General features: G+C 32.1%; 9 protein-coding genes, 2 long non-coding RNA genes and 1 pseudogene across 12 annotated transcripts; 4 read left to right on the top strand and 8 right to left on the bottom strand.

Annotated features, from left to right (window-relative positions):
* LOC109334587 (phospholipase A1-II 1-like) lies at positions 3,632–5,979 on the top strand. Its single transcript, XM_019570436.1, has 2 exons — positions 3,632–4,374; positions 5,145–5,979. Exons 1-2 carry the CDS (start codon positions 3,679–3,681, stop codon positions 5,727–5,729), a joined length of 1,281 nt encoding a protein of 426 aa, XP_019425981.1. The 5' UTR covers positions 3,632–3,678; the 3' UTR covers positions 5,730–5,979.
* LOC109334586 lies at positions 8,309–9,717 on the top strand (annotated as a pseudogene).
* On the bottom strand, positions 10,005–12,442 carry LOC109334589 (GDSL esterase/lipase At5g45910-like). The gene is made up of 5 exons (XM_019570437.1): positions 11,984–12,442; positions 11,541–11,759; positions 11,286–11,434; positions 10,892–11,165; positions 10,005–10,395 (listed from the first exon to the last, which is right to left on the bottom strand). The coding sequence occupies exons 1-5, from the start codon at positions 12,231–12,233 to the stop codon at positions 10,163–10,165; spliced, it is 1,125 nt and encodes a 374-aa protein (XP_019425982.1). The 5' UTR covers positions 12,234–12,442; the 3' UTR covers positions 10,005–10,162.
* Positions 14,062–17,021, bottom strand: LOC109334728 (GDSL esterase/lipase At1g28600-like). Of its 2 annotated transcripts, none has more exons than XM_019570638.1 (5): positions 16,768–17,021; positions 16,431–16,663; positions 15,173–15,331; positions 14,765–15,038; positions 14,062–14,400 (listed from the first exon to the last, which is right to left on the bottom strand). In XM_019570638.1, exons 1-5 carry the CDS (start codon positions 17,009–17,011, stop codon positions 14,135–14,137), a joined length of 1,176 nt encoding a protein of 391 aa, XP_019426183.1. In that variant the 5' UTR covers positions 17,012–17,021; the 3' UTR covers positions 14,062–14,134. The 2 variants fall into 2 exon arrangements, with proteins under 2 accessions (XP_019426183.1, XP_019426184.1); XM_019570639.1 differs by having other exon boundaries at positions 15,173–15,321; positions 16,430–16,663.
* LOC109334729 lies at positions 25,295–26,400 on the bottom strand. The gene is made up of 3 exons (XR_002106136.1): positions 26,356–26,400; positions 25,488–25,728; positions 25,295–25,344 (listed from the first exon to the last, which is right to left on the bottom strand). It is a non-coding gene; the product is annotated as an uncharacterized LOC109334729 (long non-coding RNA).
* On the bottom strand, positions 26,432–28,927 carry LOC109334727 (pentatricopeptide repeat-containing protein At1g28690, mitochondrial). Its single transcript, XM_019570637.1, has 2 exons — positions 27,085–28,927; positions 26,432–26,608 (listed from the first exon to the last, which is right to left on the bottom strand). The coding sequence occupies exon 1, from the start codon at positions 28,843–28,845 to the stop codon at positions 27,289–27,291; it is 1,557 nt and encodes a 518-aa protein (XP_019426182.1). The 5' UTR covers positions 28,846–28,927; the 3' UTR covers positions 26,432–26,608; positions 27,085–27,288.
* Positions 29,607–32,605, bottom strand: LOC109334825 (THO complex subunit 7A-like). The gene is made up of 2 exons (XM_019570793.1): positions 31,926–32,605; positions 29,607–29,947 (listed from the first exon to the last, which is right to left on the bottom strand). The coding sequence occupies exons 1-2, from the start codon at positions 32,523–32,525 to the stop codon at positions 29,813–29,815; spliced, it is 735 nt and encodes a 244-aa protein (XP_019426338.1). The 5' UTR covers positions 32,526–32,605; the 3' UTR covers positions 29,607–29,812.
* On the bottom strand, positions 35,496–47,309 carry LOC109334625 (nudix hydrolase 15, mitochondrial-like). Its single transcript, XM_019570501.1, has 5 exons — positions 47,041–47,309; positions 46,817–46,959; positions 46,023–46,142; positions 45,661–45,912; positions 35,496–35,507 (listed from the first exon to the last, which is right to left on the bottom strand). The coding sequence occupies exons 1-4, from the start codon at positions 47,249–47,251 to the stop codon at positions 45,676–45,678; spliced, it is 711 nt and encodes a 236-aa protein (XP_019426046.1). The 5' UTR covers positions 47,252–47,309; the 3' UTR covers positions 35,496–35,507; positions 45,661–45,675.
* LOC109334624 (GDSL esterase/lipase At5g45920-like) lies at positions 37,571–41,156 on the top strand. Its single transcript, XM_019570500.1, has 5 exons — positions 37,571–37,785; positions 38,084–38,335; positions 39,913–39,980; positions 40,067–40,231; positions 40,832–41,156. Exons 1-5 carry the CDS (start codon positions 37,684–37,686, stop codon positions 41,001–41,003), a joined length of 759 nt encoding a protein of 252 aa, XP_019426045.1. The 5' UTR covers positions 37,571–37,683; the 3' UTR covers positions 41,004–41,156.
* On the top strand, positions 43,005–45,097 carry LOC109334623 (taxadien-5-alpha-ol O-acetyltransferase). Its single transcript, XM_019570499.1, has 2 exons — positions 43,005–43,896; positions 44,408–45,097. The coding sequence occupies exons 1-2, from the start codon at positions 43,094–43,096 to the stop codon at positions 44,952–44,954; spliced, it is 1,350 nt and encodes a 449-aa protein (XP_019426044.1). The 5' UTR covers positions 43,005–43,093; the 3' UTR covers positions 44,955–45,097.
* Positions 51,698–53,566, bottom strand: LOC109333866. Its single transcript, XM_019569448.1, has 4 exons — positions 52,937–53,566; positions 52,705–52,839; positions 52,173–52,409; positions 51,698–51,926 (listed from the first exon to the last, which is right to left on the bottom strand). Exons 1-4 carry the CDS (start codon positions 53,462–53,464, stop codon positions 51,765–51,767), a joined length of 1,062 nt encoding a protein of 353 aa, XP_019424993.1. The 5' UTR covers positions 53,465–53,566; the 3' UTR covers positions 51,698–51,764.
* LOC109333855 lies at positions 63,457–64,140 on the bottom strand. The gene is made up of 2 exons (XR_002106053.1): positions 63,761–64,140; positions 63,457–63,666 (listed from the first exon to the last, which is right to left on the bottom strand). It is a non-coding gene; the product is annotated as an uncharacterized LOC109333855 (long non-coding RNA).

The raw sequence follows: 64,169 nt of genomic DNA on the forward strand, positions 1-64,169 counted from the left end.
ACTCCAAAGTATGACATGTTCGCATATATTGGATTTCTATCTTTTGCACTTGACATGTGTAAATTTTGAGCAACAAGAGTCACACCACTATTTTGCATTTTACTTTGATCATCTTGTTTTTTCGTATAAAATGTGAACCAACTAATTAGGTAACCAATGTGCATTTATATTCAACTCTTCATCAATGTGATTTTTTAGCCACTCCATGAAACACCGATTATGCTCTTTGGAAATCCAATTTTCATTCTTACTTGGGTAACACTTCCTTAACATCTCCTTGTGTGTTTCAACATATGGCTCAACCTCGTTGGCATTATGTAAAACATATAAATGCACTTGTTCCAATTCGGTTCTTGTTATTAGAGATGGCAAAACGGGCCGCCCGACCCGGTTAGCCCACGCCTGCAAATGCCCGCAAAAATTTAAGCGGGCGTGGGCATGCCTGCATCAGTTTAACGGACAAAATTCAATGCCCTACCCGTTTTAAAACGGGCTAACGGGCGGCCCACATGCATTGTTGAATAATTTAAAAAAATAATAATAATCATATAATAAATGAAATGAAATTAAATAAAGTAGTTGAAGATAAAAACTTAACAAATTTTTTGATATTTTATATGAAGTTTAACAAATCATATTAGATTACAATTTTTTTTAGGGATTAAAAATTATATTACTTCATAAATTATTTAAAATTTTCTTACTTTTTCCATAAATTATGTTTATGGGTCGTCCCCATGCCCAACGGAAATGCCCACAAACTTGACGGGAAAAATGGGCAAAATTTGTATGCCCTGCCTGCAAAAAATGCGGGTTATGTGGGCAATGCCCGTTTTCTCATCTCTACTTGTTATAGTCAATATTTCATTCCCAATAATACTTTCATTGAATGTTTTTTTTTTTGCATATGGAGGCTTTGGAATGCCCAATTTAAAAAATTTAATATTGTAAGATAATATTTTCAATAGTAAAAGTTATATACATTAAAGTTAAAAAAGTAAAAGTTATAAAAAATACTTTGGGGTTAGTTATTGAGAATTGGAGAATAATAGAGCGATCAATGTAGGCTGATCCTACTGTGCCAACCCACATAACATGCTTAAAATGATGGGCTATGTTCATTACTACTATACAAATCTTATCATGTCACGGGCCGGGACAATTTTTTAATCCTATTGGTTTTTGTTTCATTTGTTCATTTTGTAGCTTGTTGCCAATGGGTTGTTGAATTATTGATTTATGTGATTTTATCCCACTTATTCTAGTGGTTTTATCCCACCCGAGAAGGATATTCTCAAGTTATATTTATGAACAAACTTATAAAATCAATCGAATTTCCTTATTAATATATCCAAATTCAAAAAGAAGTTTATTTTTTTAGTATCTTAGGATCTGTTTGTAAGTTAAATTTAGAGAGGAATAGAACAAAAAAAGGAAGAAAAATAGAAGGTTTTAGAGTCATGAAATACACTTATGAGATGACTCTAAAGCTTATTATTTTCCTTCTCTTCCCTCTAGAACTCAACTCGCAAACAAACTCTTAATAAAGGTGAACATGTTCTTTAGGAAGATCAAGTGGTGATGGACTTACTCATAATATATCCACAAGATCAAAATTGTGTTAAGAACATCTCCTAAAGGCATGAAATCCTTGCTTGGGCACGATCCCTTTCTTTTTTCTTGGCTTTATCCCCTTTTCTAATATCTGTTTTTGCAAGTTACCGCAAAGCATATTAAGCAATATTGTTGCAAATTCATGTTTTCATCAACTTTGGAAGCATATCAATTATTACTAAATGCGTGTGTCTTGTGATCGTTGCTTTAGGGCTAAGAATCTAACAAACACAAATTTGCAATAGCATGCTTGACTATAAACTAATGCCATACCCTCTACTACATTCATTTCAACTAATAAAAAAAGTTGACATGATTTTTAATTACGGTTATAATTACTATAGCGCCTATATTGTTATTTTGTTTATCAAAATTGAAAAAAAATTACAATTATGACTACAAAATGATTTTAATATGTACTATAATTTAAAACTTTAGATATGGTGAATTTATATTTCTAAGTTCGGAATGAAGATTTATATTGTCCCATCGAATTAAAATATGTCGTATAATTAAAAAAGTTATAAAAATAAAAACTAATATTATTATATTATTTAATATAATTTCGTTTTTGGATATAAAATCCATGTTACTAAATTCCAATGTTTGTAGTGACACATATTTAACTTTTCTTACACACTTAAAGGTTTCAAAGAAAGTTAGTATCCTTGGTATTGCTATCAATCTTGTCCTTGAAACTAGTACCGATCACGTTTCTTATCGATTGATTTGTTTGTGATAAAGATTCTACAGTTTCAATTTCGTTTAGAACCTTTGTTGTTTTACTTTTTCATTGCATAGCTTTATTTTATCCTTATATATGAAATTCAGTAAATGTTTACTTCATATATATTTGACATTTTTAAATGGTCATTATTAATTGCAAACTCAAGGAAGAGTGTACTCTTCAACAAAAGAGGAATGGTCTTTGAAGACAAGCTACCATGGCAGAAATATAAAATGCATAATAACCTCACTTCACAGCCATGCCTCCACGTGGAACATTAGACCCCCTTCAAAACTTTAGCTTACCGCAATAAAATTGCAAAGATAAATTTATGATATATAATCAGACCATAAGTTTATAATATATATATATATATATATATATATATATATAGTGTGTGTATGTGTGTGTGAAGGCACCGCCAATTTTATTGAATGAGCCTTGCAAGCATTAGATATTCAATTATTTAGCACTTGGATAAGACAGTGTGGGGTTAATTGCAAGAACAATACTTCACATCAAGAAATATGCATAATAATAATTATGGTAGTTGATCTATAATCAGAATATAATCTTTTTGTAACATTTGATTATAATAATTAGAAGATTCAAGAGTGAAAAGGCCAGCAATTTCATGACAAATATTTCAATTAATTCTCAACATTACACGAATGGATAATAGGTTCAAATCTTTAATTCCTTTCTTTGTATTGTCATTAAATGTCGACTAAATAAGAAGGAAAAATGTATTTGTTATTGTGCAAATCTAATATAGTTCTAACATTTTTGTGCCTTTCTTTTGTGGCTTGTAGGGCAGAAAGATACCATATAATTTACTCCATTTAAACCATTATTCAGTTTCAACCATATTGTTTAATACAAATATGCTTGTATTTTTGTATAGGTTAGAACTTGAAACAAAATGTAATCAAGTAAGGCTATAGTAGCTTATCCTTCAAAATAATATAAACTGAAATATTTTCTTGTATCATAGGTGTGATATCCCATGAGACTCTTCAACTCTAACGTGAAGGATATCATATAATATATATAAAGTTAAGGATCAAACTCTTCATGATAGGATTTCACACAAAGATTTGAACTCATAAAATGAATTGGATTTCTATCCAGACTCTCTAGTATGGGAATATTAGGAGAAATAAAATTTTATTTTTTAATTTAAAAATAAGTGAAAATCTAGCCATTAAAAAATTATTTATGTCATTTGTCATAATTTTTATCTAATACTGGACTATTCGTACAGACAACGAAGTTGTAACTTATAACATAAAGAGATTAAAACAAGGAAGAGGTGTGATAATCATTAACTATGAAGCATGAAACACAAGGTTTCTGATTTGGCTCAATATATAAAGCATGCAGTAGCACTGCTCAATATCATAAGCTGCATTGGTTTGAAGAAGAAGAATAAGAAGAAGAAGATGATGTCAAAATGCAACATAGCCAAGAACTGGTATGAACTGAGTGGTGAAAACCATTGGAAGGGTCTTCTAGACCCTCTTAACATTAACCTACGCCATTACATCATTCACTATGGAGAAATGGCACAATCTACATATGATGCTTTCAACACAGACAAAGTATCAAAGTATGCAGGAAGTAGCAGATATGGCAAAAGGGACTTTTTCTGCAAAGTTGGTTTGGAAAATGGAAACCCTTTCAAGTATTGTGTGACAAAGTTTCTGTATGCAACTTCATCACTTCCTCTTCCTGAAGCTTTTATCATAAAATCTTTGTCTAGAGAGGCTTGGAGCAAGGAATCAAATTGGATAGGGTTTGTTGCTGTGTCCACAGATGAAGGATCAGATGTGTTAGGGAGAAGGGATATTGTTATTGCTTGGAGAGGAACGGTACAAACATTGGAATGGGTGAATGATTTTGAGTTTAGTTTGGTTCCTGCTCCAAATATATTTGGTAAGAACACTGATCCTAAAGTGCACCAGGGTTGGTACTCCATTTACACTTCTGATGATCCACGCTCTCCTTTCAATAAAAGCAGTGCTAGAGACCAGGTAAATATATATACTCATATCAACTTTAACTTAAGTTTTTTTGTTAAGGGAAATTTATGGTTGATTATTCTTTATAGAACTTTTGTCATAATAGATATGCCTGTTTTGTTTACTTATTTTAATGTTAATAGTGCAAATAATTGAAAGTCATTAATTCCCTTAATTAGATTCAATCATGTTGCATTAATTTGTGATGGAACATGTAATCTGGAAGAGGGAGGAAAAATTTCTTACAGGCAAAACAATTAACAGAAAGATCAATAATCCCTTTCATAACACTAGTGAAATTCACAAGGACCAGTTAATCATGTTTACAAAGTAAAACCCAAATCCTCCTTAGCAAAAGTTTTCTATGTCTCTTTATTAAAATTAAATAAGATTTTGTCTAATAATAAATATCACACACCTCATTTAACTTTTCATTAATTATTATACTATATTTAGGTATTTGATGAAAGATCATTTGGCTAGTACTGAAGAGACAGAAAAATATGATATAGAAGATTTAGATTCATCATTTATTGTCAAATTTCTTATTCTATATTCATGTCATTTTTTAATCAATCAGGAATCAACAAAAATAATCAAATCTTAATTCTATTATATGGAATCAGTTACATAGATACAATAATGTTATAAGAATCTTTCATAAATCATTAACCAATAATCACCCTTTCTCATTATTAATTATTTAAACAATAATGGACCAATAAAAAAAGTTGACGCAATATAACACTGATTTTATTAATATTGATATCTATAATATCCAGGTCCTAAGTGAGGTGAGAAGGTTGATGGAGGAATATGAAGATGATGAAATAAGCATAACTATAACTGGGCACAGTTTAGGAGCTGCAGTTGCAACTCTTAATGCAGTGGATATAGTTGCAAATGGTTACAACAATGATGCACTGGTCACAACCATAGCATTTGCAAGCCCAAAAGTTGGTGACCCAAACTTTGAGAAGATATTCTCTACATACAAAGACCTCAGAACTTTACGTATAGTAAATGAGTTAGATATTGTTCCAAAATATCCCCCACTTGGGTATTCTCATGTGGGTGAGGTGTTGAAGATTGACACCACAAAATCTAAGTACTTGAAGAATACTGTGAATCCAGCTTACTGGCATAACTTGGAGGCTTATTTGCATGGAGTTGCAGGAACACAAGGGAACAGTGGAGGGTTCAAACTAGAGGTGCATCGTGATATTGCACTACTGAATAAGACCTTGGATGCTCTCAAAGATGATTATCTTGTGCCTGTGTCATGGAGGATAGAAAAAAATAAGGGTATGGTTCAACAAGAAGATGGTTCATGGAAGCTCATGGATCATGAGGAGGATGGTTTTTGATCTTTAGAGATTTTTTCGGGATAATGTCTACATCAGAACCGATGTTTTAAATTGTGGTTACATTATGTTTATTACAATTATGGAAAATTGCTGAAAATTAGGACATACATTAGTAATTATGGTTACCATGTTAATGCGGGGAGACCCCGAATCTACAATATTGTGATTGAAGTGCATTTTAAAATACTGTTAGGAACTTGTGTGTGTTTCATTCATGTAATTGCTTTGGCATTCAGTTAATGATTGATTGTTAATTATAAGGGGCTATCAGAAATTTTAGGAATAGTCAATTTAATTACTTAATATCCATGTGATGCGACTGAATCTAATAGCTAGTTAGGCAAATATAGTCCATTGAGAAATAAACTACTTGAATAGTATTAAGTATTTTAGCAGTTATTAATCTCTTTTGTTAAATCTAATAGATATTTTGTATTTTGGCACTAACAAGTAAAATAGCTGCCAAATCTCTTTTGTTAAATATAACAAAATAACTGCCATAAAAATTTGTGGACTAACAGATTGGAAGATTCCCAACATCATGGCCTAGTTAGATCTCTGTGAATGAGGTATAATCAGCTTACAACAATAGAGACAAAAATGTTCTTAGTGTTGGGTATTCCAAGTACGAATGAAGAAGTTTCACATTGAGTAAAGATGGATGAGTTAAAGAGCATATAGCTGGATGGATCCATAGACCTAATGCCTTAAGATTTTGGGTCAAGATGTGTTGTCAAGTCCACTTAAATGTTTCTTTCACTTAGTTCATAGAGAAATGTTGTAACCCATATATGAAGATATCTCAGGCAAGTGGATAAAGAAAATATAGAAGAGTAGAAGAATAACACAAACAATTTTAACGTAGAAAAACCCCCTCAATGGTTCATCTATCAAGATTCATTAGTCTTGCCTCCGCATCAATTAGGAAAGATTCCCAACACTTACCTAGAAGGGGTTTGGGGTTAGTGGATGCAACAACAAAGATGGGGGGTGCTGGTAGTTGGAGACACCAATGGTAGATTTATGGTAGTAGTCCGGGTGATAGTTGTAATGGTCGGGATAGGTGTAGTTGTAGTATGATGATGATAGATAATGTGATCATAGTGATGGGGTTTTTCTATGTAATAGTAGTTGTAGTCAATGACTTGAAGGTGGTGATGCTAAGGATAGCGATTGCTTTTGTAGCAACGATGACACTAGTTGTAATTGTAGATGTGACAATGATAACAGTAAGCAAGGTTATATATGATAATTGACAATGATATCAACATCGATGGTGGATGATGGCCGAGACAATTATGGTTGTGGTGGTAGTAATGATATGATGATAGTAGCGACGATAACGATTGGAGCGGTGGTAATGACAACAATGATGGTTATGATCGGAATGATATCAATGATATTGATGGTTAATATGATGACAATAATAGTTATGATGGTAATAATTGGGGGTGATGATTAATATGTTTGTGATAGATGATAATTATTTTAACCAAAAAGTATATAGAAACCTTCTTGTCTTGTGCTTTTAAAATGAATATGTTCCATTTTGATTGCCTCTAACATTTTTAAAAAAATTCACATTCTTTGTCATTTTAGGAAATCAAGGTGTATTAATTTTTTTCCTTCCTTTTTTTTTTTTTTTTTTGCCTTTATTGCACTAAACAAAGTGTGATAATGATGAATATAAGTTTTTAGAGAACCAACTTGTTGTTAGTATAATAGTGTAAATCTTTATTTAATCATATGAATATCATATTAGGCTAAAAATTAAAGGTTTGACAAATACAATCACACACCTCAAAGACAATAAACTCTTTATGTATAGGATAGGGGATATTCTTAATTATTCTAGAAAAAGAATATAATCTAGTCATAATACATGATTTAATCAACACATAACTATCTTAATATGTGTGCATTATGTTAGAGTAAAATAAGATGAAGGAAATATTTATAATTAGGTAAAGAAACCAACGTATTTAAATAGGATAATGGATTCGATTGATAGATATAATATAAAATATTAATTTATTAATATATAAAACATACAATAATACTGATGAAATATCATAAATCATACACTAAGGCGAAATGGCTTAAGTTGCATACTATGCTTTCAAATTTCAATACATTCAAGTCTTTTAAGATTAATTAGCGAGTTTTGTTTTCATTTTCGAGAGGATAGAAGAGAAAGGGAAGACTTGAAATCATTGTACCATTTTATTTTTAAAATGGGTATAAGAAGAAACGAAATTATTCCTCAAGGTGGGTTTGGAAAATGGGAACCCCTTCAAGCATTCTGTGACCATGTTTGTGTATGTAACATCATTAATCCCTCTCCATGAACTATTCTGTGACCATGTTGATAATTATATTGTGCAGGTCCTAAGTGAGGTGAGAAGGGTGGTGGAGTTATATAAGAATGATTTTTGGCAATTCCAACCTCTCAAACTATAAATGATTTTGACCCTTTGATACTTCCACAAATTGGACCAACAATACCATTAGCCATTATTCTGACATAGAACATGACAATAAAAATATACTGAGATGATAAAACCTTCATGAAGAACTCTACCATATGGAGAAACAAAACCCAAATATTATGGAACCACTTTCTATGCAAGTGCAACCATCTAAACCTGCCCAAAAGAACAAATCAAGACTCTCAGTTATACTTCTAAAGCAAGGGTTGTTCACAGTATACAAGCAACTTTTCATGGTTTGCATGGCCTTGAATGTAACTGGTTTCATTCTTGCAGCTAAAGGACATTTTCCATATGCAAAAAACAGAGTTACTCTGTTCTCCATTGTGAATATCCTTCCTTCAACATTGTCTCGAAATGAGGCCTTTTTTGGTGTTGTGTTTTGGCTTGTAGTGAAGATTCTAGGAATGTCATGGGTGCCTCTATTCCTCAAAACATGTACCACATCTCTTCTACAAAGTGTAGGAGGCATACATAGTGGTTGTGGTATTTCCTCTATTGCATGGTTAGTGTATGCATTAGTTCTCCATTTTGAACATAGAGAGAACACTTCACTAGAGATTATTGTTGTTTCTACTGCCATTCTTGGCTTTCTTTGTCTATCTTCTATGGCTGCATTACCATTTGTTCGGCATCTCCATCATAATGTGTTTGAAAGGTGTCACCGATTCGCGGGATGGATGGCTCTGGGCTCACTTTAGGTACTCACCCTTCTCATGATTTCTTATGACACCAAAACCAAATGCTACACAAAGATCGGCTCGAGGCTGATACCAAGCCAGGAATTTTGAGTTACAGTGACCATCACAATCCTTATAATAATGCCATGGTTGACAGTTAGACGCGTTGCTGTCCAAGTTTCAACCGTTTCTGGCCAAGCCTCCCTGATCAAGTTTGAGGGAGGAGTAAAGGCTGGAATGATTGGAAGGATTAGTACTTCTCCGTTATCCGAATGGCACGCCTTCTTCGGCATAATCTCAGATGGGAAGAAAGAGCACATGATACTTGCTGGTGTTGTTGGTGATTTCACAAAATCTTTGGTCACAAACCTTCAAACTTATATGTGGGTTCGTCGAATGCACTTCGCGGGACTCCCTTATTTGGTAAACATGTATGATAAGGTCTTGTTAGTAGCCACTGGTTCAGGAATCTGTGGGTTCCTTTCAATGCTTTTACAACCATGTAAAGCTGATGTGTGCTTGCTTTGGGTGGCTAGGGGAATTGAGCAAAACTTTGGTAAGTGGGTACCCAAAAGACAAGGTGAGAATTCATGATACTTGTGTTCTTGGTAGGCCAAATTTGTCTTATCTAAGTGTGAATGCTGCAAAGGATTGGGGTGCTGAAGTGGTTATGGTAACAAGCAATCCAGAAGGGAGCAGAGATGTTGTCAATGCATGCAAAGTTGCTGGAATTGCTTCCTTTGGTCCCATATGGGATTCTTAGTTAACTAGTTTGATTCCTTTATTTATATTGTTTATGGTTGCATTTTGTACTTTCCTATAGCATAGAAATATTAAAGCTGAGTATTCATAATCAATAAAATACTTAACAACTCATTAAGTACACAACTTTAAAATAATGCATGGGCATAGTGGGATTCTTCATTTCAAGTGTTAGGCTTCTCAATTTTAGGTGAAAATGTTTAGTGTTAATTTCAACATTTTTCACTTTTCAGTTGCTACACCATGCATTTCTTTGTACATAGATAACATCATATAGTAATGTATTTTTTTAGTGTCACAATTTTACTTAAGAGATCTTTGAGCTCCTATACTAGAATCCAGACTTGATATGATGAATGATAATACTCATTTATTGTCACAGTTCAATTTAATGAATACATTTAACTAGAACATCCAATAAAGTACAATATATAATCTTATCTTGAAGTCACTATATAGATTTTCTTCTGGTGCAGTGGTAGAAATGCATCAAATCTAAGGTTTAGGCTATCTTAAAGGCAGAACGCTTAAGGGGAGGCTTTGAGAAAGGACCCTCAATTAAACCCTTTGCAAGGAGTTTATTAGCTGCTTCTGTTAAGTGAATTCCATCCCAGTTTGCAAATATAGATGGATTTGGACAAACTTTTGAATTAATGTTACCACACCCTGCTGAAATATTCACATTGTATGGTCCACCTCCACCACAGCATGCGCTTAAAGTCTCACCAGAAAACCCTACAACATCAAGGTATATAAGTTAACTTTATTTTTTTAAAGAAAATGATCCTTTTCCTACCCATATGGAGATATTGAGATATTTTCGAAAAGAATGTATAATCGAAGATGTATAAAAAAGAGTTTTCATATAAGTAGCATGGATATCGTATGATTACTCATATTAGTACTGGTACGAGGTATGAAAAGTTTCTAGAAGTTAGAGTACAAATACGAAATAATACATGTAAAGTGATTAAATCATATAAGATAAACACAATTTTCATAATGTTTTAACAAAAATCCATCAAGTAACTCATAAGGGAAAATATATAAGGAGACTGATTTAGAGAGAGTGCAATAATAGTGTGTTTGCATGGATTGATGACATTTATTTGAGTGATATCATGTACTAATTTATCAAATGTGTATTGGGTAAGTACTGCATCAAGATCAAATATCCATCTATAGTAATACACTGAAGGATAGGAATGAAGAAAGAAGGGGCAAAACTAACCATAGTGATTTGGTGCATGAAAGAAACGTAGTGCTGCACCATAATAGTCACCATAGATTATCCTTACACCAGGGTTGTTACGCCTTAAGGTCTTTAATGCCGCGATGAGTTGTGTGTTATAGTATACTACAAATTCATTTAAGGCTTTAAAACATCCATGTTCATCATAGTCCTCTTTGTTCTTGCTAAGAAATGTAGTTAGGTACATAGCAGAGCACCCACTTGGCAAATTCCCTGGAACCATTAGCTCCACTGCTCCTTCAGCTATCAGTTCCTAGCAAAATCACAAATTAAACAAAGTTGGATTTATGAAAAATTTATCCATGATGCTATGAACCACATTTATGAACAAATTGAGGCTTATATTAAAGGGAATCTAGTTGATATAACATACACTGGTAGCCTTTGTTATTGCTTCAATAACTAGAGGAACCATAGGTCGAAGTTGAGCAACATTTCTAGTAGCAGTTGCAACATAGTTATGATCATTACCACCTATCTCTCCAACCACAAAGAGAGACCTATTGAAGTATCTATTACATTCTGTAGCAGAAATAGAAAGGCACAAAAATAGTCTTCAGTATTGGAAATTTTGTATCCAAGACACACACACATATATATAAGAGTTTTGTTTGGTGGTGAAAGTTACCTTCTTTAGTTTTGCAAAGGGAGGGTTTAAGTTTCTTGAACCAGCCAACTTGAACGTTCAATGAATTATTTGTCCACACTGGTCCAATTCCTCTTTGGCTGAAGTATTTTGCATCAAGTGCTGTGGCTCCAGCCACTGCAAAATTTACTCCTTGTTGAGCATTTTTGCCATTAGCTACATTTATATAGGGTGGCAAATATGGTAAGCCATATGCCTCAGCTGCAACCAATATTCACTATAAGTGAGTTATTAATGAACTTATATATGTATAACTCCACAATTTGTGTTTCTCCTAAGGTAGTAGCTATAGATATATCATATGTACGATATGCAGTTCATTTATAATACGTAGTTTGTCACTTTTTATATTATTACAAAACTTTCTTTAAAGTAGATAGATGGTATGCGATGAGACGAAGATATACGATAACTATACTACATACCTATGAAATCGATACTTAGTCGTCCATCTGAGAAGCGTCCGGCTGGCTTTTTGAAGAAGGTTTCACCATAAGGAAGACTGTTGAATTCTAGGAATGCTTTGTTACCAGAGGCAAGGAAATTGCCAGTGTCACTTAAAGAGTCACCAAAGTTGAAAATTGCATCATATGGAAGAGAAGAATTACCTGAAACAACTCTCTCAAACAAGTCTAATGTGAAGGATGTGATGATTAATATGACACAAGTTTTCATTGTGTGTTTTCTGTAAAAGTGAAGATGGTTGAACCAAAACACTTATACTAGTTTGAGGTAGAGTTATATGATGTAAACCATCAGACTCGGTCAACTTAGTTCATTTTTAACTACTGTGATGTCTGTCATACCAGTTTTTTCTCATCACAAAGTTTGCTTAAAATAGTAAGTATATTTCAATAGTTTTCTATTTAAATATCTTGAAAATTCAAAATGTATTTGATATTTTTGTTTGAGTAATTAAGAGAATATTAAAAGGATTTATAAAGCATTGAACATTGTTTTTTGTAGTTGACTATTTTCTCCACAACTTTTCATTTTATGAAGTAAAATATACTTTGGTTTAAACTTAGTTGTATAGAAGTTGTTTGCAGAGTCACATACATGAAACATTTTCCTTCAACATACAAAATGAAAACACAAATAAAGAGGATTCCAAGTGTCAATCAAGAAGTCTCACATTTTGTAAAAGTAGATGAGTTAAAGAGTATATAAATTGGTTTGGCACCACATCTTTAGCCCAAAACCTTAAGACATTATTAGGTGTATGAGTCAATCCACTTATATATTTTTTGCCTCATTCATGATTACTAAATGTGATACTTTTTCATTCACGCTTGGAATACCAACATCTTCCCCTCAAGTGTGAATTACTCCCCTTAAAGTATCAGAAACGAGCTCAACTCTCTATCACTTACATTGCCGTTGGCTTGTCCTTCCATCGAAGGAACATGCCCTCTTGTTGCGAAGACTTTCGACACAAGGATCCCACATGGATCTATCAACCACTTGTCCCTTCAATACTTGGTTGAGCCATCCATCTGCTCTGATACTAATTATTGGGAACAAGCAAACAATCAAATAGTAAAAGAGAACATAACACATAATTTTTTAACGAGGTTCGGCCAATTGTGTCCATGTCTCCGGGAGCTTTGAGAGGCGAGACTATATATTACTACGAATTAGAGAATAAGGATTTGTGTTTATGGTTATTTTTTCTTTTTTTCTTAGGTTTATATAACACATAAATATATAGCTCTCTAACCCAACTCATTTACATCGCCAAACCCATAACTTATATTACTATTATCTGGAGAAAAGTCCAATTCCATAGAATATGAGTTATTGCACAACAATTTGTAATAGTTCATCTTATTGTTATAATTTCTAGGAATAGATTTATATCAATTTGTCAATTTTCTATGTTGTTAGTATAATTATTAGGAATAGATCTAAATTAATAACTTAGAACTCTCAATTTTGTTAACACAAAGTTGCTAGGAATAAAGTTGTGTTAACTAATGTTAATGTAGTTACTAAGAATAAATATATATCATAATTCTCAATTTTTCAAGCATAGTTACTAGGATTAGAGTTTTTGTTATGTATCATAATTCTTTATCTTGTGACTAGAGTTGTTAGGAATAGAGCTTTATTTTTAAGCTATTAATCATCTAAGAAATTAGTGGTTAATATCAGTGAGATTTTAGTTTTATTAGTGAAAGAATCATAGTTTGATGAACAAGTGTTATTAAACCAAGTGTGTTTAGATAATGAATAGTAAAGTCTAATCCTAACATCTTTATTCTAAATATTTACCAAATCGTAATTTAGTGTAACAGTGAACTTAACCAATCCAAATTCTTAGTTGAACGACTTAATATCACTCAAATCCTTATATACATATATGATAACTTTTATACTTATTTACGACAACCGATTCAATAATTTAATAGAGTGATTTGCCTGTTAGCATATCTTTCAATATCATTGGCAATCAGATCCTCAAATGGTAAGTTGTACCATTAAACATTCAAACTAACAGACCTTTCATACAAACTGCTTTTTATTCTTTAACATGACCAAGTTTAAGGATTCACATAAATACAATGTTTTTCTTCTTACTTCATTGGGTTTTTATTGAAATCTGCAGAGGTCACAGATTTAATACATGAAGCACTAAACTTAGGAGTGGTGTATTGTCCATGTAATATACCCTTTGCTATCCATCTATATGCAGCTTCAGTTAAATGATAACCATCCCAACCAACATATTTTGATGGATCATCACAAGATATCACCCCTGAGCTACCACACATTGCTGTTTCATTGTAATTGTATGTACCTCCACTTCCACAACAAACTTTTATAACATTTTCACCAAAACCTGCAATAAATTTGAAGCATATCACAGTATCACTCTTACATAACAAGAAGCCATGTTTTAGTGACACACTGAAAGGAAACATCATATCATGCAGGTTCTCCAGATAACTAATTACCTAACCAAATGGGCAAATGTTTCAAGTGTTCTATTGATTCAAGTTAATTTCTTTTTTAAGGTATTACTGATAATATCCTCTCGCCTCATCGGTAAGTAATTGATCTTTTTTTAGGTATGTGGTTGTCTCTCCTAACAAGTGTCCTTCGCAGAAATTGAACTACTGACTTTTTGGTAGTATTCAAGTTAATTTCTATAGTACTACTGACTTAAAACGTTAAGACATAAGAGGATAGAATCATAGAATTACCGAATTGTTGTGGAGAACGGTAAAACTGCAATACAGAATTGAAATAATCAGCATAGATGATGTTGGCATGAGGATATAACTCTCGAAGACGATTTATTTCAGTTTGAAGCATCTCATTGAAGTGTTCAAAAAACTCGTTGATCCATTTCAAACAGCCACCTTGGTCATACTTCTCTTCATCTTTGGTTTCATATATTGTTAAAATGGATGGATTGCATCCGAATGGAAAACTTCCCGGAACTAAAACAGTCACAGCATCTAAATCAAGCAAGTCCTGCATAAATTAATAAATCAACCGACAAAAACAATAAGATGTTGGTTTAGTAGTATAAGAATTCACCAGATCCCGAGATTAACTAAAAGATTAAGGGTTAAATATTGGAGGCTAATGCCAAATGAAATTCTTACCCTGATTACTGAAGTGATAGTAGATATTATTAATGATGAGTAAGTTTTAAACTCTTCAAGTGGTATTTTTCCACTCAATGGATAACCAAAATCATTTCCTCCAATTGGTCCCACAATAAAAAAGGAGCTTTGAAAAACTTCTTTGCAGCCTGCAAGAGTAGAAACTCATAATATCAAGATAAAGAAAGAGAATGAATCCTTGCTTACCAAATTTTAAGATCATTTAACTGAATTGTTATAGATGACAATAGTGTATATAGTACTAATTTATTTCAAAGTGGTAATTATAGAAAAACTATCTTATAAATGCTTTAAGGTAAATGAAGTGAACAAAAATCTTAATTTTGTTGAATCACATGTATATATTATTTCACTCATAAATTCCACTCTGAACAATAGATTCTAATAAATTTATAAATCAGTATTTTGTTCTACCTTGGGTATTAAGTTTTACATATTTTCAAAAAATCAATTTTATTCGTAAAATCCACACATAAAATATGAGAACTTGTAACCACAATTTTCCTGATCCACATGAAAAAATTTCTATGATTTTTGTAATAAATTTACTACCCATATTATTTTACTTGTATTAGGCCTCAAGGAACCATTTTAAAGATAGATTCCAATGAACATTTAAAATTCATTGGAAACACCACCAACTAATAAAACTACCACCCTCTTGAGGCGAAAGTATCCCCTCAAATGATAGGTACAGATATCACATGTTTCCATTCTTGTCCTATTTTCCTGTCCCGGTTCAATAAAAAATTGGCACTTCATTAAAAAGAAAATTTTAAAAAACTTAAAGTAACATATGTGCATTACTTGAAAAAATCTTATTAGTTTGGGACATGGGAACACACTAATTTTGGGACAGATGATCCCATAAAGACAAATGACTAATTTTATATTTATATATAGAATAAAATTATCATTCCATTATATCTTATAAATAAAAGTGTCAAATTATATTATATTTTTTTATTATGTATTTATCTCTTAGTTATCGTAGAGTATCTCAACTCCCTTGTTGAGAGGGGAAGATAATCAATAATTAAATCAAAAACACTTTTTACATCAGTTAGTTAAGCTAAAAGTATATAATGTGAATTTCCAATGACTTGCAACAAATAAAAACTTACCATAAATCAACCTATGTCGTATGATATTTAAGCACGACTATATATTGATTTTTTTTTTGTGATTTTATTTGAAAAACATGTTAAAATATTGAAAAATGGAAGTGGGACTTACTTGAAGGAGAATTGCAAATAGAAGGCAAGATATCCTTGAACCAACCTAACTGAACAGTGATAGAATAGTTTGAACTTGCATCAGCATCAAACCCCTTTTGTTCAAAGAAATCACTCTTCAACGCAGTGGCTCCAGCAACAGCAAAATTCACCCCATGCTTCATATTTTCACGTCCCACAACCCCATTCTTGAAACCCATATAAGGTTTCACATATGGAAGCCCCAAATACTCAGCTTCACCCAATAAAAACCAGTAACATGCATCAATAACAACAACAACAAGTAGAAGAAAGTAAAAGTTGCATATAAAGGTTGAATTTTGATGTGGTAAGACATACCAATGAAATCAATGACAAGGCGACCATTGGAGCATCTTCCATTGGGGTGTTGAAAGTAGGTTTCACCATAAGGTGGGACCAAACAATCGGGATTTGCTGGTAGGTACATGAAATTCAAGTTACCAGTATCAGTAATGGAATCTCCAAAGCTGAAAATTGAAGTGTAGCAACATGTAATAGTGCTTGGAACATTGAATAGTAGTAGTAGTAACAAGTGCAACAAATAGGCAGAAGAAGAAGACATGGTTGGTATTATATCATTATAGGATTTAATATATATATATATATATATATATATATATAAAAGTGTATTTTTACATGGTCAATAAATCATTCATCATTCATATGTTAACTATTATTAACTCTCAAACAATAATTAATGGTGAATAGTGTATTAAAATTGTAAAAAAATTACATTAATAAAGCATAAATTTTAAACTCATCATTATATCTAAGAGATAGGATACAAGTGTCATATCAGATTATTTTCTCTTTTTCCTTTTCATACATTCCCTCTCTAGAAATGAAAAAACATCATCACTTACTTTTTTTCCTATGTTGTTGAAGAGAAAAACTTCCCTATAGAGTAATATAACCCATCACTTTTAAAGACAGCCAATAGAATAATGACAATTCATAAAAATTAAATTAATTAAATTTTAATATGAAATAGATAAATAAAAGTAAGTATTAATTTTTAATTTCATAATCTTCTCCTCACTTATCTCTATCATAATGAGTATTTAGATTATGGGTGTAAAAGTTTGGTTAGTTCTAGTTTTTTGCTATAATTTAGTAATCGAACATATAAATATGATTCATTTCACTTCAATTAACTACAAATTTTATTATAGGAACTGAACCACTCTTAAATGTTTTAGTTCGATTTGATTCCAAAAATCCCTAAATTGAACCATATTTTATGGTTTAGTTCGGCTCCACAAATTTCACAATTTTAATTGGAACTGTTTATGCCCTAATTTGGACTCCCACATAATATATCATAATTACATCAAATTGGATATGCAATAAATAAGTTTGTAGATTTTAAAACTCAACTTGAGTGGTTTCAAGACGTGATGATGAGTACCTAAATATATGGTTATTTGGACCCGCAAATCATAAAACCTTGAATATTAAAAGAAACATAATAGTATTATAACAATATTTATACACATCAAATAAGGATTTATACATATTTATTATATTATTTATTATTCAATTGTATTACTTTTATTTGAGAGTAATGATTATTTAAAATAAACTGTAAATGATATAATAATAGTATAAAAAACTCTTACACTATCAATGCATATGACTTTTTCTTATAGTATTATTATGTTCCTTAAACATATAAAATAAACAATATATATATACAAGAAACGAAATAATAGTATTATGATTATAGTAAAATGTTATGTTGTTTAACAATTACGTTATATTGATTAAATAGTTATTGCTAAATATAATTTTCATGGTAATGTTAAAATAGAAACTATTTTTTATATTTGTAGGATAAAAATGAGTTGTTTTAGTTGATAATTTAAAAATATGTATTTGTGTTTGAAATATAATTTGTATTTTTTATTATTTTTCTCTTTTTCATTGTTTAAAATAATATATAGATATTTAGGAAACAATGCACAATTACATTTAAAATTTTCTAAAATTATGGATACACAACCACTCACATGTAAGAAATCTAGTGATATCTACTCATGTTCACGTGGGAAAAGTCCAAATATAAATGAATTGATAAGATATGGATATAAAATTCTCATCTTTAACTTATGAATATAGAACACTTACTTAGGGTTGACAATGGAGTTGGGTCCGAGAGTGCATTATCCGAATCCGCCTTGTTTTTTTTATAGATCTAGACCTGCCCCAGATTCATACTTATATCTGTGGGTCTGCTATTATGGGTCCTTGGGTAACCACCAGATCCATGGGTACTCATAAATTAAAAACATTAAAAATAATATCTATAATTTATGTAATTGTGTATTTGTTTACTACAATCTTATATGTTATTTAGATAATCAACAAAAGAAAAAATTATAAAAATAATTTAAAATTTTAAACACATTTTAAATTAACTATTTCAATTTTCAACATTATGATGTAAAATTGATTTAATAATAATTGTTCTATTAACGTAATATTATATTACATATATCAATTAAAAATATGACATCATATTACTACTTAATAATGTAACATCACTATTTAACAACAATGTCAATTATATTTACGAATTAACAATATAACATTATGGATTAACAAAATATATAAATATATAGATCCACAAGTTCCACATTTTAGCCATCAATTTTAGGAAAATTTGATGGTATGGCTTTATTCACTAATTTAAACCATTGGATTTCCCTAGAATTAATAGTTAAAATCTGGAGTAAGTGGATCTCCTCATATATATATATATATATATATGAAAGAATAGCGGGTTCTGGTACTCATTGGTCTTGGTACCTCACTACCTGGACTCAAACTCATCCAACAGTGGGTCTTAAAATCTCGGGTCTCGTTAAGTATGGGTCTAAAACACGAACTCAGACTCAACTCATTGCGTGTATTTTTACGGGTAACCACAGATCTAAATACCCATTGCCATCCCTACACCTACTTATTATTTTAAAGACTTATAGTATGTTCTACAGTTTTGGAATTCTTTTACAAAAACTTTTAAAAAGGTAAAAATTCTAAATCTCACGTATATAGTATATTTTTCAATTGCAATTAATAAGAAAAGGCAAAAAGTTTGTAGGGAAATTATAAATAAAATATCCTAAATATCCATTTGTTATAACACATCTATCTATCATTTTTTATACTATTATTGTATCGTTCAACATTTATATTTAATATTTTTGAATCTTAATTACAATAAATGATAGTATATAAATATTTTCACCAACCATACATAAATAGTGGACTCTTTAATAAAGGAAATGAATAGATAGGATATAGCAGCTTAAAGAAGTAAAAAGAAAAAGATGTACACATAATTAGAACTCCATAATTTTTTGTGTATGTAAAGCTATGATATGAAAACATATATAAATTCACTCGGAATTTATTATATTTATTATTATTTGACATACATATAATCTTGTATCCTATATTTAGCAAATTGTCAACATGAGAATAATGGTAGTGGTATTATGTTAGGGTGGTTGGGTAAGGTTTTTCATTACCTAACCTAGATATTGATCGAGTTAATATTTTAAATTCGAACTCAACCTCATATTTGAAAACTAACACAATTCAAAATGTTAATTGTGCTAGCTTTTGAATTTGAATCCAGTCTAGACCAAATTCATTATATGTATATTCCTTTAGATAAAATCTTTTCAATATTACTTATTATTATGGATATGTAATTTTATATATGAAATAATATTGTGTAGATATTTTGTTAATCATTACATATATGTATATATGATGGAAAAAATTAGAAAATCAATAATATATGAAATAATATATACGTTGCGACAATAAAAAGTGTCCTAAATAACTAGAAAAACTTTAAAAAATGTGTCTACTTTAACCAAAATGATATCATTATTGTATACCACGGAACGTGCTGAATCTGATCATGTTTCTCTCTTATTTGGTTCTATATATTTACGGAGTATAATTTTTAAAATCAACTTACCCTTGAAGTAATGATAAGAAATGTATAATTGGAAAAACTAAACCATATTGAGTTTTTAAAACATGAATTTATAAAATTAAAAGATGGTAAAACATCAAACTTCAAGATTGATACTTATATGGAAAAATGAAACTTAAGAAAGTTAAAATAAATGCGAACCAGGGCAATTAGTATTTTTTCTTAAGAAACATACCTTTTTTAATGGGACAAATAAATAAAAACGAGATAATATTTGAGTGCAATATTTGTACATTGATATGTAAAAAATTATGTACAATCAATACATTATTCACCATTTATTTGTATTAGTTTTTTGAAGAGTCAATAATAATTAAATATGAATGAGGTAGATAATGAAATGAGAATATATCAAACTCATAAATTGTCAATGCGTACATGTATTTTTCTCATTATAAAAAATCATACCCTTTAAGATATAATAATTGTATTGATTTACATTATATTTCTTATTATTTTCACTAATATACAATTTCTCTATTTGGTTACTAATGTTTTCATTATTTATCTTAATCAATTTGTCTATTTGGTATAGATTATGTTTTTATTTTTAGTTTATAAAGTGTGAGATTATAATCTGGTTATATTTAAGTACCTTATCTGAAAACTGAATATAAATTAATATGTTTTGTCTGTATAATGTAGAATATTTTTTTATATAGTAAATTACAGAAAAATATATGAAGTTCTTTATTTATGTTATGATTATTTTGGTAACTTTTTACACTATTGTTTAAATATATATTTTTAATATTTACCATTATATATATTTTATTATAAAATTTTAATATTGCATAATAAAGACTAAAAATATATATTAAAATAAAATATAATATAAAAAACAATATCAATATTAAAAAACAACCTAACACGCAAATAAATAGAAGTTACAATACACCTATGAGTCAAATTTTTGAGCTAGATTTTTGGAGTACTTTTCGGGGCGTTATAATACACCTATGAGTCGAATTGACTACAATTCTATTCTATACTTAAACTCATTTCCTAGTATTATATTACACTTTAAAGGCTGACTAGTTATATAAAGTCAACTACAAAATTCATAATTCACATTTTAAGAGTAAAAAAATGCACAAATAAACCACAAAGTTAAAAAGAAACTGAGAGGAGAAAAGGGTTTTCTCCTCATTAGTTGAGAAGAAGGAAAAAATATGAGAGTTAACAAATGTATTTGGGTCTCATTTTTCTCCACTTGTAAGAAAAAAGTGAGAGATCAAAGACTAATTTTATACAAAATGTGAATAATATTCTCCAAAAATTGATGTCATATTTTTACCTTTTTTCTATTTAATTCATAATAACCATTATTACAATTATCATTATTAATTTAAAATTAAAATAATATATTATAATATTTAAATACATTATTTTTTACTAATTAACATATTTCATTATTTTTTTTGTTATATTTGGTTCAATGATGTTTTTGATATTAGAAAAAACTAATTTATTTCTCTCTCTTCCTTTCTACCCAAAGAAACAAAAGGAAGAAAAAAAATACCTATTTCTCTTATTCTTTTTTCTCTTGTACCAAACAATAGAAAAAATTGCTTTATTTCTAACATCCTTTTCTATATACTTCTTTCTCTCTAATCACTTTATTATCTTAAACAAACGAAATTATTAGTAATGAGTCAATTACAAATTTTAAGAAGTTTATCATATCCCCAAGAAAATCCTTACGTTTACTCTATTAGAAGTTTTATATTATTTAGATAAATTACATGACTCCTATATTATTGACAATTTGGGACATCCTGTTTATGTAATGTTCGCTTAAATTAGAATAGATATAAATATTTAAGTTTTTGAAAATGACATTAAATATCATACTATGTTCATTCTAAATATGGGTAGGGTAAGTTTACATGCCGTTTGCTATATAATATTATACCACTATCATATTCCTAAAAGTACTATACACATTACAATCTATTACTTCAAACAATTTAACATTCCTTATCTTGTACAATATAAATCAAAATATAACACTTAATAATGAAAATCATAATATTTGTAGGTGGTATGCTCTATTCTAAAAAGAGCTCACTAGCGAAACAAACATTTGAACTAATGGACAGATTTTTCATACTCTACTCATCCAATAATTACAAATGAGTGATTATCATAGAAATAGCCCAAATTGTCAATTAGGCTCCTAACCAAAATTGAGAAACTTAAAGGATTTCTAATGAAAATATAAATTATTATTAAAAATCCAACTAAACCAAGCCACGATAGCAAAATAAACTTTGTAGATCAAACCTAATTAATACAATAATCTAATCGAACTTAACCAAAAAGCATATGAACTTTATATTAAGATTTGATGAGTTTTTGTGTAAATATCGATATATACTCACTTTTCTAAACCATTATATGCCAAGAGAATAAATATATAGAATAGGAAAAAACCTGAAGAAGAATTGCAGATTGAAGGGAGCCAGTTATTGAACCAATCTAACTGGACTCGCAGAGAATAATTGATGGCAATATGCAAAAGCAAAATTGAGTCCCTCTTGTATGTTAGAGTATTGTATCTCTCCACTCTTGATTCCCAAATACGGTTTCAACCCAAGAATAGAATAAGAGCAACAAATTAAACAAACAACAAAATGAAGATACAAGGTTTTAATAATAATTGGTCATGGTGGATTTATATGAACTTTCATCACATATTAGGGTTCAAATACTAAAATCATCACTTTAGGTTTCTTTAATTATCTAACAGAGTTAATTTTATGGTTATGTTCGTGAGCTTATGGCAGTAACACAATAAATAAAGAGATTGACATCACGAGATAACAACTTAGTGAAATCGGAAGAAAGTATATGTATCCAATTTTACCCCATAAATAAAGATGCTATTTTTAGAAATAAATAAGAGAAGGTGAATAAGTAATATCAAAGAAGATTGTATATAATATATTATATGAAAAGGATAATCAACAAGTTTCTATTCAAGTCATTCTTTTTGCCAAAATCTTGCCTTAATTTAAGAAAATGATATACTGTTATGTAAAATTAACCTAAATAAGTTCTCCCTCGTCACAATAAAGTGATTCATATTATATAGTTGTATTTATATTGGTGTAAGTGGTAATATTAGTTTCCTTTTATGTATATCATCATTCTTAATTTACTCCTCCAAGCATGCTAGAACTTATCCATAATTTGTCTCCTTTTATGTCAATTTTTTAAAAGTAGTATATCATTTTTTTATGATAAGGATTTCTTTAAAGGATGACGAGGATATTTTTTTAATATATATCATAAAATAGGGATATTTACTTGACAGCTTGTGCATCAATATATATATTTAAATTTCTCAACTTCTCAAGTGATTCGCACTAGACATTTAAAAAACTAGTTCTTTTCAAGATTAATATTTAAATGCCAATGATCAATTAAAGTATGCGCTTATGCGTTAATCAATGGGTAAGACTTAATTAGCGGTTTGGATTCCCATAATATTTTTAAATAGTAAATTGATATATCTCCTATTAAATATTCATATTAATTCTTCTGCCCATAAGAAAATGACATATGTCATAAGGTGATAATTTATTTATTAATAGTTGGTTTACTAGTATCATATATTACTTTTTAGTAGACATGAAAATTATTAGGAGAATATAACATTATTTTTTTAAATAAAATCGTTTCTTATTAATGGTGGGAATACAGGGAAAGCAGAAATAATCATAGTGCAAAAATATTCATACTTGAGGTACCCAAAATACATCCAATGCAATGAGTACCTACGAGCTTATATTTGAAATTGGACACCAAAATATCAATTAAATCATTTTTTAATAAAATTATATATATATAATTTTTATTGTTACTTTGATGTTGTACATAATCTACTTTATAATTATTTTTAGTAATTTAAGTATGGCAACAAATTTATCATATACATATATTATTACTCGTGTAATATATATTGATTATTAAAAAATAATAATCAAACTTAAATTTATTGAATACCATAATATCTTTTACCCATGGATATCCACAAATATGTACAAGTAAGAGAATAGGTAAGCTTGAGGCATTTTCATCTCTAAGGATAATGTTATTAGGCATAAAATAGATTACACTAGAAAGTTGTGAAAAAGAGAGTGAGAAGAAAGAAAGGATGAACCAAAGTTTTTTTGTGGCTATTATTTGATATAAAAGAAAGAAAAAAGAGGAGAGAAAGATAAATTTTTCTTTTACTTTATTTTGTTTGGTTGAGTTGAAGGTTAGTAGAGAAAATACAATGTTATATCTGAGAGGACCATAATATTCATAAAACAAAGAGAGACAGTTTTTCCATTCTTAAATTTGGAAGAAATAAGAATTCAATTTGAAAGAGAACCAAAGACATAAAATCATATGGTATAAACCATGAAAGAAAACAAAAGGAAAACTGAGAAAACAATCATCAACCAAAGAATTCTACAAAAAAAACTAGTACCAACCAAATATCTCTAACATGGAATCTTGGAGGTAAACCACTTCATAACAGAAATTGGAGCCTTGATCAATGCTAGAGCCAACTCAACTATGAGGGTCACACAAAGACAACATGGGCATATACATGTCAAAAGTAACCTGCAATAACATCACATACATAGTAACTTATTTGAGTAAAAAACAATGATGAGAAAGAAAGAAAGAAAGAAAGAAAGAAGGGAAACTTACCCAACAATCCAAACAACAACACCAACAATGGAGATGAGGAGAGACAAGAAAGCAAAAGGAAGACCTAGTAAAAACCCAAGAGGCCTGCATTCACAATCCTCAGAACAGCAACACATGTTTTTTTTCTTGGGTTATGTTACAACCTTATCCTAGTTTTTATCTCCTTCTTTGTTCTTAAAAAGCCAAAGACAAAATATATATATATATAAACTACAATGTTGAAGGATATCACAAGAAATGTTTATATAATAAATGAGTTAAGAAGAAGAAAAATGAAATAAATGCATCAATAAGTAGTTAGGTACCGGTTACTAACCAAGGGCTTTATCACAGTTATATAAAGAATCGTGTTTGAGTTTAATTGCCAAATGCTAATACCAAAGTCCACTTGTTCACGTTCTCCTGCATGATTGAAGAACCTTCCTCTCTAAATACCCCACTTTCTTGCAGCTATCAATGAAGTCATTTTTGGGGTTATTAAATAATGGCTGAAATTGCAAAGTCCAATTATGTGACACCATATGTCTGTTTTGCCCATGCTAAGAATGAATCATTGACTATGAATTTATGTGATTGGAGATAATGACATTGTTTAAGAAAACAAAACAAGTAAATTTATATTGGAAAATGATATATTTAACATATTAACAAATATTGGACATGTTTTTTTTTAAATAATGTCCTTAAGGCATCTATTAACAAAGGGAAACTGGTATATCATTCTTGTATGTTGGACTTTTAATTGCTTATCCCTATTGATTTTTACTGTCACCACCTGTGCACTATGATTTGCATAAAATAATGTATAGTTGGATCAACATAAAAATAACTTTCACATCAGAGTATAAGATATTCAACCATGGCACATAAATTTTTCACTTTGACTTTCAATTTTATATCAATAATATTATTATTTTTTACATAAATTGATATGCATGTAGAGATAAAATAAAAATAATTTTATTTATTATAAAAAATTGTTAAATGTGAGTTGTTTAAATAATGTTTGTTCAATGTTTCATGATAAAAGACAATGACTCTGCACCAGCCTGCCATAGGAATATGATGAACTAATCGTAAGTTTTAGTCTCCCAATATCTTAATCATTCATTGGAAGGTGAGAATCAGTCATATACTACAACAAAACCAAAGTTTCTGTTCTATGCATATGCAGCATGACTTACTTGACTTCAACCTTCTTCAAAATAGGCTGCAACTTTTTTATTATTATTTTTTTCTTATCAGTAAATTGGGAATTTTGGATTAGCCGCGTTGAAACATTCTTCATGCAACCTCCTCCAAGAACCACCTTTGCCTTTCCACTTCATCAAAACAATGTCATATTTTCTATAAATAGTTTACATTTCTGTCAGAGACACAAGATATGGATCTTATGAAAGCAATCATGAGGGATAATCTCATTTAACAAAAATAATTCTGTTGTGCAACTTTATACTGTTATTAAGATGGAAACTGAAGAAATGATCTTGAATTCTATAGCAGTAGAGCTTGTATATAGCTGATGTACAAGCAGGAAAAATGAATAACTAACTGTGACTAATTCTCACTAATAAATTATTTAACTAGTTCTGTTACAATTCAATTATTTCTAGGGTTAATAGCAAACTAATAACACCATCAGCTCCAGCACAACTGCAACCAGTGTCCTTGAAATTCCTATCTCCATTTTTTCTCTAAGCTATTTTACACTATCCGATTTCCCAGAATCCAAGCAGCAAAGAACTGAAGCGATACCATAAGGAGAATAGCACAAACCACATGCAAAAAAGTGCAAAGCTCTAACAATCTGGAAGCAGCTGTATTATCTGTGTCTAACAAAATTGTCTGCAACTTTAAGCACCAGGAGTTGATTTCAACCTTGTTCTGTACAAGATAGTCTGCAACTTTATTACTATTTCATACCCTTTTCAGTCAATTGAGAATTTGGGATTAGCCTCTTTGAACCCTTCTTCCTGCAACTTACTCCAAGAACCATCATTGCCTCTCCACTTACATTACTGTCAGATGCACGAGAAATGACTGTATGGCGGCAATCGTGAAGGATCATCTCATTTAAGAAAAAGATTCTGTAGTGCAATTTGCATCCATCAGGAGAACTAATAAACACCATCAGCTCCAACCCAACTGCAGCCTGTGTCCTTGGATATTCCTCTCTCCTTCATTATTTCTCTAAGTTCGCTTACACTATCCCATTTACCAGCAGCTGCCAAAGTATTAGACAGTGCAACATATGCCCCTGGTCGTTCATTAGCATTTAGCTTAAAAAGCTCATTTGCAGCTAATTTTGCCATCTCTATATTACCGTGGAGTCTACACGAACTAATTAAAGCAGCCCACACATCAGAATTCGGTCTTTTGGGCATTCTCATGACAAACTCCCAAGCCTGATTCAGCTTCCCTGCTCGTCCTAACAGATCAACCATGCAAGCATAATGCTCCATCTGTGGCTTTAGCGAGTATTCACTCTCCATGCTGTGAAAGATCTTCCAACCCTTATCCACAAGCCCAGCATGTGCACAAGCTGAGAGAGCACTAAGGAATGTCACAAAATTGGGTATAATGCAGTATTCTTTCTGCATCTTTTGAAATAAATCAAGTGCTTCATCAGGACACCCATTCTTCCCATATCCATCAATCATAGATGTCCATGAAAAAACATTCTTCTCAACCATGTGGTCAAAAACTCTTCGAGCATCCATAACTCGTCCACATTTGGAATACATGTCTATAAGAGCACTTCCTAATTTTATGTTGGTAAAAAACGAAGTCTTCATTAGCTGACTCTGTACTTGTTCACCAATTTCAAATGCTGCAAGCGTGGAACAAGCACCAATTATGCTAGCAAATGTAGAAACATTTGGCCTAAAGTTCAACCTTTGCATGTAAATGTAAACTTCAAGAGATTTCACCGCATATTCAGATGTTTTGCTGTAACCTTCAATCATTGCATTAAATGCCACTACATCCTTGTCCAATGTTTTGTGAAATATACATTCCGCATCTACGATAGAGCCTTGATTCATATAACCAGTGATGAGGGCTGTTGAACATACCACATTTTTCAACGACATCACATCAAACACAGTCCTCGCATAAGCAACTCTCCCATTCTTAACATAAGAATCAATCAATGCAGTAAAAAGAACATCATCTTTCTCAACATCAGTTTTGAGTATCTGGGCATGTACCGTTCTTCCTAGATCACTAACCAAATCTACATCACCCCGCAAAGTAGTCGCCTTTAAAATCATCGAAAAAGTAATCCCATCAACCTTCTCACCAGACAGTACAAGCCTATGAACCAAGGCAAGTGAATCATGAACTTGGCCTTGTTTGAGATAGCCACCAATCATATAGTTATAAGCAGATAAAGTTGTGTCACGCAAACCATCAAACACCTGGCGCGCATAGGTTAAAGAATTGCATTTCAGATACAAAATGAGTAGTTTGATAGAAATATTAGTGTTTGGAACAAACCCAGTTTTGAGAATGTGGGAATGGATGGTTTGGCCTATGGAAGGAGAATCAGAATTGATGTAATGCTGCAGAGTATTGGATAATAAAGTAGAAAGAGGAAGTAGAGAGACATGGTTATGAGGTGATGACGTAAGGGAAGAATGAACGTGACACGAGGACAAAAATGGTCTCAACATTGAAGAAAGGGTCCTATAAAGTTATGAACCCTGAGTTGCAGAGAGAGAACTGTTCCTAGTTGTTTCACAAGTTCACAGAAAAATGAACCAAAAGCAAGTGTTAATATGAGGGAACCACATAATATTCGTTAAATATATTGATAGATGTTAGATTTTTAAATGTTTGTATGAAAACTTCTAAATCTCTATTAGGTTTGAAATGGCGTATCTTGAACCTCTTACCATTTGCCAATGGCGTCATAACTTGAGCTAAAATGAGTAGAGCTACTAGGTGCAGATATTTGTCTTTATTTATATATAGAGGTAAATAAGAAAAAATAAGTTCTTTTTCATATAACATTTCTTATTTTTAATTGTGTTAATCAAGGATATCTGATTACCAAGAATACTTGACAACTTCTACACCTTTCCGAATGTGCAACCAATGCTACATTTAAGTTGAGAGTAAAGACTAATATCTATAAAATCCTAATCATTATCATTAGTGGTGAAGGTTACTTCATTGTACTGGAATTCTATAATTTCATAATCTTTCAAAACAAAAAACAAAAACGAACATTATGTACATTTGTACAGACAAAACTTGGATATTTCATTAGGAAAATCCACTTTACTTATTGGAGTTTCTTAAAATTATCAATATCCCAACTTTGATTTTCATTTGTGAACCACTAATACTAGTGCTAGACTCCTGAATTAGTTTCTTTGGATGAAAGTCTAGTGTGCGAAAAACCACAATTTTTAGATAAAAATGCGTTCACTAACTTATAAACTTTGGTTACTAAACAACAAATATAGAACTTACAGGCAGAGAACTCAAATCACAATGCACAGGCATTACTTAGGTCTAAGCAGCAGCACAATAACATGGATATTAAATTTACATATGGTTGCTAATCACTGTAGAAAAACAAACCATGATTGAAATGTAAGATGTTACAACAGAAAGACTCAAATTTCAATCCAGTTACTGGTCAACTATCATTGCTTCTGACCCCCCACTTGTGTCATCCATCCCATTCTTAAGCTCCTCACTTGCTATTCTCATCTCCTCAACTAGACTCTTTTGCTCATCCTCTATTGTGTTCTGCAACTCATCCACCTGCAGAAGATCGAGAAGCAGAGTAAACATTTAACCTATCAGTTTTTGCATTGACAAAAAACTAGGAACTTCAAAGGTTGAGAATTTGCGAACATGACATTTACTCATACACCTATGTATACAGCCAATAGGACACAAAACAACACAATGAAGGAACACGTTATGTGGCTCAGTAAAGAATACATAAAGGAAAAAATATACAACAAATTATTTGGAAATCTGTGATCCAAATACCTCACTGAATCACTATTGAGTCAAATTAAATTTTAAACAGCCCACAAATGCAAGCACAAGAGATGTATCATACTTAAGAATGGGAGATTGGAACCTTTTTCAGAATGAAACATAAAAATGATTTAATCCCTATAAGGGAAAATATGGAATTAAAGGCCATGCCTCATATCCACCTCCTCTGTACAAAAACTCCCAAGAGAAAATACTGCACGATGACATTTTTTTAAAAACTATTATTGTAGGTGAGTGTATAGAAGCAAAAATAGACACTCTAAAGGAGGAATAATTGATTTGAAGAGATAAAAAATCATAAAATGGGCCTACAGAGGGATGAATCATGAGGTTGTGCCTGTGAGTCACCACCTCACGATACCACAGTGAATCACCATTGTCACCACACTACGACATGCAATCCACAACAAACAGCTCGCAAGGGAGCATCAAGGATAGTGATTTGATAATATTTTGTGGGGGTTGAATTCAAAAAACACAACAAAAGAGGGAAGTGACCAGTTATATCACAACAATAGCCCCATTTTTAGCAAAAATTAGTTAGCTCGCTCACAAGCCATACCCAACATATCCAAGACCAAGTTGCATTCGAGCAGTATCCAAGTTGTACCCATTTTTTTAGGACTGAATTGGTTCATACCGAGTACATACCAGGCATGTGTACGCCTGTCATAATAGCGTACCCATGTTTCAGAATTTGACAAAAGTATCACAACTCAAATAGTCATTTTAATTAAGCAATGAACTTGCAACAACTTCCCTGTGTTTGCATCACCCCTTCCGAACGTGTTTCTTCTTCCCCTTTACTTTTCTCTTACGAAATCTCGGACACATGAGTTACACTTTCCAGACCAATGTGCCACAACTTCTACTTCAATCCACATATTTTGTTTAAATTCCTCTACTTGCCTATTTACTATTACTGTTTCTTCATTCTCTCTTCTTTGATTCAGGCTTCTCGCTAGCAAAACGAGTTTAACTTCTAAAATAAATTCATACCCAACCTAAAAGTACTGCCACTATGCATATCCCCACTATCTTAAAGATAGCATGCAATTTTTAACAACAATATGTAACTTTAAAGCATTTGATGATGTGTTTCGCAGTTAATTTCAGATGAAATGACTATTGAGTTGCATGAGTTATATTTTCAGAGCGAGTTTAGTTTTTTATATACATCAGTGGTTACATTATCTGCATATAGTATGAATCGCAAACACTGACCCTGAGACGGACATAGGGCACCCTAAATTCAAAAATGCAGATCACATGCGCAACAGTTATCTGTACATAAATTTGAAAATCAAACATAAAATCATAAAGTATAACAAATTGACCAGTTTTTTTTAACAGAATGTGTGTTTTCATATGTCAGACAAGCATCAGTCTCCAAGACGCAACACAACACCAAAATGGTGCATATGCGCAATACATTACCATTTGACTTATAACCAAATATGATAAAAAATACTTAATATAATGCAGTCTAATTACAAATTAGCATGTGATATGCTGCTATGTGCTATCTATGCTGTAATACTAAGATCCTTTCTCCTTGTAAATATGATATCTATATATGGTTGTATCCTATAAATCTAAATTAGTTGAATGTTGAACAAGGAAACGTAACAGATAAGCACAGAGCTCAGATTAAATCAGTGCTAATAAAACTAAGAGTGCAGATTAGCAAAAGAACACAATTGAAATCTAGCATTAGCAGAAAAACACATACCACATGCAACAAAAGCGCAAATTGCTTCTTCCGAAGTTCCAATAATCTGGAAGCAGCGGTATTCTCAGCGTCCAATTTCGTTATCTCTTTCTCCAAATCCGTTATAAGCTTCTGCGTATGCGATCGCGGTGGCTGAAGAGCAATCAATTTCCTAATAGCTTCACACTCCTCTTTATGCCTTCTCTCAACCTTACTCTCCTCAAGCTGCATCTTCAGATCTTCAATGTCACCCTGCGCTTGAAATATCTGACGATTCATTTCATCTTTCAATTCATTGAAATTCTCCTTCTCTCTTATATTCGCCTCGACTATCGCTTTGCTTTTCAAAAGTGGAATCTCGAAAGTGGTCAATTCTTGAAGGAAGGCTCTGGCGAGTTTATCGCAGTCGTTGAAGTTGCTGGTTTCATCGTCCTTGTCGAGCTCGGAGACGAAGGAGGTGAACTTCTTCTGAAGCTTCTTCAATGGAGGTTCGCCGCGCGTGGTTGTTGTGCGCGTGAGGAGCCTGTGTTTGATGATGATGTCATCTTCGGCTGGACCGAAGGCATAGTTAGCTGCAACCGCTTCTCCTCGTCCTGAAATTTTCCTCCCTTTTCCCAGCATCTCAATCTTCAGAATTTAGAATTTCAAAATTCAGAAATTAGGTTATGCGAATTGGAATGAACAGTAATAGAGCGTTTCACTCGGGTTATTGGGCCCCAAATACTCCAACAGGGCACAAATAGTTGATCCGATCTGATGCGATCTGTCTCACATTCATTTAAGAGATAGATTTACTTACTACAATAAACTCTACATCTTATTAATTCATTCTAGTGAAAATTTATGGTTTGAATTAGCGAGTAGATATAAATTATTAAATTGTCCTATAATTAATAATTAAGATGTGAAATAAGTTTTTTTAAACTTACTATTGCATTAAGTGAATCTACTCCTTCATTTAAAATTTCATTGGTGTTTAGTTCGATGATATTATTTCATGAGTTAAATGGGTTCAACTTGAACTAAACATCAATCTCTAATAGTGGTCATGTTAGAAAGAAGCTAGATAGGTGCATGGTTGATATTGAATGGCGTTTTCTTTTTCCTCATGCCCTCCTGGAGCTTCTTCCTCCCCATAATTCTAATCATAATCCTCTTATGCTTAGTTGTAACAAGGCTCAGAGTCAGAAAACTAAGCTTTTTCAATTTTAGACTGCTTGGATTTCTCACCCTAATTATAGTGAGTTAATTAAGAGTACTTTGCATTCTTCTACTGGCAGTGTCATTTTAAAAATGGCTAGAATCAAAGAGGAGTCCATTATTTTTAATAGAGATGTCTTTGGCAATATTTTTAAGAGAAAGAGAAAGCTAGAGGCTCGTATTGTTGGTGTTCATAAGCAGCTTGATATTTACTCTTGTTCGAATATGATAAGGCTTGAGAGGGAGCTTCAATACCAGTATAATCAAGTTATAGCTCAAGAGGAACTTCTTCGGTATCAGAAATCAAGGGACAATTGGGTTAAATTTGGCAACAGGAATACTGGGTTCTTTCACGCTCAGACGGTTATTTGAAGGAGAAGAAATAGAATTTCTGGTCTGAATATTGGTGGTGTTTGGTGTACGGATGATGAGAGCATGAAAACGACAGCCTATGCTTATTTAAAGAATCTGTTCTAGTCTAATGATGTTTGTTATCCTCACAGTTTGGTGCTCAATCACTTCCCCACGATTGGTAACGAGTTGCATGATTCTTTGTTACAACCTATTTCCCTTGAGGAGGTCAAATCGGCCTTGTTCTCTATGCATTCTTACAAGGCTCATGGGCATGATGGTTTTCAACCAATTTTCTACAAGACTTATTGGAGTATTGTTGGCAGGGATATTCATGATATGATTGCAGCAACTTTTATGAATGGTACAATTGATCCTATCTTGCTGATACTTTGATTGTGCATATTCCTAAAGTTGACAAGCCAACTAGTTTGAAGGATTCGTCCTCATTTGGATAGCTTCATTGGTTCTCTCCAAAGCAGTTTTATTCCAAACTGTGGCACTGTTGATAATGCAATCATTACTCAAGAAGTGGTTCATCACATGCACAAGAAAAAATGTAAGCTAGGCTATATTCTTTTCAAAATTGATTTTGAGAAAACCTATTATAGGATTGATTGGAATTTCCTTAATCTAAACTTACAGGATTTTGGATTTCCAAATTCAACTACTACCTTAATTATGAATTGTGTTACTGCTTCTTCCTTATCTTTAAAGTGGAATGGTGAGAGATAAGATAATTTTGCTCCTAATAGAGGATTGAGACAAGGTGATCCTATGTCGCCTTACCTCTTTGTTATGTGTATGAAAAAATTAGCTATGCTTATTCAAGAGAAGGTCCAAGATGGTACTTGGAAACCAGTCAGGATTTCTAGAAATGGTCCTGCTATTTCTCATCTTTTCTTTGCTGATGATTGCATTCTCTTCACTCAGGCTACTTCATCCGAAGCTAAATTAGTTAAGGATGTTTTAGATTCTCTTTGTAAGGCTTCAGGTCTTAAGGTGAATGTGCAGAAAACTAGATTCATGGCCTCTAAAAATGTGTCCAGAGCTAAGAAGAATAGGTTTTCCTCTTTAACTAGCTTTCATCATACTACTAATCTGGGCAAGTATCTTGGCTTTCCTATGCTTTAAGGGAGAATTAGGAAGAGTAACTTTACTTTTATCACTAATAGGATTGGCAGCAAGCTAGCTAGCTGGAAGTCCAAGCTGTTAGGTAGAGCAGGTTGTGTGACTTTAGCTAACTCAGTCATTGCTTCTATTCCAATTTACTCTATGCAAAATAATTGGCTTCCTACAGGTACTTGTGATAGATTGGATGCTTGTGTTAGACAATTTATTTGGGGTGGCAACTCTAATCATCGGGTCAATTGGAAAACTGTCACTCAACCTAAAGTTAAAGGAGGCCTTGGCATTCGTACAACTAGGGAGTCTAATATTTCCATGCTCGGAAAGCAAGTTTGGAATCTTATTCATCAACGAGACAAATTGTGGGTTAAAATGCTTGATGCTAAATATATGAAAGATGCTAATGTTCTGATAGCTACACAAGTTTCAGGTATGTCTCTCACTTGGAAGGCTATTGTTAAAACTGTTGATGTTATTAAGTCTGGCTTCAGGTATAGACCTGGGAAAGGTGCCATATCTATTTGGTATGATAAGTGGCTTGATGATGGCCAATTATGTCAACTTGTTCCTTATGTCAATATTCAAGACTCTGAGCTTCATATTAAAGATGATTTCTTCGATGGCTGTTGGCATTGGAATTTGCTTGCTACTCAGATTCCTATCGATATTCAATTAAAAATGCAAAATCTTTTTTCTAATGATAGTTTGGATGATGTTCTTATTTGGGAGAATTATAACTCAGGCCATTATTCTGCTAAATCTGCTTTTCTTTGGCTTACTCAGCACAACGGCATTCCGAATTCTATTCTTGTTCATTCGTGGTCCTAGATTTGGAAGCTTCATATTCCTGAAAATATTAAGCATTTTTTGTGGCTTGCTAGTCATAACAGCCTCCCTACTAATGATTTTCGCACTTATTGACATCTCACTAATGATTCTTCTTGCCAGAGGTGTGGTACTGCTATTGAGACTGGTATTCATGCTCTTAGAGATTGTGTCCATTCTAGACGAATCTAGTCTTCTCTCCATCTATTTAATCATCACCATTTTTTTCTATGGACTTCTATGATTGGATTAGCTTCTTCAATACAGCTCCTCATGGCCCTCTCTTTTTAGTGGCTTGTTGGAATATCTGGAAGGCTAGAAATGCATAATTTTTTTATAATTCCAGATGTCATGATTGGTTGCTGCTTAACCGCATTTATTCTTTACATGGTTTAATTCTTCAAACCTTGGGTAAACCGGTTAGTAACAATAAATCAAAGGAGGTTTCTTGGGTTCCTCCAACTAATATCTATGTTAAAGTTAATGTGGATGGAAGCTCTTTTGGTAATCCAAGGCGTTTAGGTTTTGGTGGCTTGATTAGAAATACTGTGGGAGAGTGGATTTCTGGCTTCTCAGGCTTCTGTGGATACTCTACTAACTTGCATGCAGAATTGCTTGCCATTTTTCATGGATTGAAGTTGGCTTGGGATTCTGGTTTCAGGAACATTATTTGTGATTCTGACTCTCAAATGGCTTTGTCATTGATTGTCAAAGATGTGGATATCTTTCACCCTCAAGCTCTGATCATTAAAGGTATTAAGTGACTTATTTCTCTTCCTTGGAATTTAATTCTTAATCATACTCTACGCGAAGGTAATGAAGGTGTGGATTGGCTTGCCTAGAATGGTGCGGCTAATGATCATCTCTTTCTACTTTGGGAGAATTGTCAAACTCGACTTTGCCATGTTCTTCTAGCTGATGCTATTGGAGTTGTGAGATTAAGATCTTAGTTTTTTTTTCTTCCTTCAGTATAAAAAATATATAATTTGAATAGTTAGGTTGATAAGTTGACTCAATATATATCTATAGAGAATCTTTAAATAATACATATATAATAAATAACCATTATTCAAAATAATGAACTAAATCAATTCAAATTATTGAGTCAAATTAAATAATTTGTCAACTTAAATCGAGTTGAGTTCGAATTGGAAAAAAATAATTCTTCTCAAAATCAAGTTGAATTTCAAGTTAAGTCAATTCTTATCAAAGTTGTGTTTGAGATCGACTTAACTCGAGCTCTATTATTGTTTCTCAAATAAAAATGATATAAATGTTAATGTATCTTTAATTTTTTATAGCACTTCCCTCTTCATTAATAGAGAATTCTCACTCCAAAATCATCCTCTCCAAAAACTACACGCCTCCCTAGAATTTGTTTTTCATGAGGAAAGTTACCCACATAATTGTTTAATATTTAAAGAGGTGAGATTCACTTACTCCAAGAGTAAGTTATTTAAACTTACTCCAAGAATACGTTTTTTAATCTTACTCCTCATCCTAGCCATTAATTCTATCTAATGATTTAGATCTACTCATTAATTGAAACAATTGGATTTCTCTAGAATTAATGGCTAGGAAGTGTAGTAATTTTAAAAAACTTATTCTCAGAGTAAGTTTAAAAAACTTATTCTCGGAGGAGTAAGTGGATCCACAATAATATTTAAAAATATAATGAGATTTTGTTAACCTTAAATTTATATTGGAACAAGCCCAAAGGAAGAATTACAAAAATCAACTGGATTAAGGGAGCATCAAGTGTAGTAAGCTGGCTGAAATTAAATTTATCTCTGACCTTCTATTCCTAGTGATCCATCTCATAGATCACCTCTTCATACTTCCTCAGATCTCACACATAACATCTCCAATCATAATGTTCCTAATCCCCCTCTCGAGACTACTCCAAATCCCGCAAGGAGAAAAGGCATTTGTTTTTAGGGATAGAAACTTATATTATACTGTTATTTCCACTCAGAATCACATAGTTGAAAATGGCCACATTAACTACATATTTTGGAATAAACTCAAAAAATAAATGGACTAGTGCTGGAGCCCTTTATGTCCCTTTAGCCATGGTCCCTAGTTGCATGCTTTTTTGTATGGTAATGCAATTAATTGGTTGCATTAAAAAATTGCACCCTTTTCTCAACGAAAAAGGTCTACCACCTTTATTTAATCACTGTCATCAACTTTTTTTAGCAGTGCAGGTACCACCCAATTCATTCATTCTTGCACTTGCACCTACCAAACACACTTCACTTCTTTCTAAACAAACATGATCAGACCAAAGATTTATCTCTTGGGTGATTCAATCACTGAGGAATCCTTCTCTCTAGGAGGATGGGGTGCTTCTCTTGCCAATCATTTCTCTCGCACGGTATTCATTTACCTTAAACATCTTTTGATGTTACTTCATTCTTTTTGTCCTTTTATCCATATCTGGTTTGATGAATTTCATGTAATTAATGTTTGATATATATATACATGCATGTTTAATCTTATATGTTGGACGATTAATGAGTTGTTTAACAAGTATATGTGTGATTAACATTTTTTAACACACATGATTAATATATAAAAAGTTGATATCATTAATCAAAATGGTGTATAAAAGGTTAGAACATAAGAGTTGTTGTTTTTCTTCTAAACTGAGATGTTAGTGTTGTGTTGATCAGGCAGATATTATACTAAGAGGTTACAGTGGTTACAACACAAGGTGGGTGCTGAAGGTGTTAGATAAGGTTTTCCCTACATCATCACAAGGTGGTGGTAGTGGTGGTGATAGTGAAACTGAAGTTGCACCTATTGCTTTGACTATTTTCTTTGGTGCTAACGATGCTAGCCTTTCAGATAGATGTTCTGCTTTTCAACATGTGCCTCTCCATGAATATAAGGACAACCTTAAAGCCATTGTCTCCTTCTTTAAGGTAATTAAACTCATGTCTCTATCTCTATGACTATGAGTAACTTGTTGCACCATATGTTTTTGAAATGATTAGGCCAAAGTGGAAGAACCACTGATTTTAGTGGCGCTAAAGGGATATATTCCTTTAGTTTTGACCATGTGGGGTTGATACGCGTGCTTTGGTTGTGGGACACAGATCACCTGTCCTCATTCCTGTCCCATTATCTTGTCCCGGTCCGATAAAAAATTGACACTTCATTAAAAAAGAAAAATTAAAAACTTAAAGTAACATATGTGGTACTTGAAAAAATCCTATTAACTTGAGACATGAGGACATACTGATTTTGGGACAGGTGATCCCCATTCTTGTTCGTGCATATTGCATGCTAAGAAAGAATTGCTTATTTGCCATGTAGTGGGGTTGGAAGTTATGATGGCTATTGTTTTCTTATGAGGTGGTCAAAGATAGTTGCAGGGACATAATATTTGGGTTGAATAAGTGGGATCCATGAGGCAAAATTTATTTCATCAACTCATTTAAATGGTTTTATAGAGTATTTAATTATCATTAATTCTTTAAAAATGTAATTTAAATAAATGATAAATAATATAATGATTATATATAAATCTATATATTTTCGATTTATAAATATTACACTTTTTAAATATATCCTGAATTACTGGGTGGAATTCAAAATGTTTGTGTAAAGTTCCAACTTTTATGGCCAACGTTGTTTTCACAACCTAAACCTTATGTCTTCTTTCTTGTGTCTTTTGTTTCCCCATGCAATTATATTAGAATAAAGCTATTATATCTTTCATACATGCTCTCATATTTCAACAGTTTATATCATATAATTATATATGATTGGGTTCATATCATTTTCTGCATACTTATTATATAATTTTGCCATGTCACATTTATGTGAAGTGATGTACACCGTTTGGTTCTGATGCATACCAAGCATTTGTGATTGTATTACATGGTTTGGTTGCCAAGGAGCTGTTACGTAGAAGAAAATATTATATTATTATGACAGGGTCCAACCAATAGTAATATGATATTCAATAATTATGAAGTTGTGTTATATTATTATTAATGCTAACTCTTCTTCTATTAGGTACTTTAATATTATAATGGGAAGATATAATTATGTTTGATGAATAAATGGATGTGGATTATATTAATCAGCAAAAGTAATAAGGGACAAGATACAGAAAAGTATATGCAATTAGTATTGTTATGGAGAATCCCAAAACATCATAAAACTTCAAAGCATTTATTTTTGTAGTTGTAATGAAACATCATAAAATGCTAGAGCTAGATTCCATTTGAGCACCATAAGAAAAATCTGCCCTTACTATATCTACACATCATATCATATATAGTTTTCTGAAATCAGATTCAACCTTCCAATATTGAAAACATGAGAACTCAGTATGTTAATTAAGATGTTACATATATGCTTGAAGTGGAGGTGTTCTTACTTGTAATTTTAATTTCTGTTGATTGGATTTCTTTTTCAAAAATCAATATATGTCTATTTCCTTTCTTAAGCTTCTTATGTATATCTCAAAAGATTTTTCTTTGTGAATCAGAAGCGATGGTCCACAACTCTCATTCTCCTTATAACTCCTCCTCCAATTGATGAAGATGCACGTCTTAGGTATGGTTTTATGGGCACTTTATTTTCTATATTGTCACTTATTTTATTAGAGGTTAAACTCAGGAGTTTCTGAAATTGTATTGCAGATATCCATATGTAGAAAATCCACATGGTCTTCCTGAGAGGACAAATGAAGCAGCTGGTGAGTATGCTAGGGCATGCATTGCTGTGGCTGCAGAATGTAGAATTCCTGTGATTGATCTCTGGACAAAAATGCAACAATTCCCTGGCTGGAGAAAACATTATTTAAGGTCTCTGAAAGTTAAATTTTACCTTATGTGTTTATCTTCACCTACGAACACAGATCTGCTGTCTCAAATCTTAAATGTAGTGGTAATATGGTACTTAATTAAAAATAGTATCATTTACATTAAAAATGCTAATGGCCTTGGCTTGTAATTTAACTGAATGTAGATTGAATCATCATTGATGTAGAACACAAAATCTTATGAGGTTTTTTCATAGCTGAATTCGTTTTTCAAAGTCATATGTCTACACGTGGCTGATATGTGTATGATTGCATTAGTGCTAAAATGACCAATTGTCTAGAGTTTGCAAAGAAGAATGTCATTTCTTTGATTGGTCTGGTTTTGTTAAAAATGCAAGGAAAGTGAAAATTTAGTTACCATATAATGGTATGCAACAAGTTTCATTTTCTTGAGCCTTCATTGTAGAGTTTGGATGACCCTAATGATTATCTATAATCTAATTCTATCATTTCTTTATCTGCAATTGTCTTTCCTGCTATTGTGGCTATAACATTAACATTGTAAATTGAAGAGTGTGATATTATGATTATACATTTAGTTTTGATGATATTAACCTATGATGATTTTGGTGCTGAAATGCAGTGATGGTTTGCACCTAACTCAAAGTGGCAATGAAGTTGTTTTTGAGGAAGTAATTGCAAAGCTGAGAGAAGAAGCCTTGATTCTAGAATCTATGCAAGTTGATCTCCCACTAATAGCTGATATTGACCCTAATGATCCCATAAACTCATTTCTTTATCATGAGTCAGAATAATATATAGTACAGTTACAAATGATGAAGTATATGTACTTTGTTGTTAATCGAAATATATGTTAACAGTGTATGTTGCTGATAATATTTGAGTCATCCATTTTCTGCAAGTCTCTTGTGTACAAAACAATATCTTATTTAGTTGATATATGGTTTTATATTGGTGTTTCTAATACATTTTATATCGTTGCTAGATACAATTCAGGCCTCTTTCAATTTGTGTATAAATGGAGGGGTTGTTGGGATAAGCTAAGGCAGAAATGAACAATTTATTAAATAGGAGTATAAGGTGAACTCAACACATTTGCCAAATCTTAAGTTTTAAAATTAATTTATTAAATTCGTATATATAATCTCGCAATAATGAGAAGTTATATATGAACATGATGTACACTAATGGCAATAGTACTTTTTTTTAGCAATTTGTTACGTTAAAAAAATCATAGGATTGCTTCGAATTAATCATCAATAAGATATTAACCTATTCGTAGTGAGCTTAATCCTAATAAATTTCTAAATCTTTTAATCAGCTTTGCAAACCCAATCACCAGTGTTTTATATATAAATTTGCATGAGCAGTCACTAAATTAAAACAAAAATTGCTTTTCACATATAGGAACCAAACTAAAAATATGTTTAGGTACACACCCACCAAACTAACAATATCAACCTATTCACTCATAAAATGTGTGCACTGACAGTATAAAGATTTATACACAGTCAGTACATCATTCACCATTCAATTGCAATACTTTTATTTAAAAGTCAACGATCACTAAAAATCAATGGTGGATGATGTAGTGACAATGTAAAAAATCTTTACACCGTCAATGTATATATCTTTTTCTCATACACTATACTTCTACTTAGTAGAGTATTGAAAGGGTATATATATATATATATATATGTATCCTTACCCTAATAAGTACAAATGTTATTTTTAAAATTTAAACATGTGATTTCATAATTACTTAGCAATGAACATATATCACTTGTCTCCATTCTTTTCCCTATTTCATATAGTCCAATGAAAAATGAAAAATGACACTTAATTTAAAACACATAATAACATTTTTATATTACTTGGAAAAAGTTAATTGACTAGATATATAGAGATATAATCATTTTTTAAAAGAAGATTCTTATTCTTAAGCAACAACTTTACCGTTGCATCAACCACACTATATATAAAAAAGTAGGGCTGACAATAAACCGAATCAACTCGGTATTCGTTCGAAATTCGATTCGTTATTTAGCTCAATAAACTTGACTCATGAACCAAATGAGCTGAACTTGAACTGGAAATTGAGCTCGTTAAATAAACGATCCGAACTTGAGTTGGTTAAAGTTCGACTGGTTTGGTTCATGAGTTGGTTCGATATTTATATATATATATATATAAATTATTTTTTTAAGTTTATTATGATTAGTACATTATTTTTATATTTATTGTTATTATATATATAAACAATATTATATTTATATATATATAATTTTTGTAGTATTTTTTTTCAAAATTTAATTAATTATTTGAGTTATCCAAATGAACCATTCAAACTGAACTGAACAGTTCGCGAATTTTAACCGAGCCGAATTCGAGCTAAAATAATAACTCGTATCGAACTCGAGTCGAGTTTCGAGCTGAATCGAGCTGAGGTCTGGTTCGACTCGGTTCGGCTCGTTTCCAACCCTATAAAAAAGGGTTAAACCAATTATTCAAATCGAGGACCATGTCAAATAATGTGGCCACGATATTGCAGTTGTGATGATAAACAAAACTACATCATCACAATTGTAGTGTGATGCAAAATCACAATGATATGGTTGAATCAAATCATAATGCAACCATATTATACTCCATATGGGTCGCATTACGCAATATCATGACACATAATAATTTAAGTTCTTTTAGTACCAAGATAGATGATTAATTTTGTGTGGGTGTCCAACAAATAAATATTCCAATTAGCTACTATTTGAAGCAACAGCTTATGGGTTTGGTGAGATGATGAGATGCAGCATGAACCACGTCTTCCCTTGTCATAATAAAAACCCACTCAACCAGAAACAGAAGCACAACAATAACCAAAATCATGGCAAAGGTGAATATTTCAGAACGAATTGTAATATTACCTTCTCACCCTCCTTTCCTTAACGACCATACTCTCTCTCTTTCTCACCTTGACACCGACACCAATCTCCACCTCACCTTCCGTTACCTGCGCGTGTACTCCACCTCCCACCATGACCCTTTTCCTCTCATCTCTTCCTCCCTCTCCCATTCTCTCAACCACTACTACCCTCTCACCGCTACCCTCCGCCGCAGTCACCACCAACCCCACCGCCTCGAACTCCACTGCACCGCCGGTAAAGGAGTCCCCTTCATTCGCGCCACCGTTGAGTGCACCCTACCTTCACTGAATTATCTCGATGACACGGATTTTAGTTTCGTTGAACAGTTGGTGCCTGATCCTGGACCCGAAGAGGGGATGGAGCATCCTTGCATGCTTCAACTCACGGTGTTCAAGTGTGGTGGTTTTGCTCTTGGTGCTGCCATGCACCACTCCTTGTGTGATGGGTTGGGAGGGAGTTTGTTTTTTAATGCGGTGGCTGAGCTAGCTCGTGGCTCCACCCGGATAACGGTTGAGCCGGTTTGGAACCGGGACAAGTTTTTGGGTCCGAGAGAACCGGTTCGAGTGGATTCGCCACTGATAAGGGAGTTTTTGTATCTGGATAAAGGGTTCTTGGCGTATGAGCAGGATATTGGTAATGTTGTGAGAGAGTGCTTTCATGTGAAGGATGAGTGCTTGGAGAGGTTTAAGAAGTCTTTGTTTGACCAATGTGGGTTGAACTTCACCACTTTTGAGTTTCTTGGTGCTTACATTTGGAGATCCAAGTAAGTAATTATCCTTACTCAATTGGAACTAAGACATGTAAATTTTGTTATTTATGCTGTGAGAAGTGAGTTTGGCGCAACGGTTAAGTTGTTTCTTAGAGTCTGTTTACGAGTTGAGTTTTGGAGATGAATGAATGGAAATGGAAGGTTTGTGAGCCATGAAATAAACTGGTGAGATGACTCCAAAATCTTTAATTTTCCTTCTTTTCCCTCCAAAATAGTAATAATTTATATATTCAAATGTGGCTACGGGCTAGTGTTAAAATGATTGGCTGTTTTGTAGAAATGCTTTCATGATCACATGAGGGCTCACACATCAGTGCATAAATCTAGTGTTTATGCACGCACCTGCATACTCATGAGCTTTCCATGTTCTTTAGCATTACCAATTTCTGTGGAGAATTATGCATCAACTTAGTATTATAAATTTTCATGATGATTTGATATGAGCATTGTTCTGAATGACTTATATTTGACAACATTATTGGATTATTGGTAAATGCTAAAACAGGGTCAAGGCCTTTGGAGTCAAGGCTCATGAGAAGGTTAAGTTTGCATACTCGGTTAACATAAGGAGACTAGTAAAACCACCCCTATCTACTGGCTATTGGGGCAATGGTTGCGTTCCAATGTATGTGCAACTGAGTGCTAAAGATTTGATAGAGGAACCAATTTGGAAAACTGCAGAGCTAATCAAGAAGAGTAAAAGAAATGTTACAGATGAGTATGTTTCCTCATTCATCAATTACCAGGAGCTGCATTTTGCAGATCGAATAACAGCAGGAAAAGGTGTAAGTGGGTTCACAGATTGGAGACACTTGGGGCATTCAACTGTGGATTTTGGATGGGGAGGTCCAGTTACTGTTTTGCCACTTGGAAGGAACCTACTTGGAAGTGTTGAGCCTTGCTTCTTCTTGCCTTATTCAACAGCGACCGAAGGGAAGAAGGACGGTTTCAAGGTTTTGGTGACTTTGGCAGAGGCTTCTTTGCCTGCTTTCAGAGAAGATATGCAGGTTTTTACCAGCAGCCAAAAGCAGCTTGCAAATAATAAATTTTAGATTCTGGTAAGGGATAACAATAAATTGATAAAGCTTCTTGATCAAGAGCCTGGTTTAGATTATAGAGCATGTTTTATGTGTGTGTCTTGATAAGTTGTATGTTATTCATAATATAAGTCAATTTAAAAATTAAATCTCTATAATTGTGTACAGAGGTTGAGCCTCTGCACGACAATAAGGTTATTGTTTAGTGACAAAGTTCTGAAAACAACTTCTCCGCTAGTGAGGGTAAAGGTGTGTATATCGACCCTGTGAGATCCCATCAGGTGGGGAACTTCGTGCAGTGAGCTGTCCTATATAATTGTGTAGGAGGAATCCTATAAATGATACACATACCTTTAAGGCTCAAACCTTTGGGCTTTGGTTTGGCCACTTAGGTGGCTTGGTAGTTACATGTATCACTTGTGGTAATCAGCATTCAGCAATCAATTATAAGCCAAGTCAAGGTTGTACTTGTGACCTTGTTATCTGATCATCTTGCCAAGTTACTTGTGTAACACGTTTGCCATTTTCTTAACCCAAAAATGATGAGAATATAGAGTAAATATCACAAATTTGTATCCAAAAAATAGGTAGTGTTAGAGACCAGGTATGGAACTTCATTTTGTCAATTTCTGCCCCCTGCCTTTCTCTCATATTATTACCAACAACAACAATTCCATTTTCAGCTTTAACTTTAAAAAAAATCACTTTCAGCTCTAACTACAATTCCATAAAATCACTATCTTGAAGTATTCTGTAGCATAATCATATCACTTTCAGTAATTCCGCCCCATGTTTTAGGTCTCCGCTCTAGAAATGCTGGCGGCCGCTGAAGTACGACGGTGGCGGCTCTAATTAAGATTGCAGCAGTTATAGCCCATATCACATACTGCTTATTCTCAACCTCATAGTTAAAATAATGTATAAGATACTTCTCTCCTGTCCAATCTCTTTCCTCAGCTCTCCTATTCTCATTCTGAATTCAAACCATCATGTCAAAAATAAGTTCATTTGAATTTGATCATGTCAAAGAATACAGACATATTTTGTCCAGCTACAAAAATTTATTAACATGAATCATAATACCTTGAGGAACATCTCCAATGGAACATCAAATATTGCTTCAACTTCAGCTGGATTTAAAACTGGTGAAAATGCATCCTTGTTGGATAGTATTCCAACCACAGGTATTACTGTGATGCCATACTGCACTTAGAAACCACTTTGTAACGAAAAAACATTGGAAATTGATTGTGTCTAGTCACAAATGACATCTAAAAAATGGTTTGCATTGTATCAAATAAGGTGCAGTCATTTTGTAATTGCACCCTATTCAGGTCAAAAGAATTACATAAAGTTTTCCAGTTGGCACATTAGTGAATCATCACCAAAGTAAACAAAGGAAATTTCATTCAGTCCACCCCCTAAGATTTAACTTAATTACACATAATACCCCTTTATTTCATAACCTATACCAACCGTTTATGAAGCTTAACTTATGCTTATAGTTAGCTATCATTCCCTAAGAGTCTGTCAAAGTCATTTCACAAGTGTATTTTATAGTTATGAAGTTTTCGTTTTCCCTCGAAAATCCAACTTGCGAATAGACGTTAAAGGATTGGATTGAAATTACAGTAACTTGCGTCAAGGGAGTATGAGTGCAGCTTTTGAAAGAAGGGCTTCAAATGTAATTGAGTCAACATCAAAAGATTTCAGTGTAAAATGTTTACACTAGAATGCAAAATTGCAGTGCTTTACTATTTTCTAATTACTTATCAATTCAATGCCAAACATATGAAATTTCCAAGTTAACATAAACAAATTGAAATAAAACTCAGAAAACAAAGCTTAAAGAAGATATAGTTATGTATTACTATTACCCTAGTATGGAAGGGTTCAAGAAGAGTAATAACAGAAACAAGAGAAGGGTCCAAACCAATCTCCTCCTTAGCCTCTCTCAACGCGGTTTCAACATCATCAGCATCACTTTCGTCTCTCTTGCCACCAGGTAAAGCTACCTCACCTGAAATCAAACAAACCCATTAGAGTTATGATGATAAAGAACAGAGTTTTACAAGTTTGATGAGCAGAAGAAGAGAATTACCGGAGTGGGTGGAGAGAGAAGAAGAACGCAGGGTGAGAAAAACATGGAGATTCCCATCATCAGGATCTTCGAAAAGACAGATAAGAACTGCGGCTCTCTTGTTGGGTTTTGAACTGAATGAGTTGTTGTTGTTGTTGTTGGGATTTGGGTTTGTGGTGGGTGACGAGGATCGAAAGTGATTAAGCAAAGTTTGTACTCTTTGTGAACCCATTCATTCATTCACTTCTGTAACTACTCTCTTCTAATTTGGCTTTTGGGTTCTATTCCAACATGATAAATTCAGCATACCCTTATTCAATTCTAAATGTTGACAGGGTCATTTTTTGATCTCCGATCCTAAATTTAAAGTTATTCCGACCCTAAATACCAATTGCAATTGGGTCAGTGTTTAAATTCGAACTCAACCTAGATCTGATTAAAAAAATGCATTTTTATTTTAGATAACATATTCTCAATATTATTTATTACTATGAATATGTAATTTGACATATAAAATGATATATGTATTTATATTATTAATTATGTATATATGATGAAAAATTATTGAATCAATGATTTTTCAATAAAAAATGTGTCATTACTTTGTACACATTTAAATAGAAATACATACAAACATGATGAATGAATGACTATTAGATCGATCGACTAGATCGAGTCGGGTCACGTTTGTCCCATACCAACCCTAAATTGTCTGGGTCAAATTTTTGAACCTAACCCTAAACGCAATAATATCTAATTATATTCAGATCCGATCACAATCGGACCATACTATGTGAGTAGGTCGTGTCAGATCATGCTCACCGGTAATAATGCTTTTTGTTTTCATGCAAGAGCTTGATAATGTTTCATTCTAATGTTTAAAACTTTCTCACGACTCATGTTTTCCATTATTAAGCAAACCTATATTTTAATATACTTGGGATTGACATTCCTAGTAATAATATTCTTTAGAATGTAATTCTCGGGATTATAAATTTATACCGGTTAACAAACATATCCATAAAGTGTAGGATTATTTAAGATATGTATAATCAAGTTTTTATTCCACTAGTTACTAGGTTAGCGGTTGGATCAAATATCATAATACTATAATGCTCTATTATTATAAATCATAAACTAAGTTTACTCATGATCATAATTTGATTAAAATAATCTTATTTAAATAGATTAAAAATTAAATCGAAAAGAATTTGACAAATATGATGTATAAAATATGACTAGTATAATTAAAAAATTAAATATACTATAAATTATATTTCTAAAATATGAAGAAATATGGAATAATATTAAAAAAATACATCACAAGTTTTAGAACCAAATCAAAGTTACCCATTATAAAGTCGTTTCCCCGAAATACCCTCCTCAAAATTACCCATTATAAAGTCGTTTCCCCAAAATATCCTCTTCAAAATCTTAACTCCTTCATCACAATTTACAATCCTCAAACCTCATCCAAACTTAATCGGAACAATTTGGTAGTCATTACCGAAAACATCCTTACCAAATGAAGTGAGAAAATTGCCTTAAAATAGAATCGATTTAAATATGCAAAATAAAAGTTTGAAATAATTGAAGTGTAATTTATAAAGTTTCAATCAATTCAAATTTAATTCTTTTTTTTTTTAATTTATAATTTAATCTAACCACCACCCTCTTGAGGGTTTGGACTTTGGTCCTTACAAGATACCAATCCAAAAAGTTTAGAATACGCCCTTGGGAAAAACACACTTAGTCTAATCTATGTTCAAATATATTGTTGCCTAATCTATGTTTAAATTACCTGTGTGTTATCCTTGCTAGATGATAATAATTAATGTTAGGACTCTTACATGGCTAGGTTTGCCATTCAGCCGACGTTAATATTTGGAGGATAGTTTGGTGTCTGAGGAGTCTTGAAAAGGTTAAATTTATGTGTTGATTGACTCTTCATGAGGCTCTATCGTCTAATGATTTACGTTTCAAAAGACATTTAGCGACAAACCCTCTTTGTTCTAAGTGTCACTCGAGTGTTAAAGATCTTATGCATATCTTTAAGAATTGTCAGAATTCTTATGCTTTATGGACTCACTTAGGATTTACATGCCTCGTTTCTGGGTGTTTCAATCCTTCTAGAGTTAGCTTATGGAGAATTATAATCATAGACATGGCCTCCTTTTTTTGGTTGGTATTTGGTGCGTGTGGAGATGGAGAAACAATTCTATTCTAGGGAACACTCTATAGGATGTTAACTTTGTGGCCCATAATACGCACCATGATTTTGAGAGTGGCACGATTTGGAGTGCTTTGCGACGTTGGAGGAAAAGCTTCTCATGACTTGTTGGAGTTACATGGAGATTGGCTAGATCAAATTGAATGTATATTGTAGCTGCATCAGAAGTTCTTGTATTATGGGAGGGAACGGCGTCCTCCCTAATAGCAAAGGCCACTAGTTGTCAGGATTTTCAGCTAATTTCAATCAGGGTTCAACTATTTTTGCAAAACTTTTAACTATGGAACATGGGTTGTCTCTAGCTTGGAACCTGGATTTCAGGAATATTATTATGGAAAGTGATTGCATGGAAGCAATTGATATTATCTATGAGGACCTTCCAATTAGATCAATTTCACACATTATATATGTAGCCAACAATATTCGGTCTTGGTTGGCGCTTGACTAGGTCGTAGAGGCTAAATTTGTTGTTAGAGAAGCTAATATGGTGACAGATTTCATGGCCAAGTTAGGTTATTATTCTCATGAGGAGTTTAAGATAGGGACTTCAGTTCCACCAGCTTGCCAATCCTTTATTGACTTGGGTCTTACTTTGCTTTCCTAGTTGTTGTTTTTTTCTCTTGTAATTTCCGTTGTACCAAAAAAACCAAAAACAAAAATCACATCTTTGGAAAGTTAGTAACATTTCACCAAAAGCACTAAAAAATAAAAACATTATAAAATGATTAATTAAAATAATAGTAAATTACATTAATATTCTTGAAGTTTTAGTAAAATTATACAAATCATCTATCATTTTTGTACCTACACGAACCACCCTTAATTTATATACATATGTTACACTAATTACCTATACAGATAAGATGAGTGTAGTTTAAAAAAAAATAACGATGAATATAATTAAGTTAAACAAAATATGATATATTGTCAAGAGAAATCCAAATAGTATAAAATTAAATGTTTCTTCATTATTTTTGGTTCACTACAAAATGCATCAATAGTTCTAAAGAGATGTTTAAAACATCTTATATTATTTTGTAAGGAACAAAAATAATAAAGAGACATTGACTCTTATACTACTTCTATTTTTCGCCACAATATATCATATTTATTTAACTTAATTATACTAATTATCATCCTTTTTCTTTGAAAGATGATATTTACCTCTCCTACATGGGTAGTTAGCATAATTATCTCTCTTACATGTATAGTCAGTGTAATGTATGTATATAGATTAAGAATAATTTATGTAGGTACAAAAAAGGAGGGATAATTTGTATAATTTTAATAAAATTCAAGGGATATAAGTGCTATTATTAAAATAACAATGTACCAAAAAATAATGATCTACACTGTACTAAATTAAAATAACAATGTAGCAAAATCAATAATTTACCAAATTAAAATAATAATATAAATAACCAAAATAATGTCTTTTTTATGGCTGGATTGTATATTTTGTACATGTCAGTATGTCACAATGTTTCATTTTTAAACCTATCATTATGCTAGAATTCTTATTTTATAATGTACATTCAATATGGTTGGTGTGCTATTAAACCTAATAGACAAATATGCAATTAAAAGTTGATTGTATGACTCAAGGATTTAACAACATTCGATAATGCAAGAAATGTTGTTTCTCACACATTTAACAAAGATTCAATATCGTTCACTGAATTAAGTGATGTTGTTTTTAGAAAGCTTGTTTTAATGAGTATTGTCGAATCTTTGATTCTCACATGTTTAAAAACAAAACTTCATTCCCTATATGATAAAACTCATAAGACTATCCTACAACTCAAAAGACTCACCTGCCTATGACACTCACACCACACTCATAAAACTCATAAGACTCGCATTCCCACCACACTCACATTTCTATAGGACTCACATTCCTATGGTACTCATCTTTCCACAAGACTCATCTTCCCATAATATTTGAGCTAATGTTGTTAAATGTATACTTTCTATAACACTTTTGGAGTTATGTTGAATCTAACCCTACATTTTACTAAGTTTACATATACAGCGTCCAAAAGTGTAGTTCAATAACAATTTTAAGCGTTATTGTTTTGTAATTTTAACTTAGTATATGTTCATACCGTTCCATAATTTTCAATTAACAACCAAAGATAACAACAACATAAATCAAATTCATTAAAATTAGAACTAGAATTACATTTGAACAAATTAAAGGTCCCAATTAAAGGAAAATCAAAACTACATATCTCAACTCTCAAGTTACTTCAGCTTCAAGTCTTCAACCAACACTAGTAAAATGTTCCATTTTTCTTCACTTGCTGAAATACTACTAATGCATCTACATCAAATATTCAGGACTAAGCTTTAAGAAATAATGCAAATGCAGTCTATCTATCCAAAGTTACTTCAACTAACACTAGCAAAATGTGCATTCTTTTTCTTCACTTGATGCCATTTGTTGGATTTCAATCTTAAAAACTAATGCATCTTAAGAGATTCAGAGCTAGTCTTTAAGAAATGCAAATTAAACTCATAGTTTCAAGCTAAGATCAATGCCACCACTTGCTTCATGCCCTCCATGATTAGGGCCAAGTACCCCTTTCACCCTTTCATCCTTCACATCTAAGAAGTTGAAGAAAGGTCTATGATCTGATCTTGATTCTGAATTTTGGAATGAGTGTTCCATTCTATCCTACAAAAATTAAAACCAAGAAAAATAAATTAAGCTAGATAAGCATATCTAGTAAGAGTAGCTAAATTGCAGTATATTATAGTTTTGAGAGTCCCCGCAACAGACTGCAACTGCATGACAACCACAATTACGGTTTTTTCGCAATTCTTTGTAATCGATATTAAAGACACTACAACGGCATTTTAAAACCATTAGTAAGGCAAAGACTATAGAATATTGGATTTTCAAAAATTGCTTGCAACTTACTTGAGTAACTTGGTAAGGGACCACATTGCCTTTGGAATGTTCACCTTGAAGCAAATGCATAGAAGGTGGAGAAACTTCTGAAGTAGTAAATGGCAAGAAATTTGCACCATGGCTTTCATTTGTTGTTGATAGGTGTGGTCTATTGAAGTGACAAAACATTGGAGAACCTTGAAAATTTGATGGCGGAATCGGCGAGTTTTCCATTGATGAAGGGTGCAATGGCTTCATGCTAACCATCTACAAATTCTTCAAACAGTGAAACAAGAATCTAAACTGAAGAAATCAATTAATTATACTACTATATATAGGCCTTAATATCATCAATTACCAAGTAAAATGTGTATGCCATTTTACATCAAATACACTTTCCATAAGTACTTAATAAGAAGTTATTATCAAAATCTGCTACACAACAAACACTTACTTAACCATTGTCAAAATCTGAAGCAAAAGATTCAAGTATACATTATAGTAGTATATCTTATAACAAATGTAGCTGATATATACCTTAATAGAAAATAAAAAGAGTTACCTTATGTTGCTCATGGAGCATAGATGTTGAATTGTGATGAGAACTTTGGCTTGAAGGGGGCTCTACATGATTATGCATTCCAATTGGTAAAGATCCTGAAGAAGTTGGGTTACCTTGCCCCAAAAATTGTTTCATCTGAAAGTATAGGTTATACATATAATAAGAATTTCACATACATATATAAACACACAAATTCCATGGACAAAATCTCAGAGAGAATATGAAGCATTACATAAGGAAGAGAATACTGATTAGTTTTCTCTTGAATCATTGCAGGGAAAGGCAAATTCCTAGATGGGGAGTTAGATGAATCAGATTGGTTTACGTCGAACCGTTCATTAAGATTGGATATGGATTTGGATTTCGATGAAGTAAGATTCATAGGAAATAGTTCCTGCTCAGGCAAAACCAAACCAGATCCACTATTTCTTGACAATAGTGTGCTATGTGCACCAAAGTTACCATAAAAAGATGTCATAGATGGTGGTGTAGTAGGACCTAAGTGATCAAATTTTGGTGCTGATGGAACATGACTAGGTATATTATTGGAATGATGATGAGGAATGAAACCTTCAATATTATTTCTCCTATCTGATATACCTATGCTTTCTTGTTCTCTTAGGATTTTCTCAAGTTCAGCCACTCCAGGACCTCTTTTTGGGACTCTAGGCCTTTTATTAAGCTGTTTTTTCAAACCAGAACTCCAAATGCTAGAACCATTCTCAAAACCACATGCACTATGTCCTGTGTTGCTGCACATGTTGTCTAACCATAGAATTTTGGAATGAGTATCCAAATGCCATCCAATACAAATATATATAGTTAAATACAATATTATGCATTGATTACATTTGAGAAAATTCAGACAGGTGATATAAAAAAATGATATATATGAAGGATCACATATATAATCTAAAAGGGGTAACAAAAAATATGCATTCAAAAACAATATACCGTGATATCTGGAAAGAAAATCTCATATTATAGAGAAAAATGCGCCTACTAATTAACTTGGTGCAATTAATGACAGTAAATTAACTTTGTCTATAGCTTAGGAAAATCTTAATGCATATAGAGAATGTTGATATCTAAACTTAAGGTGTTCCCAGATTTTCTCACATACCCTTTTGAATGTCTTAGGGAAAAAAACAAATCAAACATAAGAAAGAGTTTTTCAAAGCCTTGAAATCCAAGCATTCATCAGAATCTTTCTTACCTTCTCGTTTTTCTTGCCCATGTTTTTCTCACTCACCAGTACTCTCTCTTCTATGTAGGAAAAAGTAAAGCATTTATTAATGATTTCTATTATGTAGTGTTAATTTGCTAGTGTTGTTCAACATGTGTGAAAATCTCTTGTATTTTTAACCGCAAACTTGCATTATTTTTTCCTTATTCAGTTTAATTGCATGCAATTTATAGTACCCAAGTAATGAATATTAATTTGTTTGTTTCTATGTTATCCTAAATAAATACAAATTATGTAGCTTTTGGTAACCAAAAAATTCAGTACTTAAATAATTGCTATGTAAATTCCTGATAGGATAAGTGAAGATCTATGATTTATGTCATTTGCATAATGCCCTTTTTATTCCTTTAATTTTCTAATAAAATGGGAATTACATTACATATGAAAAAAGTGAGAACTAATGAAATGCACATAATTGTTTTTCCTCACTTGGTTTTTAACAAATTAAAAAGGCTAAATTTGATCCAATTAAATCTTTATCTTATCTATGGTTTATTGCTATATTAAATATATAGAAAGAGCCTCCAACCCCGTTAAAATTTTGCATTTTTTTGAAAATAGCCGATTAAATATGCATCTGCTGCATAAGAGAATAATCTATGCCACACAACCCCTTAATATGAAAAATATGAAAATTTTCTCAAATGGATTTGAACTTAATCATGTATTTCTTTTATTAAAAAATATCAGGATTTTCCTCTTTGAAAGCATATCTTTCTAAAAGTGCATTCTAAAGATCAAATCTATTTTTCTTGAATTGGAAATAAACTTTATTAAAATATAATAATGAGTAAAGACATGACAAAAGAAGTTCAATAGATAATTATAATAGTATAATATTTACTCATTATTAATATAAAAATTTATACATAATCACTACATTATTTATCCTTTATTTGAATTAGTTTTTTGAAAAGTCAATAATAATTAAATATCAATAATAAATAATACAGTAACAATATATAAAGTTCATATAATATTAATAAATATATTTTTTCTCTAATTATAAAAGGATCGATGACTTTTTTTCCTTGAATATATTCTCTCTGTTAGAAATTAATCTTCCATGTTAGGTCTAACATTTAAATGGAAACCTTTTTAATACTACTTTTTTCGGTACATAGATATATTCAAATATCATATTGATTAATATTTTGTTAACCAATCAAAATAAATGACAAGACTTTTGTACGAGAACATTATTCTTCTTGAATACTTGTTAATGATGAGTTGATGACAAGGTTTTTGACCAATTTTGCAAATATTCTCTAAGGTTTATCTACTCATAAAGTAGATGAATAATGTAATAACTCATCTTAAGAATTTAAAGATTATTGAGTCAAAATTTATTACCTTATTTATCTGAGCAATAATGAGCCACAAGATAAATGTTGAATTTTTATTCTTCTTCCACATCATCATAAGATATTGACTAGATCTTCTCAATTACAACATACTTATCTATAGACTCGTTAACTAGCAAGTTACCCGTACATTTGCATGAGACGATATTTTTTGCCGCATGATTAAGAACACATATTGCATGTACATTTATGATTAAGAATATGTATGTTGCTCGTGCATTCGCATGGTTAAAACCATATATGTTACCAGTGCACTCATATTGTTAAAAATTATTAATTATATATAAAATTATACGGTCAAACCATATGGTTTAACTGTTTAAATTGGATAAACTTAATATGGGTCATCTACTGGTTTAACATCTTGCTCGACTTTCTCAACATTGTTTTTTACACATACATAACATGATATAGTTAGTAGTATCATATTAATCAAAAAAAATCATCAATAAATTTATAATTTCATTATTATTTGATTCTAAAATAAGATTAGTATAAAAATAAATATTATTTAACTCTAAAATAGCTACAAACAATATGTTATGATTCATATTATTATTTTAATATTGCTATAGTAACATTATATTTTAATATTGTATATGTAATCATATTCCTTTTATTTTTAAATAAATCACAGATCATAAGGGTTTGAGAGATTGGCACATGCCATGAGGGAGTTCTTGAGAGATTGACACATGTCATGAGGGACTTTTAATTTTGATGAGAGGTTGACACATGTCATGAGAGAGTTTTTTTTATTATATAGGTAATAGATTAGTACTTTTATATACTAATCAGATCTTTCAGACTTGTTCTTGAAGTTTCTTTGTTATCCAAATATATGTAGACTTGTTGTTCTAGTATTCTTTATATTAGCTTTTCCGGGTTATATGCGAGTACTCATTACATTAGCCTACTTGAGAGTTAGATTTTGCACGGGAAGGAATAGAAATGGAAGACTTGTAAATCATCTCACAATTATATTTTATAGCTCTCAAGTCTTCTCTTTCCATTTCTCTTCTTTTTCTTCCAAAGTTCAACTCTCAAACTAGCCATTATTAACATCTACGAGCTTCACATAAGCTAGTGGGAGAGTTGGTGTAGCTGCTGCAAGTTTACAAGTAAAGGTAGCAAAATTATCCACAAAATCAACAATCCATCCAAATTCATCCAAGTTAAATTCATTCAAATTCATCCATTAGAACTAATGGATTTAAATGGATATAATCCAATGTATAATGTTGATAATGGATGAATTCAAATCCATCCATTATATCTAATGAATATCCATGGGTATATCCATTTGGATGGATATCCAATCATATTCATTCATCCAAAAAAACAAAAAATATTTTTTTCTCATAAAGCAACATACAAACCCAATTTTGTTATGCAACCCAACGTACAAAATATAAAAAAATGTTATTAATACCGTACCAAGTCAGAGTAGTGGTATAATGGTATGGTGGTTCAACAAGTGGTTCACTATTAAACCGCATACTGGTGAAGTTAGATATACATATATTTTATTCTAATATTAATATTGAAAAATCAATAAAGAAAACAATAATTATTTTTATTTATACCACTTGTTAAAAATATATATTGTAGACCATGTTTTAGATATATAAAAATGTAGTAGTTGTGTGTTTGATCATCCGTACAATTTTTTTGTAAAAATAAATCATTTTTATTAAAAAATAATTTTAAATGAAACTAGTCGGTACAACAAGTACAATTGAATTGAAAACTAACTAATGTGACCGATTTTTACCAATATAATTGCATGATCGGAATAAATGTTCTATTGTATCATTATTAAGCTCAATTCACTTGTTTACCGGTTTTGATACTAGTGATATAAACTACTCTTTTCCTAACAAAATGATCCATTCAACAATATTATCTTTTTTATCAAAACATTCTTTCAAAAAGATTCAATAAGGATTGATATAACATTATGTCATGATTGAGCACAAAAAAAAAATGCATGATTGCATAATACAGTATTTCTCATCTCACCTACACTATGTCTTTCTGAGCTTTCACATGTAAATTTAAATACTGGGATTTTTTAAAAAGTATTTTAAAAATATATTTTAAATTTATTTTTAAAAATGCTTTATTAAATAATAATTTTTAAAATGATTTTTTTTCCTTCAAAAAATGCTTTAGTTCAATTTAAAAAATGGATTGGATATACATCTATCCAATCTATTAAAATGGATATATGGATGGATTGAATTCCATAGATATGAATTGATTGTATAGTTTAAAAATATGATTTTATGGATTTATATAGATTGGTGGATGACTTTCTATCCATCCATTATGATCCAAATCCATATTCATTCAAATCCACCTGATTGTCACCTATTTACGAGCAAATAAAAATCTTCCATCTATACGTTTAATATACAATAATGAAGGATATACAATAAATTTCATGAAGATAGTGTTTTCTACACTACTAAGTTGTTTCGGACTATGCAACTAATGTGCATTGTGCACTCATTCTCTTTGTTGAATAGCTTCTAAGTTTCTAAAAACTTCAACACTTAAAATTGCTTAAATTATTTGATGCTTATTGGTATATATAGTTCTTAAATAATTTACTAGTCTTCAGAGATATTACTTCAACCTTAACTTCTTATTTATATGATAAGTGCATAAAGTCGTTGCTTGATCTCTAACATTCTTGAGCCATGCTTTATCTACGTGGAACGACTAAAAGTTTATTTATAGCCTTGTTTTTGCATTTGGCAGAACACATTACCCATTTTAAATATTATCCTTTAAAAGAATTTGTGAATGTGTAGATATTAGGAGGATGATAAATTTGTATGTTGATTTTCATTGATGGTGGAAATGTATAATTCATGGCTTTAAATACAAAGCAAATGGTTAACTTGAGAAACAAGCTAACTCATAACTAAATTAATTAACTACTAATAAACACATATCAAAACAAACAAATAATCACGTATCTATATCGAGTACTTTGTTTAATGAACCATTCTCCTAAAATGCCATTTGCTCAAGGCTGCTTGCCCATTGATGCACCAAGACTAATTTTTAATGCATGCTTGGCACAATCAAAACTTGATGCGATATGTGCAGCCTGCATTAGTTAGTATGGGCAATTCAGGGTTAAGTTCACCCCCCAAGCTGGAGAGTAGATGTTCATTACTCTCAACTTGGGTAACAAATGGCTAAACACAGAACGTTCCAAAGGTTTTGTTAAAATGCCAGTCACTTGTTCACGAGTGTTAATGGGGGAGTAAATGAAAGAGTTTATTCTACAAATGTACACGAGCCACATGGAAGTCTATTTCAATGTGTTTAGTACGTTCATGAAACACAACATTTGCATCAATAGACCTGGTTGAATTGTTGTCACAATATAGTATAGTTGGTTGCTTAAAATGAACTAGAAAATCATGTAAAACTTAAGTTAGTCATTGTACCTCACATGATGAAATTGCTAAGGCACAATATTCTACTTCTGATGAAGAATGAGACACGATATTCTACTTCTTGGATTATCAAGATACAAGTGAATGTCCCAAAAACATGCAATAACCTGAAACAGATTTCCTAGTATTTGGACAAGTTGCTCAGTCAGAATCACAAAAGCCTTTAATATGCATAAGGGATGTGCTTGGATAAAACAATCTTTGGCCAGGACTACCTTTATGTAACGAAATACCCTAGTCATGGCTTTGTAATGATTGACAATAGGAATTGCCATAAATTGGCTTAACTAATAGGTAAAGTAGCTTGCCTACAAGGTTGCATATATAAAACGAGGTCTAGAAAATGTGTAATATCTTGTTGATGAAGAGGTGTAGTCTTCACCATTGGAGTAGGGACATGCTTGGAGGTTAGGAATCCAGTGTCTGAAAGAAGATCAAGAGTATACTTTCTTTGACATAAAGTGATGTCTTGTTTAGTTCTTAAAACTTCCAGACCAAGAAATTATTTAAGATTTCCTAGGTCCATGATTTTAAATTGACTATTAAGGTATTGTTTGACATGAGATATTTCTGCAGGGTTGTTACCAACTAGGATGAGATCATCCATATAAATGAGAAGGGCAGTGTAACTAGAAAGATGTTTCTTGGTGAATAAGAAATGGTCATGGTGAGATTGAGTGTAGTATAAGGAAGATAAGGCAATGGATAATTTAGCAAACCACTACTTGTTTGCTTGTTTTAAACCATAGAGGGTTTTATTGAGTTTGCAAATAAGATTTGGGGTGGTGGTGGAAACCCCTTGAGGGAGAGTCATGTAGACTTCCTCATCTAAATCTCCATGGAGGAATGCATTATTCACATCCAGTTGTTGTAGAATCCAGCCTTGTGTTGCACCAAGTGCTAAAAGAAGTCTAATAGTAGTAAGTTTTACCATTGGTGCAAAAGTATCATAGTAATCTAGGCCTCCAGTTTGTGTGTAATCTTTGGCCACAAGTCTAATAGTGGTAAGTTTCATCATAGTTAAATTTTAATTTATAGAACCACTTGGAGCCAATTGCCCTTTTGTCATGAGATAGAAGAGCAAGGGTCTAAGTGTTGTTATGGTTTATGGCTTGGATTTCATCATTCATGGCCTTGATCCAAGAAGGGGACTTGATGGCCTGCTTGTAGGTTTTAGGTTCTATGTGAGTGACAATGGAAAGACTATGGTGTAAGTGTGAGTCAGAGAATGTATCTTTGAGATCTCCTAATGGTGGTTGTGGGAATACTGATGGTGGATGTGACAGTAATTGGTTAGTGTGATGTTCTAGAGGAGAGGTTGGTAGTGGTTGGTTAGAGTTCAGGGTGGGAATAGATTGGGTGGATAGGGTGTAGTCAACAGTGTTAGGGAAGGTTTGGTTTGATACATCGGTGGTTTATAGGGAAGGTTGAGGTATAGATGATTGTGTGTTATAAGGGAAGACATGTTCATAGAATATGACATGTTTAGAGATAGAAATTTCTCTACTCTTTAAGTCACATAAGAATAATCCTTTTGTGTCAGGCTTAAAACCAATAAAGATGCATTTTTTAGCTCTAGGATCTAGTTTATTTCTTTGATTTATAAAAGTGGAGGCATAACAAAAGCTGCCAAAAACTCTTAGAGTATTGAGGTCAGGGCTTTGTCTAAAAAGAAACTCATATGAAGTCTTAATGTCCAAGGCAGGGGTAGGTGGTCTGTTCATGAGATGAACAACATGATTAATGGCACACCCCTAAAAAGGTTTTGGAAAATTGGCCTGAAAAAGGATGGATCTGGCAATGTTCAAAATGTGCCTATGCTTTCTTTCAACGATGGAATTTTGTTGGAGTTTCCACACAAGAAGTTTGATGGATAATCCCATTTTGAGAGTAAAAGTTGGGCATGTTAAATTCTAGGTCATTATCAGTACGAATAGTTTTGATCTTTTGGTTGTGTTGGGTCAAAGCTAGTTGTATGAAATTCTGAACAAGACTTTTAGTCTCACCTTTTGACAACATTAGAAAAATCCAAGTATATCTTGTAAAATCATCAACAATTGTGAGAAATTATTTTTGACCATTTAAAGTTGGGGTACCAAAAGGTCCCCAAATGTCCATATGGACTAATTCTAAAGGGTGTGCAGTGTGAGTAGTGCTAAGAGGAAAAGGTAACTCGGATTGCTTAGCAAGACGACAAAAGTCACATATAATGATTTCATCAAACTTTACATAAGGGAAATTTTTATGAACATGATTTAAAACATAATGAAATGAATGTCCTAATCTAAAGTGTCACAAGTCAAAAGAAGATGCATTTTTTCTATTAAAAGGAACATTATGGTGCATGACATTATTCAAGTAATTTCCATGTCTGGTGAGAATGTAGAGGTTGTTGTAGGCTTCAGCATAACCAATCCTCCTCAAGGTAATCATATCCTAGATCATGCAAGAAGACTTATTAAACACAAGCTTGCATTGAAGTGAAGTGGCAAGCTTATGTATTGAAATTAAGTTGTATTTGGATCCAGGTATGTATAAAGTGTTATAGAGTGTAAGGGAAATGGACAGCCTAATGGTTCCTAAGTGATGTGCAGTGATGGTTATATTATTGGGCAGTTTAACATGAATAGGTTCGATTTGGTTGTAACATGTAAAGTTTGAAATATTATTAGTAACATGATCAGTTGCACCACTGTCAAGTATCAAAGATTGTTGATTAAGAGGCATACCTGAGATGGCATGATTGTCACCATCCATGGGATCATGGCTGAGTTGGTTGATGATATGTTCATGGTCAATGATAAGCTGGCTAACTTGGATTTCTGTTTTCACATCACCTTGCCTTGATTCCAATGTAGCATTGTCTCTGTTCTCTATTGAGTTGGAGGTGACATCATTGATGGATTCACTTGCCAAGGATTTGGACTTGAATTTGAAATTTGGGGAAAAACCATGTTTGAAGTAGCAAGTTTCAGTGGTGTGGCCTTCCTTTTCACAAAATACACAAACCTTGTTATTATTGCTTTGTGGATATCCTCTTGCATAGGTTCCTGAAGCTCCTCCTCTTCCAAATCTTCATGTGCCTTTGTTGGTGAAATCACTACTGCTTCTACCTGCATTCTTGGTAAATTGAGGCTTCCAAGATTGATTAGAGTTCATTGAGTTTATAACCCATTTGTTATCTACATATCATGTCTCTTCTTGTGGTATTTCTTGTTGCATAACTAATGAGAAAGCCTTGTTGATTGGTGGTAGTGGCTCCATAAGCAATATTTGTGTCTTGGCAGTATTGTATTGATCATTGAGCCCCTTCAGAAAACATATAACATACTCAAAATCTCTTTATTTCTTCATTGTTTTTAGAAAGGGACAATCTCGTCCATTGGTGCAGGAAGAGCTTAGAATAGGCCTGAGCTCATCAAGTTCATCCCATAAGGTTTTCATGTCAATGAAGAAACTAGAAATACTCATATCACCTTGTTTTATATAATATACTTCTTGCAAATGGGGATAAACATACATAAAAGTATAAAACATTGATAGGAAAATGCAGACATGCATATTAAATATCTACAAAATAAGATTGGATAAAATTAAAGTAATCACAAACTTGTTTTTCTTATTCTTTACAAAATGGTATACATTCAAGTCCTACGTGAAGTACACAGATATATTCATGCATTAATCATGCAGTTCCATACAGGAAATTAGTCATAAGATTAGTGTTGCAAACTGTAAAATTTTAAGTTCATGAGCATATTGTAATGAAATGATAAAGGGAAAATAGTCCAATAGAGAAAATAATTTCAGACAATCTATAATAACATGTTAGGAAACCGCTATTACCGTCTATGTCGGGAGGGGATGTAGAGGATCAGGGACATTGATAACAGGGTAAACGGAAATTGGGAGGGTAATTTTACGGGTTGGAGTGATGCATAAGGAAAGGGAGTGAAGAAAGATGTCTGTATAATGACATGGGGGAGTAGAGGGCCACTTGAATGCCCTGCTTCTTTTGACTGTGTTCAACTTCAGTTCATATTTTACCTCTGTAAGTCCACCTTTTAACAACTGATGTTACACTGATATCAGTATCTACATTCTACAGTGGACGATAGAGTATACAGATCTCAGTTCTCTGACATCTGGTCCAGATTTTATCATAACTTTTAAAAATAATATTCCAACACTGCCAACAAAAACTCATTCCCAAATATGATATTGTCAGAATTAAAATCAGGCATAATATAATACCAGATGCAACAACACTTTGAAACATAAGTTGATCTTACCTGTAAAACCTAGCAAGATACGGGACAATAATATCTATCGGCATGTAACTATTGGTTGTTTCTGCTTCTTAGATAATATTATGGTTATTACTTGCTAGGTTATTAGTCTTAATTTAGTGGGGCATGGGCTGGGAATGGTAGTTGTAGTTCTGAAACTAATAGTTCAACAGGGGTAATAGATAAATGTTTTGCATCACATTTTCAACCTATAAAAAACATTCCCAGTTTACTACTGTTAGCTGTTTCTTTTCTTTCTTATTATTGCCTAACTCTAAACATATGATCTTCAACATATTATAAGAGCTGTAACATCCACTGTGACATGTGTCTACATTTCTGCTGAAACGATTTCTATGGAACTGTGTAAGCCCCATTTGTCTTTCCTTAAACTTAATCTTTTTAGTAAGTGATTGCAAACAAAATAATTCTTTATATTACTATTTAACAAAGGGAGAAAGAACCTTCGCATTGCAAACGATTTGACAAGCCTTGCCCAGCAGCAGGACCAAGAATCAGATGATCTAATTTCTTGTTTAGTTGTCTGTGGGGTACCTCCATTTTTGAGTTCTTGTACAAATCCATGACTAGTAAAAAGACATGATGTACATTTGTAAAGTTCAGTTTTACGTCAAACGGAAATATTCATACTTACAAAATAGAAGTGTAGTTATTACCAACCAGAATACATATGAATAAGGATGAAAAGTAAAGGAAGGCCGAAAACAAAACGATTCCATCCACTGAATATTTTCATGTTTGATAATGCTGACTGGAATACCAATACTAAGTACAAAGAGGAAGAAACTAGTGTCTGGCAGCCACTTTCACCTTAGCTGCATAAATATTAGAAAATGAACTTAGGATGGTGCTTTAGCAATGGCTCAACCATATGTAAATTACAAATGAAATGAAGCAATAATTTACATTCACAATTCATGCAATTCAAAGGTCCTAAAAACACACCCAAAAAAATGCAGCACAAGATTTGTAGGAATCATGCAAATTTATGACAAATTATAAAAATAAAAAAATATTTATATATAGATCTAAAAGTGAATAATTATGATTTGGTCCATTGAAACAGGTT

Source organism: Lupinus angustifolius, chromosome LG19 (assembly GCF_001865875.1).
Source record: "Lupinus angustifolius cultivar Tanjil chromosome LG19, LupAngTanjil_v1.0, whole genome shotgun sequence".
Classification (NCBI taxonomy): domain Eukaryota; kingdom Viridiplantae; phylum Streptophyta; class Magnoliopsida; order Fabales; family Fabaceae; genus Lupinus; species Lupinus angustifolius.

Bases quoted from the DNA above. Each gene is read 5' to 3' on its own strand.
- LOC109334727 (XM_019570637.1), bottom strand. From the start codon at position 28,845: ATGTTGAGACCATTTTTGTCCTCGTGTCACGTTCATTCTTCCCTTACG.
- LOC109334589 (XM_019570437.1), bottom strand. From the start codon at position 12,233: ATGAAAACTTGTGTCATATTAATCATCACATCCTTCACATTAGACTTG. The intron at 11,435-11,540 runs GTAACTTTCACC...TTTCTGCTACAG, and splicing joins CCTTTGCAAAACTAAAGAAG to AATGTAATAGATACTTCAAT. The intron at 10,396-10,891 runs GTTAGTTTTGCC...TTGATGTTGTAG, and splicing joins TCATGCACCAAATCACTATG to GGTTTTCTGGTGAGACTTTA.
- LOC109334587 (XM_019570436.1), top strand. From the start codon at position 3,679: ATGAAACACAAGGTTTCTGATTTGGCTCAATATATAAAGCATGCAGTA. The intron at 4,375-5,144 runs GTAAATATATAT...TATAATATCCAG, and splicing joins AAAGCAGTGCTAGAGACCAG to GTCCTAAGTGAGGTGAGAAG.
- LOC109333866 (XM_019569448.1), bottom strand. From the start codon at position 53,464: ATGTGCAGCAACACAGGACATAGTGCATGTGGTTTTGAGAATGGTTCT. The intron at 52,840-52,936 runs GTAATGCTTCAT...CTATACTTTCAG, and splicing joins ATCAGTATTCTCTTCCTTAT to ATGAAACAATTTTTGGGGCA. The intron at 52,410-52,704 runs GTAACTCTTTTT...AAGAATTTGTAG, and splicing joins TGCTCCATGAGCAACATAAG to ATGGTTAGCATGAAGCCATT.
- LOC109334728 (XM_019570638.1), bottom strand. From the start codon at position 17,011: ATGTCTTCTTCTTCTGCCTATTTGTTGCACTTGTTACTACTACTACTA. The intron at 16,664-16,767 runs GTATGTCTTACC...TATTGGGTGAAG, and splicing joins CCTTGTCATTGATTTCATTG to CTGAGTATTTGGGGCTTCCA. The intron at 15,039-15,172 runs GTAAGAATTTCA...TAATTTATGCAG, and splicing joins CTATCACTTCAGTAATCAGG to GACTTGCTTGATTTAGATGC.
- LOC109334624 (XM_019570500.1), top strand. From the start codon at position 37,684: ATGATCAGACCAAAGATTTATCTCTTGGGTGATTCAATCACTGAGGAA. The intron at 37,786-38,083 runs GTATTCATTTAC...TGTGTTGATCAG, and splicing joins CCAATCATTTCTCTCGCACG to GCAGATATTATACTAAGAGG. The intron at 39,981-40,066 runs GTATGGTTTTAT...ATTGTATTGCAG, and splicing joins GATGAAGATGCACGTCTTAG to ATATCCATATGTAGAAAATC.
- LOC109334623 (XM_019570499.1), top strand. From the start codon at position 43,094: ATGGCAAAGGTGAATATTTCAGAACGAATTGTAATATTACCTTCTCAC. The intron at 43,897-44,407 runs GTAAGTAATTAT...ATGCTAAAACAG, and splicing joins GCTTACATTTGGAGATCCAA to GGTCAAGGCCTTTGGAGTCA.
- LOC109334625 (XM_019570501.1), bottom strand. From the start codon at position 47,251: ATGGGTTCACAAAGAGTACAAACTTTGCTTAATCACTTTCGATCCTCG. The intron at 46,960-47,040 runs GTAATTCTCTTC...GTTTGATTTCAG, and splicing joins TTCTCTCTCCACCCACTCCG to GTGAGGTAGCTTTACCTGGT. The intron at 45,913-46,022 runs GTATTATGATTC...GTTTGAATTCAG, and splicing joins CATTGGAGATGTTCCTCAAG to AATGAGAATAGGAGAGCTGA.
- LOC109334825 (XM_019570793.1), bottom strand. From the start codon at position 32,525: ATGCTGGGAAAAGGGAGGAAAATTTCAGGACGAGGAGAAGCGGTTGCA. The intron at 29,948-31,925 runs GTATGTGTTTTT...GATCTTCTGCAG, and splicing joins TTGCGCTTTTGTTGCATGTG to GTGGATGAGTTGCAGAACAC.